The sequence below is a fragment of the Sphaeramia orbicularis genome, chromosome 13 (assembly GCF_902148855.1).
Source record: "Sphaeramia orbicularis chromosome 13, fSphaOr1.1, whole genome shotgun sequence".
Lineage (NCBI taxonomy): Eukaryota > Metazoa > Chordata > Actinopteri > Kurtiformes > Apogonidae > Sphaeramia > Sphaeramia orbicularis.
Genome location: NC_043969.1, coordinates 3200597 through 3264123, shown reverse-complemented (window position 1 = coordinate 3264123; position 63527 = coordinate 3200597). Strand labels below are relative to the sequence as shown.

Genomic DNA, 63527 nt, shown 5'->3' with positions numbered 1-63527 from the left:
CATACCCTGCCATTTTTGTAACTTTTTGTTTTTGTGTGATGAAATGAATGAGTTTTGTCAAGTTTGTTTGTGACTTATATGTGATACACAAGTGAGGAAATAAGAACAAATGATACTTGGAGAAATACTTTATTTCAGGAGTATTTATTATAGGATTTCTAAAAAACGCCATGTTCAAAATTATTCATACCTTGGTTTATTAAGTCCAAAGTCTTTTCTTAATAGTCAATAGAGTAGCCTTTTTTCTTGATAATGGTTCCTGTAAGTGTCCACAGGTTCTCTTCTGTCTCCTGTGGGGTTTTGGTCCACTCTTCCAGGACCAAAGCCTCTAGCTGGGTCCGGTTGGATGGTTTCCTACCCATCACACTAGTCTTTGGCTCCCTCCACAGATTCTCCATAGATTTAGGTCGAGCTTTGACTGGGTCATGTCCTTGAACCACTACTGCACTACCTTGATGGTATGCTTGGGGTCAGTGTCCTGCTGGAGTCCAGTCAGGACCAATCTAGAGTTTCTCAGCAGACACTTCCACATTGTCATCCAGATGATATAATCCTCCTTTTTCATGATGCCCTGTATCTTGATGAGGTTCTCGGTGCCACTAGCAGAAAAGCAACCCCATAGCATTATGTTGCCACCACCATGCTTGATGGTTGGGGCTGTGTTCAGCTTGCGTTCTTCTCCTTGCTTCCTTCAGATGCAGTCAACATCCATGTGGCCAAACAACTCCATCTTTGTTTCATCAAATCACTGGATTGATGACCAAAAGCTTGGATCTTGGTTAAGAAGAGCTCTAGGAAATGCCAGATGAGCCTCCTGATGTTTCATCCTGAGTCATGCCATCTTCCTGTGTCTGCATCCATGGAGAACTCCTTTGTGCAATACTGGCTGGATGGTTGTCTGTGATACCTTCATACCTCGGTTATTTTGGTGGCAACATAATGCTATGGTTATAACCTATAATGCTAGGATGCTTCTCTGCTAGTGGCACTGGAAACCTCATGAAGTTACAAGGCATCATGAATTTAACATAATTATATCAACGTCCTGGATGACAGCGTGAAAGGGCTGAGAAACTCTAGACTGGTCCTGATTGGATGTCCCAGCAGGACACTGACCCCAAGCATACCACCAGGGTAGTGCAGTAGTGGTTCAAGGACATGACCCAGTCAAAGCTCTGACCTAAATCTATAGAGAATCTGTGGAGGGAGCCAAAGACTAGTGTGATGGGTAGGAAACCATCCAACCGGACCAGCTAGAGAGCTTTGGTCCTGGAAGAGGGACCAAAACCCCACAGGAGACAGAAGAGAACTTATGGACACTTACAGGAACCATTATCAAGAAAAAAGGCTACTCTATTGACTATTAGACTTTGGACTTAATAAACCAAGGGTATGAATAATTTTGAACATGGCGTTTTTTAGAAATCCTATAATAAATACTCCTGAAATAAGTATTTCTCCAAGTATCATTTGTTCTTATTTCCTCACTGTGTATCACATAAGTCACAAACAAACTTGACAAAACTCATTCATTTCATCACAAAACAAAAAGTTACAAAAAAGGGGTATGAATAATTGTAGGATGACTGTATCATTAATATACATTAGAAACGTTTAGGTCCCAACACTGACCCCTGGGGACACACACACAATACCCAAACCCTCAGAACCTCAGTCTCCCATCATCACAAACTGTTTCCTGTTCTCCAAATAGCTTCCAACCAATTCAGCACCACTCCCCTGATTCCAGACTGTTCCAGTTTATTGATTCAAATTCATGATTTACGGAATCAAATGCTTTTTTTAAATCAGTGAAAACTCCAACTGTGAATTTTTGATTGTCTGTGGAATTGTGATTTCTTCAGTGAGTTCAGTTAATGCTAGTGATGTTGATCGGTTGGTTGTGAATCCATATTGACTGTCTGAAAGTCATTTGTATTTTTCTATGAATGGTCTAATCTATCATTGAAGAGTTTTCCAGGATTTTGGAGAATTGTGGGAGAAGAGAAATAGGCCTGAAGTTTGTGAAGTGGTGTTGTGGCCGTTCTGCTCCAATGGTATGACTGGAACCATTTTCATTCCACTTGGAAATGTCCCAGTTTGGAATGAGAAATGACAGATGGAAGTGAAGGGTTTGGAAATGCCTAGAATGAGCCTTTTCACAACTATCATGTCCATATGTGCACAGGCAGGAGATGTTGGATTTGGACATTTATTCACAGGTTCTGTCAGTTTGGTCTTTTTCATCAGTGGCTTTGACAAACAGGAATTTGGATTTGGATCTGTTCATACTCCATTACTCTGATCTGTTGATACTCCATTACTCTGATCTGTTCATACTCCATTACTCTGATCTGTTCATACTCCATTACTTGATCTGGTTGATAGTCCATTACTCTGATCTGTTGACTCCATTACTCTTATCTTTTGATACTCCATTACTCTGATCTGTTGATACTCCATTACCCTGATCTATTGATACTCCATTACCCTGATTTATTGATAATCCATTACCCTGATCTATTGATACTCCATTACTCTGATCTATTGATACTCCATTACTCTGATCTGTTGATACTCCATTACCCTGATCTATTGATAGTCCATTACTCTGATCTATTGATACTCCATTACTCTGATCTGTTGATACTCCATTAACCTGATCTATTGATACCCATTACTCTTATTTGTTGATACTCCATTACTCTGATCTATTGATACTCCTTACTCTGATCTGTGATACTCCATTACCCTGATCTATTGATACTCCATTACTCTGATCTACTGATACTCCATTACTCTGATCTGTTGATACTCCATTAACCTGATCTATTGATACTCCATTACTCTGATCTATTGACCCCATTACCTGATCTATTGATACTCCATTACCCTGATCTATTGATACTCCATTACTCTTATTTGTTGATACTCCATTACTCTGATCTATTGATACTCCATTACTTTGATCTGTTGATACTCCATTACCCTGATCTATTGATACTCCATTACTCTGATCTACTGATACTCCATTACTCTGATCTGTTGATACTCCATTAACCTGATCTATTGATACTCCATTACTCTGATCTATTGATACTCCATTACTCTGATCTGTTGATACTCCATTACCCTAATCTATTGATACTCCATTACTCTTTTTGATACTCCATTACTCTGATCTATTGGTCCTCCATTACTCTGATCTATTGATACTCCATTAGTTGATCTATTGATACTCCATTGCTCTGATCTGTTGATACCCCATTACCCTGATCTATTGATACTCCATTACTCTTTTTTTTGATACTCCATTACTCTTTTTTTGATACTCCATTACTCTGATTTATTGGTCCTCCATTACTCTGATCTGTTGATACTCCATTACTCAGATCTGTTGCTGGAGTATCAACAGATCAGAGTGATACTCCATTACTCTGATCTATTGATACTCCATTACTCTGATCTATTGATAGTCCATTACCCTGATCTATTGATACTCCATTACTCTTTTTTTGATACTCCATTACTCTGATCTATTGGTCCTCCATTACTCTGATCTATTGATACTCCATTATGCTGATCTATTGATACTCCATTACTCTGATCTGTTGATACTCCATTACCCTGATCTATTGATACTCCATTACTCTTTTTTTGGATACTCCATTACTCTGATTTATTGGTCCTCCATTACTCTGATCTGTTGATACTCCATTACTCTGATCTATTGATACTCCATTACTCTGATCTATTGATAGTCCATTACTCTGATCTATTGATACTCCATTACTCTGATCTGTTGATAGTCCATTACTCTGATCTGTTGATACTCCATTACTCAGATCTGTTGCTGGAGCAGGAATTGTATGTGCCCAGTTTGGTCCAACATTAACAAAGAACTCATTCCACATGTTCTCCACCAGGTCCCTATTACTGATATTGAAATTCTTTTCAGTGACAGAATTGGGGTAATTCTCTTTACTAGGAGCATTTCTAATAATACTGTTGAATCCATTCCATATGCCTTTAATATTATTTGTATTATTTTCTAGTATTTCTTTCTAGTATTCCTTCTTCCATATTCTCATTATATTAGTTCACTTATTTTGTATTTCTTGTATTTATTTTCCGTCTCCTTAGTTCCATATTTTATAAACTCTCTATATAGTGTATTTTCTTTTTCCATGCATTTTTGAACCCCTTTGTGATCCATTGATTCTCCTTCTGTTTTCCTCTTCTACTATATTGTTTGATTGGACAATGTTTCTCATATAAAGCCTTAAATATTCTTAGAAAACTATCCTAAGCCTTATCTACATGATTCTCTTTATAAATTGGTTCCCAGTCAAATGCTTGTAGATGGTTTTTTCATTTGTCCACAGATTCCTCTGTCCTGACGCGTCTATAGTCATATTTATTGTCTATTTGAGTGTTGTGTGGTTGTTCTTATAGACAATACAGACTGGTAAGTGGTCACTGATGTCATTTATTAATAATCCACTCACTGTGATATTGTCGATGACATTTGTCCATATTTGTCCATTAATGTTGCACAGTGAGATGTGATCCTGCTGGGTCTGGGGATTTTTGGAAACAAATTACAACTGTACAGTGTATTTATAAATTCTTCTGTCATTTGATTTGGGTTGAGCAAATTGATGTTAAAGTCACCGCAAATAAACCTAACTTTTGGATTTGCTTTTGACAGATATTCCTCCATCCAATCTTTAAATAAGTCAGTGTTAGAACTTGGTGCTCTGATATGCAACTCAGAAGAACATTTTTCTTTTCTTCATAAATATTTCTATAGTGACACATTCTAATCCGTTATCCACCACTGTTGACATGTTTCCACTACCTTCAAATCCAGATTCCTGTCTACGAACAAAGCAACACCACCCACCTAGTTTTGTCTGTTAATGGAAACCATCTCATAACCTTCAATTCCAAAATCCATAGCCATACTGCTATTGAAGCAGGTTTGGATGAAGGCCCAACGCTGAATGGTCACATGGTTCTGAAATGAGGAAAGAAGTTCAACAGAACTGGAATCTGCACTCAAAGAAATGGAAAACCCATGTAGTAATCCTTATGCAATGTATTCATGTTGAAAATATTTAATAAATTCATTTTTAGTGAAAAAAACAAGAGAGTTACATTACATTTAAATAATAATACAAGTCTTGGGAATATTCAATACTTTTTAATACAATTTAGTCAACGCAGTGTAATAGGCTGAGTACAAAGGCAGAACCCAAAAGCAAGACCACAAATGCCAAATAAGATTTAGTGCTTTATTAAACACTTTCACAGAGGAAATAATTCTACACAGAGAATCTTTGACTTCAGAGAGGCCTCCGGTTCTGGGGGTAAACGTCTGGACTGCGGGTGGGATTGACAGTCGGCCGACTCGGCCGAGTCGAGAAAACCCCCACGGAATCCCCACTAGGGACAGACAGAGGGTGGTCAATAGACAAGCCAGGTCATACACGGAAAGGCAATCAATAAAGCAACGGTACATGGGGGACAGGCAAACTCACGGTGAATATCCAGGCGGAGGTCGACACACAGGTGAACGTTGGAGGCTGAGGTATAAAAGGGAGCAGGCAGAGACGAAGTCGGGTAACGAACCAGGTTGGGAACAGGCAGGCAGGAAAAGGTCAGGCTGAATCGATGGTCGAGGGACGAAACCGGGTCAAACACGGCAGACAAACGAACAGGATCCAAGTAATGCTGGTAAGTGACACAACGAGTTGTAGAGCACAAACTGGCAAAGGAACAGGGGAAAACACAGGGTTTAAATACACAAGAGGGCGGGAAGACAATGAGACACAGGTGGAGATAATCAGGGAGGAGCAAGGTAATCAGGTGAAAGGTGAACACAAAAGGAAGTAAAGACACCAGACAAGACACATGAGGGAAAAACTACAAAATAAAACAGGAAGTGACACACAAGACAGACAAAACATACAAGAGTCCAGTACTGATATGACACGCAGTCACTTAAAAAATGAAGTTTGGCATGTTTGCCGCAGTGCATTATGGGTAGTGTGTACTATGTTTTAAATGTGTTATTTTTATGCTCAAGAATTCAGCGTGGTTGTTGTGTTAGTACTAGTTTTGACTTAATATGTGTATGGCAATGCTTATTGGACTTTTGTTTATTTTTCTGAATTTTTGTAATTTGTAAAGTTGCACCCTGAGTGAGAGCCATTGGCAGAGCAATGGTTATCCTGCTGTGATCAACCCAAATTGGATCTTCTTTCCTGTCAAATTTAAAATAACTTGTACTCACACCCAACATTGCGTTAACTTCGTTGCACACATCCACCTGTGCTACAATACAAAGGTATCGCACTTAAACATAACCGTATGTAGTAAATTCAGCGTGCTTAATTAATTCAACATAGTGATATTCAGTAAATTAACACATAATATTTAGTAATTCAGTGTGTTTAACAAATCAAACATAACATTTAGTAAATTCAACATGTTTATTAAATTCAATGAAATGATATATAGTAAATTCAATGTGTTTAATTGATTCAATGTAATGATGTATACTAAATTAAATGTAACAATATTGAGTAAATTCAACATGTTTATAAATTCAACTTAACTGTGTGATGTAGCACTTAATTAAGACGGTTTGCTGAAATTTAGTCATCTAGTATTTTTAAAATTTAAATAAAAAAGTTTTGTGGGACCGGTTGACGTTATCTTATTATTTAAATCCAATGTTCTGTTTTTTGAGTGTACCAGACGGAATCCCTCAGCAGATTGGATTCTGGAAGTGAGATCCTACCTTGAGGAGCCCCTTTTCCAGAGAAGTGCAGACCCACTGAGCTGGTGGGAGACCAAGGCTTCAGTTTAGCCACGTCTTACACATGTGATGGAACTGAGACTGTGCATTGGAGAACATCAGTGCCCTCAGAGAGAATCTGCTCCAAAACAGGGCAGATAATTACAGAGAAGAAACAGGACCAACCCCTCAAAGCTCAGGCACTTGGTTTTTCTCAGTGCCAGTCTTCACTGAAGGAGAAAACTGTTATCTGGATGCTGATGTTTGTTTCTTTTTGTTGAACACATTTTATTTTATATTTTGTTGTGTGATTCTGTAAGCATCTGTATGTTGTTTCTCTTTAAATGTGTTTCGTAGTAAAAAGATAAAAGTTTAAAATAGTTAAAGTTAGTCAAGGTCATTTGTAAATAGTTCAGCATTTCTTTTGCACTTTCTAATTTATTTTTTTTATCACTGTAGAGTGTATAAATAAAGGTGTATTTATATAATAAACATTTGATATAGTGGATGTTTTTTTTTTACATTAGTAATTTATATTGCACATAACTTTGCATTATTGTTGGTAATAAATTAATTTAAGCATCAAAAAATCTGAAGAGCCACTTGGGAGCCGAAAGAGCCGGCTCTTTTTAGTGAGCCGAGCCAAAAGAGCCGGTTCTGTAAAAAGAGCCGGAAATCCCATCACTATTCTGAGATGTGGTGGAGTTGAAGAATAAAGGTGCAGAAAATCCAGGAAATGCTCAGATTTGTCCTTAAGCGGACATACTGGACTGCAGTCAAGTACTGCGTTCTATTCTCCTGCTGCAGACCATCGTCTCTATGACTTCAGACTCTTCACACTGGAATGTTTTAGCTTTGGATTAACCTGTGGACTCTGAAATTCATCTGTTCTTTGACAGTTCTGCTCTACTTTTCAGTTCATTTATGATTTTTCTCTATAAGTTTTATTATCTGTAAAGGCTGTGAAACTCTTTGAACGTCACTAATGTGGATGAGAGGTGATATTTAATGTCTGATTAATAATTTGAAGTTACACTCAAACATGTTTTAATGTGAGGAACAAATCAGAGAAGTGAGTTACAGAACTTCCTAAACCAAAAAAGCCAAATCTGTCAGCCAACGAGAAAACTCGCTGCACCACGGACCCCGACCATTGTTGTGGTATATGACTTGTAGTTTTAGTCTGGATGTGAAACAACAACTGCTGAAACTGGATGATATACAGCTTCAGATGGAATAGAAGTGACTGCGTTCACCACTGGTTTCATAACATGTTCAGATCTGCCGTTTGGCACAGAGCCTGCTGGTGAATTCTGCAGGGACATTTCATGGGGTTACCTCCTTCATCGTGGACTTTATTGCAGATCAGTGTGGACAATCCACTCTTCACCATCCATCTGTAATGACCCCAAAAACTTCACTCATGGTCATTTCATATCATCAACAGCTTCACAAACACACATTTATAAATCTGTTTGGGTGCTTCATCACAGACTAATGAGAAATAATCCAAATCCACTCCACTGTCCCCCTGGTGTCTGGGAATATCAGATCCGATTTTTCTCAAGTCTCCATGTTATGAACCAGTTACACTTTTCCAACGGGTCACTTCCTGTTAGCCTTAGCCTCCCCGTTAGCCTGTCCTACATGTTAGCATGTTTAGTCAAATAGTGTCTATTTACGTTCAATCCTTTCAAAGGAAACTGTCTCTTTATAAATGACACAAACACAATTCCCTGGTTTCAGTGTAGAAGTTCTGGAATGACCATCTCTTCAAATAGCGGTGGGGTTTTTAGTCAACGTTCTCTTCTTCTTTGCAGCCATGACAGAAATGAGGAGAGAAAGGTCAAAGGTCAAGGATGCAGAGCCAGACAGTATTTACATGGTGCTGCCATCATGTGGTGAAAGGAGGGAATATATTTGACACTTTTAGCATTGACTTATTCAGTTTGCCAGTGCTACCAGGACAGAATAATACATTATTACAGCAAAGCTGCGGGCCACCATGAAATTTGACACGAGCCGTGATTGTCCCCTGGACGGACTGTGGACATGCATGGACTATGTTAACCGGCGGAAGGATTCGCTCTGAGTAACATTTCCTTCTAATGGTCAAATAAAGGCGGAGTGATACTGCCTTAAGCAGACCAGAGTGCGGCTGAAAGGACTACTTTCCCATGGACTGCCATGGTTAAATGGTGAGTTTGATGTAATAATGCACTAATGCAGACTATTAGCATTAGCCTAAACTGTACTGATGTAGGAACGGTTACCCCGCAGGCTGATATTTTTATTAGCCCCATACATTAGCCTTTTTTTCTGCCTTGATACTAGCTAGCTGTGCTAATTCCAGCCTTAGCCTCCATTCTCCTGTCCTAGAACTAACATTCTGTTCAGAGTTAGAGGAATTTAATCTGGTGTGGTTCTGACAAAGCACATTAAATACTCATACCAGTATTTGTATTTTTATTTAGTACTTTCCAGAATACTTGTATTTATATTCTTATTAACCCTTCATGCATAGTGGTCACTACAGTGGACAGTTTTCTCCATCTGTTCGCGTGTATAGTCATAGGCTTTGTTGTTTTAGTTTCATATCAGCCAACACAGTGGACACTTATGCAACATCCCATAATACACTGCAATTCATACCATTACTATAACTTGCTGTTCTTGATAAACCTGATCTGCACTAACATTTAAGTGTAAATCAGTTGTTATTTGTGAGACAAAAAGAGTTGTTTCTTGCATATTATATTAGGTAATAACTAGTATTAGAATATGTTAAAATGTGAGAAAACATCAAATTAGCAGCTTTAAAAATGTTTTTATTTAATTGTTTTCATTTTACTTTCTGATATTGGGTTTTAAATACATATTCTTTACTTAAAAATGAAATGCATGGACATTTTTGTAACTCCATGAAAAAAAAACAAAACTCGATAGCAACTTTTGTTTTTTATGCCTAAGGAGGTATAAAACACTCCAGAAAAAAAATAATCTTGACTAAGGTTCTCATAATTCATGCATGAAAGGGCTAAGTACTTTCCATAACACCAGTTTTCTGTTTAGTTGTGATGGATGTAGTTGTTAGTTTTGGTCTTTTTTCAGGTTTGGTTTTGATGGGAACTCTTTCCTTGTGTATATATTCAGGTCCATCAGTCTAATACTGGACTTATTCAGTCCTTGTGTTTTACAGTGTGTCTACTGGTGTGTGTGAAGAACCGCACACATTCAGTCTGTTCACTGAATTGTGGTTAGTTTTGACTAATGTGTTGTTACTGAGCAGATGTGTTGTGTTTAAGCTGCTGCTGTTTGTGAATCAGGTTTTTTAGTTTGGATGCTTTGAGTCGAACAGTCTGCTGACCTGAGAACAGCTGAACACTTCAAGTCTTTAAAACTAACAGGAGTTTACAGACATGACTCACCTCACGGCACTGACAAGTTTTACTTAAGGACAGTCTTACAGTATTTTACACTACAGTATTTACGTTAAATAGAAAATTACAATTTAAAATGTACTCTAGTGTTTTGTGTCTGTATAATTCAGTTCTTTAGGTTTTTCTCTCATGTTCATGTATTATTTTTCTGTATTAAGATAAGATGTGCCTTTATTAGTCCCACAAGGGGAAATTCCAGGTTTACAGCAGCAAAGCACAAAAGCACATAAGAGCAAAAGAAGTGCAAAATGAAAATAAAGACAAATCAAGAAAGATATACATACTATTTACAGCTGTGTACAGGCTGATCAGGCCACAGGTTTATTGCACAGTTTATTGCACAGCCTTTTTGGAGCAGTTTCTGTTGTGCAGCCTGACAGGCTGCAGAAGGACAGACCTGCGATACCTGTCCTTCACACACTTTGGGTGTTTCATCCTGTCACTAATGGAGCTCCTCAGTGCAGTGAGTGTGTGCTGGAGGGGCTGGGGAGTCTTTGTCCATCATGGAGGACAGTTTGGCTGTCAGCGTCCTCCTCCAAAGGTTCCAGAGGGCCTAGAAGTTTTATTGTCTGTAACCTCTGATCTGTTTTATCAGCTGTAAAACTCTTTGAACGTCACTAATCTGGATGAGAGGTCATATTTAGTAAATCATGTGAAGGAGTGTTTCAAGGACTGAAAAAAGTTTGTTTGAGGTGCTCTTTGGAAAAGGGATTAAGAAAGTAGAAAACAAACAAGAAAAGTGCAAGGCACTGTCTGTAAGCATTCACATGCCTTTATTTCACAGCATGGTCATGTGTAGACCTTAAAAAACACTTCAACGTGTTTGGGCTTCAAGCCTTCATCAGGAAGTCAAACAAACAAACAGAAGCCTGGAAAACTGTCAAGGACAAACTGGTCCAGTGCCATCTCCAACCCAGCACTCCACCATCATGACTGGGTCACAGCCCTAAAGGCAGTTACCAAATGCAGCCACTGGAACCACTGCACTAATGTCATACAGACAACAACTTTCTTGGACTCTAGCTTCACAAAAAGAATACACAATCAGTCATTTTATCAACTGTAAAACAACGTTTGTCATCTACAAACTGGAATGTACTTTATCATATAAATACGTGTTCAGACAATCACAGAACTGTTCACATCTCACAAACTATGAAGTCAAATAAAGGGAGTGTTTATTACCTTAAGATAACACATGGTCAAAGTATGAATGCATGACGTCCAATAAATGCAGAGGGGGAGGGGCATCCGTCAGCCCAGGTGAAGCACCTGAACGTATTCAGAGTTCAGACTCCATTTTGACAGAAGAACAGAAGACGTCTGGTTCAGGGTGAGTCTGACATTCAGATCATTTTCCTGTTCTAGTCTCTCAGTGGGTTTTCTGGGTGTGGACTGGAACTGTAAACATGGATGGAGTCCCTTCCAGGCTGAGTGTCCCTAGGTTTACTGGACTCTGTGTCCACTGGCTTATTTCCTGTTGTGTCAGTGTTTGTGACAGATGAACACAGTGTTTTAGTGAGGTGAGCTCACAGTAGTTTGACTGTTTGTCCTTTCAGACTGACTGAAGTTCACAGGATGAGTCTGAGTGTGGATGAAGAGGAGGACGGAGCAGAGTTATCCCATGATACAAACAGGGGTTTGTCCATAAAGGAACCTCCAGGGGGCAGTAATGAACCAGGACCCTCTGATCCACAGTGAGTCCACTGTCACACACCTTTAATATTTGACTACAGACACAACAGGACATGATGTGTCCACTTTAAAGTCCAAATGTGTCCTTCAGACAGAATAAAAACACACATGAATAATAACCAAAGGTGATAGAAATGAAGTGTTCACATGTGAATAACACTAACATACTGTCCAATCCAACTGTTGGACTTGTGTTGTTTCCAGAGGTCAGTATAACAGACCCAGAGCAGAGTCTCCAGTGTCCACATGTCTGTCCATGAAGAGTGACCGGTCCAATGGAGATCCTCCATACTTTAGTCGTGAACCTGGACCTTCAGACACAGAGTAAGAGACTGTTTATTCTTTCAAATGATCTGCAGGACACTGTTTAGCAGTGATTTCATTTCACATCCAGAGTCTATTGTGACATTTAACTCATATTAAAGCTGTTTGACAGAGGCCTCGATGCAGACGGGTCAATATAGAACTGAGGGACTGTGGAAGTCCTTGGGATAGATCTTACATACATCTGTATGAAAAGTAAAAAATAAAATAGTATTTATTTTATGTTCATTATGATCATGTCTTTAAAAATTCCATAATTATTAAATATTTATGGAAACAATCACTTATTAATAAATGATTAATAAATAATTAATAAATGACTTGATAGACTAAAATGTCATCTAAAGAACCGTCCAAATTTAATAACAACCACCTTCTAATTAGATAAACAATAATAAAATGAACTTATTCAAATACTGTTTGGATTGCTGTTCTTTTATTTAGTTGAGATAATCATGACAGATATTTCTTTTTTTGGCAATATATCAAGTTTTATATGAAAAATAACAATTGGTATCTGTGTCAAGAAATTACTTTCATCTCAGTACCCATGACAAAACCACCTGTGAAGGAAGTGTGTTTATTCCAAATCACATGACCTGCTCCACATGATGTCATTTCCTCCTGAAGAAAACACTGAAAAGACTCCAAGTTCTGTCTCCTCTTTCTGAGTTATTTCATATACAGTGGTGTGGGAGTCAAGTGTGTATTTATGGCACTTTTATGTCAACTGTGTTACGACAATATCTTTAGAAATAACTTTCAATGTGACTTTGACTTTATATATGTGTAGGAGCTATTTGTCTGTTTAGTTTGGGTTCAAAGTTAATTGACCTTTTTTGTTCAGTAATTTAGTATTTTTACTAATTGTTTATTTTTGGTTTGTTTGCTTTTGTTTGTTTCATATTGAACATATATTTTGGATTTTCATGGTTCTTTCTTTCATTCTTTAGTATTTGGCTCCTTTTTGTTTTGTGTTTTCTTATTGGTTTAGACCGTGGGCACCTGGGTATAAATAGCAGGCACCAACTTAGACCATATGCACCTGGGTGGGCTCTGGTTTTATACCAGTCGGTCAGTCCAGTCCAGTCCAGCAGTCTGAACAGGAGAGACAGCAGAAAGGCCTTGGTGTTGTTTTCCTGCAGAAAGCCTGAAAATAAACCCCTTGGAATCCCAGTAAACCCATGGGCATCTAGTGGTTATTGAGTTCTGTTCAGTCTTCAGTTCAGTGACTTTTCAGTCGTTTAAATTTGGTGACAAAACAGCCGCTCCAATATGATATTTAGAAGAATCTATGTGTAAAATGCCATGTGGTGGTCTGGTTCTGTTGGTTTTAGGGCTGAAAACAGCACAAATGTCAACTCTACTGTCAACTCTGTTACCCTGTAAAGACAACTCCAAAAGTCCTTCAGTTTTATATTGACTCAGACGCAGGAAACAGGATGAGTGCAACAGGAAGTTGCAGAGGGAGGGGCTGTGGACCACAGTGTCTGACAGAAGAACTGACATGTATTTGGCTGTTCCAACCAGTGTTGTACAAGTTATTTCCAAACTGGGATCCATTACAGATTACTGGTATTTCAGAGTAATTCCCTTACATTACAATATTACTGTCTCAGACTAGGAGATATTATCACATTTATTAATGATTGTATTTATAGTAAATATTTAAAGTTGCATATAAATATTCAAATTTATATTAAAACCATTTGATTATTCAATCTGATTGTGTGTGAGGTGACTAAAAGAAGTGTATGTGAATGGTTTGTATGGATGTTATGTGTTATTGTACAAATATATAGAAAAAAAAGTGTGTTAAAGCAGTGGAAGCAGAATGAATGTAATCATTAGGGGGTGGAGTCCATAAGTTAGACTTCTTCCCACTCCTTTTGGAGCGCTGAAAACTTTAGTTTGACCATGTTGTTTGGTTCTTTGTTTTCTGATGATTCTATGAGCTGGAAATCCAAACTAAACTAAGTCAGAATTGTAATGCATTACTGGAGCCTTAAAGCAGAGTTAGGTTTAGTACTGAGCAGACGTCCATGTGGACAGTGGACTGTCCTCTGCCGTCTGCACCCATTGGCTGAAACACCAACAGGAAATAGAACTGTAGGACACATTTGGATTCCTTCAGGTCTCACAGTCTTCCAGTTTTGTTTTGTTTTTTTTTATTGAGTAATTAAAGTATGGACAAAAGTGTGTTGTAACACAAGTACTATTGAACATGTACTGAGTAAAATATTACTGAAAATTGATTAGTAACGCCTGACACTACTGCATTACAGCAAAGGTAATCTGTTACTGTAATGCATTACTTCTGTAATGCATTACAAAAGTAATGCCTTACACTACTGCATTGCCAGCAAAAAGTAATCTGTACTGCATTACTCCCAACACTAGTTCAACACACTTTAAATTCACAGTCAATGCCATTAAATTAGTAACAGACAGAGGTAAGGACTAAGGAACATGGACAAGAAGTTGGTCTAAAGTGTAAGATGTCTTTAACGTGTGGAAAAGAAAATCCACAGCAGCATCTTTACCAAGTTACAACTAGATGAAAACTCACACTAATGTGTCGTTTGAGCATCAAAGCTTTGATTTATTTATGTATTTATTTGGCTCCACGAGCAGTTTGGTCCTGGTGTATTTCCACATCTGAGCAAATCATATCTGTCCAATTTGTATATTTATTTCACATGTTGTGGTTCTACTGTGGCTGATTATTTTTCAATAAATAATGAAAATATCAGGCTCAGTTTTTCTTATGTTTATTAGGATTAATAACAGTTTTCATCAAATCTGAATCAAATCAGAGCTGGTCAGTCTGGAGGCATCTGTTTATTTCACATGTTCTGACATGGACGTAAACTACCAGTTGACAGGTTGTCACAGTTCAACAAACATGAGACACTGATTCTAGTTGGACTTTATTGGTTCAGCAACAGTAGAGACAGAACAGGACATGATGTGTCCACTTTAAAGTCCAAATGTGTCCTTCAGACAGAATAAAAACACACATGAATAATAACCAAAGGTGATAGAAAATGAAGTGTTCAGATGTGAATAACACTAACATACTGTCCAATCCAACTGTTGTACTTGTGTTGTTTCCAGAGGTCAGTATAACAGACCCAGAGCAGAGTCTCCAGTGTCCACATGTCTGTCCATGAACAGTGACCAGTCCAAGAATCGTCCTCCAGAGTTTAGTCGTGAACCTGGACCTTCAGACACAGAGTAAGAGACTGTTTCTACAGATGAGACATTATTTCTGATCTTTATTTGACATGTATAAATTCATCTGACAGAAGAATTTTTAATGTAATTGAAGTCTTGATTGACAGCTGCAACCATTAGTCCGAACCCTCTACGTTCATAGTTGTGTGTGTTTTTGATCATATACAGTCCTCTATTATTACTGTTAATACTCTTATTGCTTGTATACTGATGAAGTTTGCAGGTCAAATGTGATCAGTTCCTGTTAGTAACTGGTTCAAATCAAACTCAGGTGTGTGAGTAGAACTGACAGTTTCCAGTCCAGCTTTAGTGAAATGGTCTAAACTCCTCATTTGGACTCCAGCTGCTGTGAATAAAAGATGTTTGAGACTCTGAGATGAACAACAGCCTTAAAGTCTGTGAAACACATGAGACTCACTCACATGTGACAAAAAGAAAGACGTTCAATCCTGAACCAAATGTGTGTAAAGGTTCAGACACTAAGAGCCTGTTTTTCTGCTTGAAGTGTTTTCTTCATTTGAATGAACATAAACACATGTTTGTGTGAGAATCAGCTCTGAAACAGACCAGTAAGACCAGAGCAGTTTTAGATGGAAGTCCTCTGTGTGTGGTGGACACACTTAGAAATGCTGGGTTGTTTTCAGAACCCGAGCGCTGGGTTAAGGCTGTTGGGTCACAGGTCTGGTGGGTTTGACTGAACATGGGCTTCAAAAGAATCAAGCAGTGCATTGGGTTGGACATGTGAGCTGAAATGGAGGCTCATCATTCCTTCCAGCTGCCATTTTCAGACAGACTGTGAGTTGAGGCGGCTCAGTGGTTTACACTGGCACCGCTCAGCAACAAGGTCCTGGGTCTGATCCCCAACCAGACCAGGTCCTTGAGCCAGCACAGAGTTGTGAGTGTAGATGTGATCCTTTGAACGCTGATCTGAAAGAACTTTGAACAAGCTTCTTCTAAACAATGTGTTGATGTCCACAGAGAGACGGAGAGGACTCATGTTCCTGAGGTGGACCCAGCGTCCTGTTCTTTGTGTCAGAAGGTCCAGAGTGATCCGGTCCGGACCAGCTGCGGACACTGGTTGTGCAGACAGTGCATCACTTCATACTGGGACCAGTCTGGTTCATCAGGAGACTCCTCCTGTCCCAGTGTGAAGAAACATCCAGAACAAGAGCTGAGCTGCAGATCCACAGCTCTGTCCAAAGTAAGACTGGACATGTGTCTGAACATGTCTGCACTTCACTAAACACAACATGTGTTCAACTGTCACTGACTGAGCATCACAACAAAGAACATCTGAACTGCATTAGACTGAACTACATTTTCTATCAAATGTTGGAAATGATCAACTGAAATATTGATTTTATTTCCGATTGATCAAATTCAATGTTTTACAGAGGATGATGGTCAAAGTAACTCACTGATTCTCTGTAAATTCAATCCCATTATTCAGTATTTGGTCAGTGACAATCATCTTGTCCATGTTGTTGGAACTGCTTTGGAATGATTCCTGTTTGTATAAATCAGATCCATGTCTGATCAGTGGTTTCCATAGTAACAGGTCTAGGGTTTGTCATTTGGAAACTGTTGTCAATATGAAATAGTATTAACATTGACTGACAGATGAGAACAGATGTTTTGACCCAGCTGTGTTTATTTAAAGTGTTTCTTGTCTGGTTGCAGTTGAACATAAACTCAGTCTGAGGAGCAGATGTGAATGTGTGACTGAAGGAACTGAGGAAACAGGAAGTAGAACCCGTCTAAACCGGATCTACACTGAGCTCTACATCACAGAGGGACAGAGTGAAGACGTTCATACCCAACATGAGGTGAGGACGCTGGAGACAGTTTCCAAGAAGGTCATCCAAGAAAGTCCAATCAGGTGTCAGGACATCTTCAAAGCCTTACCCGAGCAGCAGAAACCCATCAGAGTGGTTCAGACCAACGGCGTGGCTGGAGTTGGAAAAACCTTCACGGTGCTGAAGTTCACTCTAGACTGGGCCGAGGGTTTAGAAAACCAGGACGTCAGTCTGGTGGTTCCGCTGTCCTTCAGAGAGCTGAACCTGGTCTCAGATGAGCAGTACAGTCTGCTGACGCTGCTCCATGTTTTCCATCCAACGTTACAGAAGGTCACAGCAGAGCAGATCAGCGTCTGCAAACTTGTGTTCATCTGTGACGGCCTGGATGAAAGCAGACTGTCACTGGATTTCCACCACTGTCAGGTTGTTTCAGACGTCACTCAGAAGTCATCAGTCAACGTCCTGTTGACCAACCTCATCAAGGGGAACCTGCTTCCATCAGCTCTCATCTGGATAACATCTAGACCAGCAGCAGCCAATCAGATCCCTCCTTCATGTGTGGACAGGGTAACGGAGGTCCGAGGCTTCACCACTGACGACCAGAAGGAGGAGTACTTCAAGAAGAGATCCACTGATGAAGATCTGTCCAACAAAATGATCTCACACATCAAGACATCCAGGAGCCTCCACATCATGTGTCAAATCCCAGTCTTCTGCTGGATCAGTTCTACAGTTCTGGAGCACATGTTGACTTCAGAGCAGAGAGAAGAGCTGCCCAAGACCCTGACAGACCTGTACTCACACTTCATCATGGTCCAGACAAAGAGGAAGAAGAACAAGTACAAAAAAGGACATGAAACAAGATCAGGAGAGATGACAAAGGCAGACATGGAAGTCCTTCTGAAGTTGGGGAGGCTGGCGTTTGAACAACTGGAGAAAAGAAACATGATGTTCTACCAAGAAGACCTGGATCAGTGTGGTCTGGACGTCACAGAGGCCTTGGTGTACTCAGGAGTTTGTACAGAGATCTTCAAACAGAGACTGGGATCTTCCAGAAAACAATCTACAGCTTTGTTCACCTGAGTGTTCAGGAGTTTCTGGCTGCAGTCTACATCTACCACTGTTACACCAGCAACAACACAGAGGTTCTGAAGAGGTTTATGGGAGACTCAGCTTTCACAAACATGTTCTGGCGTTTTCACAGTCAGTGACAAGCCTGGTGTTTTCCTCAGTAAAGTCATGATAAATCCCTTCAGAGTGAGAACGGACACCTGGATCTGTTTGTTCGTTTCCTTCATGGCCTCTGTCTGGAGTCCAACCACAGACTTTTAGGAGGTCTGCTGGGTCCAAAAGAAAACAGACCAGAGAGCATCCATGAAGTCATCAAGAACCTGAAGCAGATGAACACTGAGGACATCTGTCCTGACAGAAACATCAACATCTTCCACTGTCTGACAGAGATGAAGGACCAAACAGTCCATCAGGAGATCCAAGAGTTCCTGAAGTCAAAGAATAGATCACAGACGAAACTGTCTAAGATCCAGTGTTCAGCTCTGGCCTACATGTTGCAGATTTCAGAGGAGGTTCTGGATGAACTGAACCTGAAGAAGTACAACACATCAGATGAAGGAAGACACAGACTGATCCCAGCTGTGAGGAACTGCAGAGAGGCCATGTAAGTACTGATGAGAATATGAACAGTATGAATCATAGACTGAATCTAAAGATGGATCACATGACCCTCTGTCTTGTGTTTATGTCAAAGTGAAATATGGGAACTGCCATGATGGTTGTATGATCAGAGTCAATGGAGTAGAGACACTGGGATGTGAGGTCCACCCACCAGATGATTGATTGGTTTGTGTTTGAGTTTCTGAGGGATTCTTGACAGTGATTGGTCATTGAAGCGGTCGATCACTCATTTTAAGATCATCATGTAACTTATTCAAATCAAAGTAATTAGTCAAATGATTTCTTTAATAAATATCAGCCTAATGAACATTTATTGGATGTATACTTTGACTGTGTAGTTTGTCTGAAGTCCCATAGAACAGGAGAACAGTCTGAACTATACTACATCCAGCCACTAGGGGCAGATCTAGGGTGTTTGGTTTTATTGTTTGGAAGCTGTCATTCCATCTGTCTTTATACTCGTCTATTTTATTCATCTGGTTTTCTTGTCTTTTTTAAACCTTAGAACTGTTCATTAAACTGGTGTCACACAACACCATATCCTGACCTCGTTCAGACTCAGATGTTCAATAAATTTGTTCATAATTAATTTCCTGTAAATTCTGTATTTATAGACTTTCTGCCTGTAGACTCTCACAGACTCACTGTGAAGTTGTGGCCTCAGCTCTGAAGTCTAATCCTTCACATCTGAGACTTTTGGATCTGAGTCACAACAACCTAAAGGATTCAGGAGTGAAACTGGCGTCTGGACTGGAGAGTCCAAACTGCAGACTGGAAACTCTGAGGTTAGTTCACTGACTGTCTACTGTTCAGTCCAAACACATCCATGTGTTTTTCCTCTTGAGGGTCATGGGGGTGCCAGAGGTGATCCTGCTTACCTATAGATGAAGGTGGGGTCCACCCTGTTCACTGCAGTACTGTCACACACAAACAACCATTCATTCTCACATTCACACCTATGAGGGATTTGGATTTCCATTGAAACTATGAAGAAGGAGGATGTTAGGAACCTGGAGAACCCAGAGAGAACCCATGCAGACAGGGTAGAACATGCAGCGCTCACACACAAAGGTACACACAGTTGGTGCTGGAATCCTCCTTCTGCTCAGAGGCCGTAGTGCTAATTACTGAAGCACCATGTGGTCCAGTGGAACAACAGCTGTTCCTGATCTGATCTCAGACAACCAAAACTGACACTGAAAACCTACGATGAAAGAGATGTTTGTAAAAATACTTTAAATGTTAAAAATGTAAGATTCATACGTTTACATGATCAGATGTGTGAGCATTAAACAACCAAACCTTTGTCACACAAACCCATCATCATCCTTTATTTTACGTCATATGATGAGTTGAAGATGTTCTTTTAATACAGTCAAGTAAAAGCACCACGATGAAATTCTAAATACTAATAAAAATAAGATAACGCAAAGTAAAATAATAATATAAGACCAAGAAAAGCTGTCATCAGATGTCTGTTCTTGAGTTTATCATTTTCCATTTGAAACCTTTTCAGCTCAGATCAGAGGATTGAACATTAAACAAGAACATCATCTTCTAATATTGAATAAATGTACATATTACATACAGTGAAACCCACAGATCAGCAGATGGGTTGATTTTAAATATTTGTAATAAACTGAAACATGAATTGTTTCATTTATGGACTGAATTGTTAATCAAAGAACACTGACAGCAACAATTTTCCTGCACATTAAGTATTATGAGTTCAAACCATTTAATTACATTTTACTTTTAATGAGAACGACTTTAGGAATCTAGTATTTGTACTTTACATATTGTATTGATCATAGAATAAATAGCGCTGTCAAACAATTAAAAGTTTTAGTCAGATTAATCACAGGGTTGCTGTGGATTAGTTTGGATTAATCATGATTAAATGTCATTAATTTTTTATCTATATTAATGGTGTTTCATTTTGCTTGAGCAAACAGACTCAAGAAAGAAGGGAATATATTTGCACTAGAGGTGATCGACACTCATATCCAGAAAATGAAGGGTGTGCAGGATCCCAAAAAAACTGGATGAACAAAAAAAAAAAAAAAAAAAGTAAGAAAGTAACGTTTTGGGTCGAGACCCGACTGGCCTCATGTCTGTTAATAAATTCTTTGGGAGCTCACAGGTTGTGCGGACCTTACTTTATTTTTATTTTTTTCAATATATTTGCACTAAACATGTTTGTCACAAGTTTGGATTCTGTCAGCCCAAGTGTTGGCAGAATCCAGACTAACGTCTGCTTGGTGTTAATGTGGTATTTGAATCTGGAAGTGCTTCAGTGAATAGAAAACTCCTTCCTGCAGAGTGGGTCCAAGATTTTCTGTGGGTCGACTGTTCGTCTGGGTTTTTTTGTCCTCATATTTCTGCTCTTCCATCTTTATGGGTCGGTTCTACTGGTTCTGTTCTTTATGGGTCGGATCTGCTGGTTTGGTTCTTTATGGGTCGGTTCTGCTGGTTCTGTTCTTTATGGGTCGGTTCTGCTGGTTCTGCTCTCCCATCTTTATGGGTCGGTTCCGCTGGTTCTGTTCTTTATGGGTCGGTTCTGCTGTTTCTGCTCTTCCATCTTTATCGGTCAGGTCTGCTGGTTCTGTTCTTTATGGGTCGGTTCTATTGGTTCTGTTCTTCCATCTTTATGGGTCAGTTCTGTTGGTTCTGCTCTTCCATCTTTATGGGTCGGTTCTGCTGGTTCTGTTCTTTATGGGTTGGTTCAACTGGTTCTGCTCTTCCATCTTTATCGGTCAGTTCTGCTGGTTCTGTTCTTTATGGGCGGTTCTATTGGTTCTGTTCTTCCATCTTTATGGGTCGGTTCTGCTGGTTCTGTTCTTTATGGGCCGGTTCTGCTGGTTCTGTTCTAACTCTACTGGACAAACTGACCCAAATGTGTTGGAGCAGACGTTCACAGTCATTCTGCTGCAGATGGGTTAATGACGTTAACATTTCTGATCAGATTAATCATGATGATGGATTAATCTGAGTTAATGCGTTAATTTTCACTGCCCTAAAAATAAATAAATAAAATGTGTGTCATTAATGGATTTAATTTACATCATTTATTCTTTCTTCAGATTGAGTAACTGCAGTTTATCACAGATCAGCTGTTCTTCTGTGGCCTCAGCTCTGAAGTCCAATCCTTCACATCTGATAAAACTGAGTCTGAGTCAAAACAACCTCCTACCCTCATCAGTGAAGGAGCTGTGTGATTTCCTGCAGAGTCCACATTGTAAACTACAGGATCTGAGGTCAGTTCACTGTTACTGTTTTAGAGTTTATATGTTTTACTAATGACAGAGCCTCATCAGAGATGAGAACAAATATATGAAGGAACTTGTTAAAATAAAAAGAAAAAAAAAATCATAAGACATATCAAAATGTCGTGGTGAAGAAGGAGCTGAGCCGAGAGGCGAAGCTCTCGATTTACCGGTCAATCTACGTTCCTACCCTCACCTATGTTCATGAGCTTTGGGTCATGACCGAAAGGACAAGATCCTGGATACAAGCGGTCCAAATGAGTTTCCTCCGCAGGGTGGCTGGGCGCACCCTTAGGGATAGGGTGAGAAGCTCAGTCACCAGGGAGGAGCTCGGAGTAGAGCCGCTGCTCCTCCATGTTGAGAGGGGCCAGCTGAGGTGGCTCGGGCATCTGTTTCGGATGCCTCCTGGGCGCCTCCCTGGGGAGGTGTTCCAGGCATGTCCCACCGGGAGGAGACCTCGGGGAAGACCCAGGACACGTTGGAGAGACTATGTCTCTCGGCTGGCCTGGGAACGCCTCGGGGTCCCCCCGGAAGAGGTGGAGGAGGAGTCTGGGGAGAGGGAAGTCTGGGCATCCCTGCTTAGACTGTTACTGCCACGACCCAGCCCCGGATAAAGCGGAAGATAATGGAAGGATGGATGGATATCAAAATGAAATCCAAAATACCTGTGTTTTGTTTTCTTAAAAAAAAAAAAAACAAGTTAATGAAAAATAGAATATAAATTTATATGTTGAAATGACCAGAAACATAAACAGTGTGTGTGTGTTTGTGGATGCACTGACAGACACTGAAAATGGAATTCTCTGAAATATAATGATGTCCATTTGATCAGAATCCACTCCATCAGTACAATAGTCATGACAGATTCATCAGTATCTAAACACAAAGAATTGACAGAAACTGAAGAACACCAAGAACAGGAAGACACTGTTGTTCAAACGTTCACCAACTGTATTCAGACAACAGTTCAACATGGAGGAAGAGTTTACTTTGTGTTGACAACAAAGAAAGAATCAACACATGATCAAATACCGCATCTGTTCAAATAGACAAGATGATCATCAAGTTGAAATTGTAGAATCTGAAGTGAATCTAAAGCTGTAAAAGTGCTTTTTTTAAACATGTGATTGACCAAAGATCAAATCCGACAGAAACTCTAAAGAGTGTAAAACAGCATGAGCCAAAATGACGGAGGTGAAAGTTCCAAACTATGTCCAAACTACAAGTAAGTCTGGAGTGTTCACCTTTATGTGTGTAGAACGTCTGAAGGTTGTAGGATGAAAATCCCACAAGTCCAGTCATTGTTCAGGTCCAGAAAGTGAGGAGTCCAGTCATATGAGTGTGATGATCTGTCCCACATGAAAAGATGAGCCATTAATGACAAAGCTCCCAAATGAACAACAACACAGATGAGTTCTGAACTGAAACTACAGATGTATAGGGGGAAAGACTCCAAAGAAAAGCAGTCCTAGTTTCAGTGTTTGTTCACTCCAACTAATATGACATCAGAGAGAAAGTGAATATTCAGCTCAAACATTTCCATCAGTGACAGTGGTGGAATAATGATGTGCATTTACTGCAGGACAGTACTTCAGCTCCAATGGCAAAGCTTTAGACTTTTGGTGATGTCATAGAGAACATCATCCACTGGGGTTTGCATTTCTATGACATCAAACCATGAAAACATATTCCAACAGTTTGACACTCACTAAATACTGACATTAATGTTAATAATAAGGAAAAATTCCCTCTATTTGATGCATATTTATACACATGTAGAAATAATGTGTAAATATTAGTCTGTTTACTGTTGACATTTGTCTGACACTTTAGACATTTGAGTTTACACATAGAAATCTGACAAAAACAGTCTGAAACATGTGATTAAACCCTAAACATATAGAACTGGATCCTGAATGGATTTAATTTACAACATTGACTCTTTCTTCAGGATGGATAAATGCAGTTTATCAGAGATCAGCTGTTCTTCTGTGGCCTCAGCTCTGAAGTCCAGTCCTTCATGTCTGATAAAACTGGATCTGAGTGGAAACGAGCTGAAGGATTCATCAGTGAAGGAGCTGTGTGATTTCCTGCAGAGTCCACATTGTAAACTACAGGATCTGTGGTCAGTTCACTGTTACTGTTCTAGAGTTTATATGTTTTATTATCTGTACACACACTCAAAGGTTTTGTCTTTTATTCTACAATGTAACATTGAAGCAGGAAAAACTAGAGGAAACACACAGTATATGTGTTCTACAGTGATTGAAGTCATGAGTATTTTTTCATTGTACTTTGAGGGACAGTCGTCTAATGACAAACAGCATCTGTTCTAGTTAAAGCAGGAGGAGTCACTGGGTGAAGTTTAAAGGCTTTAGTTGGTTGAAGGTTATTTTACATCAAATGTGAACTGATGTGTTCAGGTGTGTGTTTGTAGAAGACATTGACTCTGTAGACATGGAACTGAAACAAATGAGAAAGTGATTGAACAAAAGTGTAAAGTTCAGTCGAGTTAAGTCACCAATTAAAACCTGAACACATCTGACTGGATCATTAATACATTTTAATCTGTAGGATTTATTCTTTCTTCAGGTTGTATAACTGCAGTTTATCACAGATCAGCTGTTCTTCTGTGGCCTCAGCTCTGAAGTCCAATCCTTCACATCTGATAAAACTGAATCTGAGTGGAAACAACCTCCAGGATTCATCAGTGAAGGAGCTGTGTGATTTCCTGCAGAGTCCACATTGTAAACTACAGCGTCTGAGGTCAGTTCAGTGTTACTGTTCTAGAGTTTATATGTTTTATTATCTGTACACACACTCAAAGGTTTTGTCTTTTATTCTACAATGTAACATTGAAGCAGGAAAAACTAGAGGAAACACACAGTATATGTGTTCTACAGTGATTGAAGTCATGAGTATTTTTTCATTGTACTTTGAGGGACAGTTGTCTAATGACAAACAGCATCTGTTCTAGTTAAAGCAGGAGGAGTCACTGGGTGAAGTTTAGAGGCTTTAGTTGGTTGAAGGTTATTTTACATCAAATGTGAACTGATGTGTTCAGGTGTGTGTTTGTAGAAGACATTGACTCTGTAGACATGGAACTGAAACAAATGAGAAAGTGATTGAACAAAAGTGCAAAGTTCAGTCGAGTTAAGTCACCAAACCTGAACACATCTGACTGGATCATTAATACATTTTAATCTGTAGGATTTATTCTTTCTTCAGGTTGTATAACTGCAGTTTACCACAGATCAGCTGTTCTTCTGTGGCCTCAGCTCTGAAGTCCAATCCATTCCATCTGATAAAACTGGATCTGAGTGGAAACAACCTCCAGGATTCATCAGTGAAGGAGCTGTGTGATTTCCTGCAGAGTCCACATTGTAAACTACAGGATCTGGGGTCAGTTCAGTGTTTCTGTTCTAGAGTTTATATGTTTTACTAACGACAGAGCCTCATCAGAGATGAGAACAAATATGTGAAGGATCTCTTTACAATAAAAAGAAAAAAAAAACTTTTCATAAGACATATCAAAATGAAATCCAAAATACCTGTATTGTATTTTTAAAAAAATAAATATACCGTATTTTTCGGGCCATAAGGCGCACCATATTATAAGGCACGATATCAACGAACGGGTCTATCTTCATAAATAAGGCGCATTAAGCGAAACAAAACATTCAGATAAGTCAAACTTTATTCAACTCACAACAACCACGATCACAATAACTCTCAACATTGTTCAGTTGTAACACATCAGAAATAGAGAGGGGAAGCCAGCACTAGCCAAATAAAAATACACAACAATACACTCACTTTTTCAGTTCATTCCTCTTCCACAAATCCATCAAATTCTTCATCTTCAGTTTCTGAGTTTAACAGTTGGCGATTTCTGCATCAAGCGTGCCCGGATCCCTCTCGTCATTATCCGAGTCAGTCTCGTTGCTGTTACTTCGCTGTTCAGTGATGATTCCGGCCTTCGTGAAAGCTCGGTCGACACTTGAGACTGATCCCTTAGCCCAGGCGTCCACCATCCATTGGCAGATAGTGGCGTAACTGGCCCTGCGTTGCCTCCCTGTCTTGGTGAATGTGTGTTCGCCCTCTGTCCTCCGATGCTCCCACGCAGCTCACAGTTTACCTTTGAACGACCTGTTGACACCAATATCTAGCGGTTGGAGTTCTTTGGTTAATCCACCCGGAATGATGGCAAACTCCGAATTAGTTTGCTTCACTTGGGTTTTGACAGGATCAGTGAGATGGGCGCGCATGGAGTCGCAGATCAGTAGGGACGGAGATTTGTGGAAAAAGCCATCCGGCCTCTTGATGTAAACGTATCCCTAACTGTAATATTATGTTAAAGCACAGTACTACGTATTATTCTGCGAGGCTCCTGACGAAGTTAATGCTCCGACAATCCATCAAGCGGTGCAGCTTCATAGCTTACCAAAGTCGCACTAAAACATTTGGACAGATTTTTGAGCGCCGTGTACCACATAAAATCAGTTAGTAAGCACAACCAGAATTAATGCATAAGGGGCACCAGATTAAAAGGCACACTGTCGATTTTTGAGAAAATTTAAGAATTTTAAGAGAGTCCGAAAAATACAGTGAATTTGTACGTTGAAATGACCAGAAACATAAACAACAGTGTGTGTGTTTATGGATGCACTGACAGACACTGAAAATAGAATTATCTGAACTATAATGATGTCCATTTGATCAGAATCCACTCCATCAGTACAATAGAGTCATGGCAGATTTATTGTGTGTGTGTGTGTGTGTGTGTGTGTGTGTGTGTGTGTGTGTGTGTGTGTGTGTTTGTAGAAGACATTGACTCTGTAGACATGGAACTGAAACAAATGAGAAAGTGATTGAACAAAAGTGTAAAGTTCAGTCGAGTTAAGTCACCAATTAAAACCTGAACACATCTGACTGGATCATTAATACATTTTAATCTGTAGGATTTATTCTTTTTTCAGGTTGAATAACTGCAGTTTAACACAGATCAGCATTTCTTCTGTGGCCTCAGCTCTGAAGTCCAATCCTTCACATCTGATAAAACTGGATATGAGTGGAAACAACCTCCAGGATTCATCAGTGAAGGAGCTGTGTGATTTCCTGCAGAGTCCACATTGTAAGCTACAGCGTCTGAGGTCAGTTCAGTGTTAGTTTGATAGAGTTCTGTTTTAGGAGCAGCTGAACCTCATTTATGAACAAACATAACTGACATCCATTCTGTTGTTTTACAGTTCCAAGAACAGTTGTGTGAACCCTTTGAAATGTTCTAGTTTTCTGCATGAATTGGTCGTAAAATATGATCTAATCTACATGTCAGTCACAAGTACAGACAAATACAATGTGTTTAAGCTAATAGCACACAAACACTAATAATATTTCATGTGTTTATTGAGCACAACTCTTCAACAGTCCCAGTGAATGTAATGATTGAAGCTCCTTTTGCACCAATAACCAATAATTTTTGGAGCTGCTGATCTGACCTGCACAATGTCCAGGGACATTTGGGATCATTCTTTGTGACACAACTGCATCAGCTCAGCTCTATTCTGAGCATGTCTGCTGTGAATGGCTCTGGTGAGTTCAGTCCACAGCGTCTCTATTGGATTCAGCTCTGGGCTCTGACTGGCTCTTTCCAAAAGGTGTTTTTTCTGTTTCTGAAGCCACTCTAGTCACTTTACTTCTATGTTTACATGTTGACAAACTCAGGATTCCATTTGTCCTCCATGATTGGAGCTGCCATGGCCTGGATTGGCTGGAGAGTCAACTGGTGACCGAAGGGTCGCAGGTTCGATTCCCTGGACTGGTGGAGAGTTGTTGGCTGATGTGCCCTTGAGCAAAGCTTTTAACCCCCCATTTGCTGTGTGGTTTTGGGTTCAACACATTCTGTTTGTCTATACTGGTGACTGAGATGCAGATCACATTTTATGAGCAATTCATGCAGAAAACTTTGAGGGTTCACAGAGTTTTTCTAACCACTGTATAGTTGACACCATTTAATGTTGGATTTTTCTGTCAGCTACAAAAATTACAGTCAGTAAAAACTGTTTGGTTGAAATGAATGTTGAATATTTCACATTCATGTTGAAAACCTAAATATATTTGGCTGAAATGTTCATTAATTTGAATCTCCATCATTTCTTCTTAATTCAGGTTGAGGGGCTCCAGTTTGTCCAAAATCAGCTGTTCTTATCTGGCGGCAGCTCTGAAGTCCAATCCCTCACATCTGATAAAACTCGACATACGTTGGAACGACCTGAAGGATTCAGATGTTAAAGAACTGGAGGACCTTGTTCAGAGTCCACACTGTAAACTGGAGAAACTGGAGTAAGTAATGTCAGTTTGTGCTGGTTTGGTGAACACCTCCATGATTAGAAGTCTGTTTGATTATTTTTAGTGATTCCTCTGTGGTTTGAATAAATTCAGAAATGTCTCCGTAAACATTTCTTTCTGATCTGTTTGTATTTTCTTCTTTCTTCAGATGGGAGTGGTGATCTGTGGAACAGTCACTGTGATCAGGACTGTGTGAGGATCAGCTGAGTCTAGATGATCGACAGATGTGAAAGCAGCAGCACATCCTCACTTCTTCTCCTCCACTCCTCACCCCTCCCTCTGATGATGTCACAGAAGGTGAAGCAGACTTCCTGTAGCTCCGCCTCCTCGGTCCATCATGTGACTTTAAAGGCAATGAAACATCATTCCAGATGATCCTCTGAGATGGATTCATGAGGAACCACGAAGCACCGAGGAGTGGAGGAGCTGAAAAAGAAGGAACTGACCAGAGGTTTTTCATTGGATGTACAGTCAGTGAACCAGTGTGTTCTGTGGATGGCACTGAGTTATTTTGTGCTGCCACCCTGTGGACTAATGGAGAACTACACTTTATACCTGAAAACTGGACCTGTGATCAGGCAAGTGACTATTTTTGGTCATTTCCAAATACATTATAAGACAGTGACATCAGCAGTTCCAGTGAGGACAGTGAGTCCACAATCTGAGGTCCAATGTGGTCTCCAGGGTCTGTCAGGTCCAATGTGGTCTCCAGGGTCTGTCAGGTCCACCTGTGCTTCGTTCAGTTCCATGCAGTAATGGAACTAATGTAAGGAATGATGTTCAAAGGGGTCATGTGGATGTGGACAGGGGTCTGGACCAGCACACATGGGGGTCTAAGGGGACAGGGGTCTGGACCAGCATGCATGGGGTCTAAGGGGACAGGGGTCTGGACCAGCACGCATGTGGGTCTAAGGAGACAGGGGTCTGGACCAGCACACATGGGGATCTAAGGGGACAGGGGTCTGGACCAGCACACATGGGGATCTAAGGGGACAGGGGTCTAGACTTAGCACACACGGGGGTCTGGGAGGACAGGGGTCTGGACCAGCACACATGGGGGTCTGATGGGACAGGGGTCTGGACCAGTACACATGGGGGTCTAATGGGACAGGGGTCTGGACCAGCACACATGTTGTTCTGATGTTCTAACAGTGATGTTCTAGTTTCTTAAATACATGTTCCTTTGACTTTAAATGTGTTTTTCTTGTTTTTTTTATATATATTCGGGGTTTTTTTCTATTTTTTGCAATTACAGGTAAGGAACCAAATATGGTCAATTCATTAACCTTGATTATCTACCTAATAACTGTTGAAAAATGTCCCCAAAGTCATGCGGTGTTGTTGGGTTCTCCAATAACACACTCAGGTGTAAATGTTGAATGTCAGAGTATTTCTGGGAGTGTTCTATAAAGGGTTCAGAGGTGAGTTCAACAGTTGGGACTTTAGTTTCCGTCTGTTTCTTTTCATTCTTTTCCATTTCAATCTGTGTTTTTCTGTTGTGATGTGTGCGTTTATCTTTGTCATTCCATTCAGTTCAGACTAATCCTAATGAAACCAACTCATTGTGAAAACATTCTCATGGGTTTCATGTCTTACTTGAGCAGAAGGATGGGTTCTTGGTCAGTGTAAAAATATGACAGATGACATACTGGGCTGGTTGACAGTGACAAAGTCAGAGCCATAGACGCAGAGAGTTGGGACCTGTTTGGATGTGAGCCCTACGTTGATCACATGGTTGATGTAAGCCTCAGTAGTTCCAAACAAACTGCACTGTCATGTTCTTCTATGGGACAGACAGCAGTGAGTGTGTGATTGCAGGTAAATCTCCAAATAAAGCACACACTAGTCTGTTTCCAACCGCTGTGTCACTACTGTATGTATGTTTGTGTCCGTTGTGCTTTTGAGCAGTGGGGTTGAAACCACTGAAAGGACGGACTTTATTTCTGTGAAGAGTTTTAGATTTAGTGGTAGGTTTATGGAATGAGCGCAGGACAAATCAAACTACTAACAGTCATCACATGGAATTATGAAATGTTAATAAATGACAAACAGAATCAAATCAGTGTCAGAGTGGACCCATATTTGGACCACAGTAAATGACAGTAATGATCACATGACCTCAGCTGACAAACTGAACCCGACACCAGCAGGTTGAACTGAACAAATCAAATCAAACCAACTGAGAACCACATGTGGACTAACGGTACCTTAGCTTGGAAACTCCATCATCTGTGGTTCTAGTGGTTCAGTGTGAACAGCTGGACTAGTCAAACTAGTGAACTCTAGGACTACAGCTGGAAGTCCAACACAACAGTAGTTGTAAAGTCAAACTGGTTTGAATTCACTGTGGGAAAGAACATGGAGGAAGGAGAAAAAGGGGAAAAGAAGAAGTGTGTGAGATTCAGAGTCCACAGCACAGATCAGTTCAATCAGGAGCACATTGGGCTCAGCTGTGCGCTGTGTCATCATGCACACTGCTGAACGGCTGCAGGTGTCTCCAATGAGGCAGCGCTGCAACTGATAAAAGGGCGGAGCTGACGCCGCTGCAGCTCCTATGCAAACCACAGACTGATGACAACAGACGTTTGGAAAGTGTGGAGGGGCAGCCGCTCAGACTATTTATTAGTGATGGGTAGATGAGGCGTCATGAAGCGTTTCCACACATATCCACACTGTACTGATACTGTGTCACTGAATACTGACACCTGCTGGACTTTCAAAATCCCTACAGGAAACCCAGTTGACACTCAACTGACACTGATTTGATGGCCTAGTATATACAATAATATCATTTAAGTCATTGTATTTTATATTGTATTATTTCATATCTTCATTTAAATTTTAAATATCTTTGATATTTTTTTATTTTATTTTATTTATTTAACCTTTATTTAACCAGGAAATGTCCCATTGAGATTAAGAACCTCTTTTACAAGGGTGTCCTGGCCAAGATAGGCAGCAGCAATGCAACACATAGTTACAAAAATACATACAACATACACACACACTCGACAAAAACAGATGATAAAAATTGCATGTACAGGCAGATTAAGAAAAGCAGGTGCAAGATATGGAATTGGCCTCAAGAACTCTCAATTTGGACTTTTGGACTTTTAAATACAGTCAATAAATAATGTGATCATGGATCATGACGTGAAAATCTAAGTGAACGTGTTGTGAATGAGGATGCTTGTGGACTGGGATATATATAAATATATATACAAAGTTTTATTCAAAAAAATACATTTTTCCAACGTTTTGAGCTTGATGGTTAAAAATGAAGTAAAGAATAAATTAATAGGAATTAATTATCAGTAAAGTAACTGTGAGTCAGTAGTAGAATGGCTGTGTATCTGAGTTGGTCCTGGTGGATCTGGACTTCATTCTCATGCCTGGTCCTAGAATGCCTCAGCACTGAGGAGGTGCTTCAGTTTAAACAGGAAAGTTCTGTCCAACAAATGCCACATTTAACCTGCAGAAAAGAATATGAAGAGTAAACTAAGAATTACTTTGAAATGAATTTGAATTCAGACAGATCCAGTGGAAACTCTGAGAGGAACAGGATGAAACAAGGAAATTCAAACAAATACTTTATTTTCTGATATCAGATCCAAATGGTCCCACACGGCTCAAACCTTTCTTTTGGTTTGAGGCTGCTCCAGAATTCTTGATGAATTTGACGATGAACCACAAAGATCAGAGGTTCTTTTGGCAGATGCATCCCGTTGACAGATGCACTTCCTTATAAACACAGTTTGGCCTCAGTGTCAGTTCCAAACAGGTCCTGTATTGGTCACATGACTTTCTCAAAGCGGTACGTGCACCGACAGGGGGTTTTGTTCTATGAGCTCGACGCATGTGCCGACACATCGGTGTTGCCGGACCCATCACTACTATTGATGAAATGTTTCATTTATGTGCTGTGCTAGAACTGCCATCATTTGATCCTAATGATAGTCTGACATCAGTGTGCTGTTGTGTGTGAGCTAGGGATGGAGAAACTGCAGCTTTCTGAACCTCTGAAAGAATGTGAAGCAATTGTGTTGAAATGGTTCAGTGTTTGGAAGCATTTGATCCAATTAAGTGTAGAAACATCTGCTGGATAACATGATACACTGCATTCACATTAAACAAAGGACAGAGGGTGGTGACACAGTAAGGCACTGTTGTGTTTGACAAGAAAGGATCTACAGAATGTGCATCTGGAAATGAGGGATTTTTTCATTTATAGAAAATAATAATGATATACTTGTGTGGTTGTGCCATCATATAATACTGTATGTTTTAGATCTATGTTTTTGAAAGAGTGACAAATACAGAACTATGTTTACAGAATAAAAAGAGTGAAATGCTTGTGCACCAAGGGACTGGGATGACAGTAGTTGGATGAAATGCTTGTGACATTGGGGAGGGGATTTGGGTGTTTCAAAGGTTTTTCTTTCAAAACAGAATAATTTCAGCTGTGTTTGGTTTCAGTCTGTTCCTCTGCTTTGAGATGACTTCTGCAGCTTTGGAGAAGACCCTTCGGCATGGCACTGAACTCACAGGCATATGGAAATACTGTTGAACAAGCTTGAACAGATTTGGATAAACTGCCGCCCTCGAATGCCAGTATTTTAAGGGGTCTTCTGCTCTGGAGAGGTAGGGCTCAGATAAATATGGCTGAACCTCCACTGCTGCGTCGGCTGTTGCATTTTGGACTCTGAGTGGCACCTGTAAGAAATCTAAACAGAAGAAGGTGAAATCCTTTGTATGTGTTTTTTTTTTTCCTCAAAGAACATTTTCATACAGACTGATGCAACCAACCAACTCGGCCATCCAGAAGTTCCCACAGGTTATCAGGGTCAGCCTGTTGTGTTGAGGGACCAGGGCCTTCCTCCATTGTAGACTGTAAAACAAATGGAAATACATATGCAGTTCTTTGATAGAGCCTATATACAAGCAATGGTCAAATAAAGACAAAGCTATTACCTGTGATGTTGAGGGTGTGACATTTTCTGATCTCCTCAGTCCTGCACATTCAGATGTCCGTCTGGCAGCTGCCTCTTGTGCTTTGGCTTGGTTGCCAAATGCAAGTGTTGTAAACCATAGGTCCAGAACAGTTGCCACGGCCAGGACCTGAATCTTTTCACACTGCCCCTTGCCAGTAAAAACTGCTGCAGGTTTTGGCTCAATAGCTTTGTGCAAGGATGCAGTAAGGATGTGGATTTCTCAGCAATGTTATGTTGGATCATACGAATAATGGGTATGACTTTAGACGCTGACACTTTCTTCTCAACTGAAAGTTCGGTTGTAGCCAGAGACAGCGGTCCCAGAATGGAAGGCCTTCAGCCACTGCCTCATAGTCCACACAGCTTAGTGGCACAACAGCTGTTGTCAGTGATGCAAGTGCTGCTCCACTGGCAAGCCTACAAAGCTCAGGTAGGCTTTGGAACATTAGGAAAGTACAACTCCATCTTGTGTCCACCTCTTCAGTTAGCTTATGTGGTGGTTTTTCCAGTTGTTCCTGGATCTCCGTCAGTTTCTCCTTGGCCCTTGTGCCGGTTTTAAAGAAACAAACCACTTTTCTGGCTCTCATACGGATGTCTGACAGTTCTGGAGTTCCCTCCAGTGCCTTTTTTTCCACCAAATTTAAACTATTGGCAAAACAAGGAATGTTTCAGAAGCCTGGCACAAGCCTCCATATTTGCAGCGTTGTCAGTTATAAGACGGTGAATTTAGTCTTTTAGGCCCCAGTCATCAGTGAAGAGTTCCTTGGCCGTCTTTAGGTTCTCAGCTGTGTGGGACTGAGGGAGTTTAGTGACAGCGAACAGGACAGATGACTGTGGCAGTTATTATTTCTAGAATTCTATAGTTCTTTATATAATGACAGGTGACCCCGACGAAGGCATCCATACTGACAGATGTGTGCACTTCAGCTGACTGCCACAGTCTTTTCCAGCTCTGCTCCAGCTGTTTCCTTGGCTTTTGTATATTTTTTCTCCACTGTGCCTCTCAGTGCTTGTCGTGCAGGTCAGACGTATGTTGGGTCCAGCTTGTTAACAAAGGCCCTGAAGCCTTTATCTTCAACCACAGAAAATGGCTGGCACTCCTGCACACCCATGTCTACCAAGGCCTCATCCAGCTCAGCCTGGCCTCCTTTAAACCACACAATGGAAATAGTTCTTCACACATGACTTTCAAATGTGTTATTGTTGTTTAGTATATTGGACATTTGACTCTTGCTCTGTCTTTTTCTTCCATCCATGCATTCCATGCGTGGTGCCACAGGCTGACCTTGTCCAGTTCCTCCAGGAGCAGCTGGAGTTTGTGGGTGCTTTGAGCGCAGGTGCCTCAGCACAGAAGAGGTGTTCTTACTAAAGGCACACTCTGAGCACAGATCACACACCTGAGCTTTGGAGGGGTCAAAGGTCAAAGGGCCCCCACTCATATGAGCTAGCTCTTCTAGGTGGTCTTTCCTCCATTCTCCCTGTCTCTCCTTTCCTCACTCTCAAACAAGTAGACAAACAGTTCATGCTCACACACTCACTTTACACACACTTTACACACATTCACAAACAAACACACAAACAAAAACACAAACACACACACTAACTAATGTTTGTCTGTATATGTGCCTAATATGTATGTGTGTGTGTGTATGTGTGTGTGTGTGTGTATGTGTGTGTACGTATGTATGTATGTGTATGTATGTATATATGTGTGTGTGTGTATGTGTGTGTATATATGTCTGTGTTTATGTATGCGTGTGTATGTGTGTGTATGTATGTAAGTGTGTGTGTATGTGTGTTTGAGTATGTATGTATGTATGTGTGTGTGTGTCTGTGTGTGTGTAGGTGTGTATGTATGTGTGTGTATGTGTGTATGTATGTATGTGTGTGTAGGTGTGTGTGTGTATGTGTGTATGTGTGCATGTGTGTGTGTATGTATGTGTGCATGTGCGTGTGTGTGTGTGTGTAGGTGTGTATGTATGTGTGTGTATGTATGTATGTGTGTGTAGGTGTGTGTGTGTATGTGTGCATGTGTGTGTGTATGTATGTGTGCATGTGTGTGTGTGTGTGTGTGTGTGTGTGTGTGTGCAGGTATATAAATCAGTGTATAGTGTGTGTTCATAACTGTGCCAGTGGAACTTCATCTGATGTTCTACTAATCTGACCTAAACTCCACTCTCCTTCTCCTAAATCTCTGAAACTTTCTAACACTAGTCAAACTCCTCTTCTCAAAAACCCACAACCTTCTGAAGGATTGTGTCCATTTTGAAGCATTTGGACTTTGACACCCCGCCCTTCATTCAAAGCTGCAGTGACACGTCACCGATACGCATGTGACCTAATGAAGCTTCATTTGGGGAGTCACGTGATTGTTCTCCCGGTGAAGCGAGGCTTCCAAACATCTTGTCGCGATACTTCTGCTGTGAAGCCCCGACACAGAGTGGAGCGTCTGCTTCGAGCGTAACATCACTAGTGTGAGCGCAAACAGGCTTTAAAGGGTTACACTTAAAGCTGCCTGTTTGGAACTGCAGCGGTGGGTGGTTTTTGGTAAACAGGTGGGTTATCTGTGCTTTAGATTCAAAATAATCAGGTATTTGAAATGGAAATAGCCTGGGCACAGGGTTTCAGTTGTCTAATTATGTCCATTAATTATAGTTCTAGTAGTGAGTGTGTTGGGTTTAAATAGTGTTAATTGAATGTAATTATTTGGATTTTTTGTTTCTGCTTATTCTATTTATTCAGATGTGTTAAATATTTTATATATTATTATATATTTCTCATTAATCAATTTAAATCAAACCACTTCTGTGCTGTATTTTATCAACATGTAAATATCTATTTTTCTATCTAATGGTGATTTTGTATTTATAGCATTTTGCTCTTATTGGTCAATTAACTGTTGTTTGTTTGTGTGTTTGTTTAAAGGTTTTCCACCTAAAGGTTAAACACCATTACTGCATTCAGTGTATGTGCACCAAACCACCTGTGCCTCTGAACTGTAATAAAAGAAAAAAAAAAAGAGGAAAAAGTCGTCCTGGGAATCTTTGGAGTGAAGTCCAGTTGCACAAACCTCCTCCAGATAAATTGGTTTGAACTTCTCATCAAATTCTGTGAGTAGTTGAGGTTGTGATTAATGCAGATGTATATAAATATGAAATGTGTGTATATACATGTCAATTGGAATGTAGAAGTGCAGATCTCATAAATGCTCTCTGATCTCAGTTCAAAAGTTCCTATTAAAAACAGAATGTGAATCCAGTGAAATGAGCCCATTCATCTGTATGAGCTGTAGTTCCATGAGGCGGCCAGTAGAGGGCGGAGGGGGGTCACACCTGGAGACCAGGACCAGGTTTTGCTGATCTAGTCTGGTTCTGTTCAGTCTGGTTCCTCGTTTTCCTTATTTATTTATTTTTTCCCCCAGATTTTATTCTTTTTTTTTTTTTTTTTTTTTCGAACATGCAAAGAAAATCAGACCAAACAAAGCAAATGAAGACATAAACAAAATCCCATTTAAATGGACAGAATCTCTCTTCAGCACATACAAGTCTGAATATTGCATGGTGGAAAAGGAGTAGGAAGAAGTCTAAACTTATTTCATCCTACCCCTCTGTGCTTTTACACCTTTATCATTAACTTTATACAACAATCAGCCCATACTATTTCCCTAATTTTAGCATCGAACCACAACAATCCATAATGCAGTAAGTGAATGATCCCCAACAGTCTGTTCATGTCAGTGCAGTCGTACAAACAGACTCAACAAATCCAACATTCTCTTCAATAATTCCAGCAGATTTATCAGTACAACATCATTCCTAAACAAACAGGCCTCATTGTCATTATTAAATACTGGACCTCTCAACAATCAATTCTTTAGATCTTTTTTTAAACTGAATTCTGTTTGATATTTGTTTGATCTCCACACACAGTTTGTTCCACAGTTTTCCTCCACAGATGCTCATACACAAACTTTTTAACCTCGTCCGTACTTTAGGAATCTTTAAATTTAACTTTCCCCTTAAATCAGAGCCTCCCTCTCTTTCACTAAACATTTGTTGAATATTGCCCGCTAGTAAATTGTTCTTTGCTTTCTATATTATTGGAATAGTTTTGAATTCCACAAGGTCAATGAGTTGGACAGTTTTGGATAAAGGTCAAAATAATGGATTTGTGTGTTCACCAAAACCAACATTGTGAACGATTCTTCTTGCTCTTTTTTGCAGCAGAAAAAGTCTGTGTACTGAACTTGTATCTGTATTTCCCCATCCCTCCAAACAGTCACTTAAATAAGGTCAGATCAATGAATTCTACAGAATGTTCAGTGATTTCGGATCTAATCTCCCCTTTGCTCTGGCCAGGACTCAGATGCTTCTGGATCGTTTGTTTTCTACATGTTTTATGTGAGGTTTCCAGCAAATTTGATCCTCAATTATCACTCCCACAAACTTGTTTTGATTCACCCTTTCTAGATCTACACCCTCTATTTGGACCTTTACCTCATTACTGCTTTTACATTTACCAAAAATCATGAATTTTGTTTTCCACAGATTTATTGACAACTTATTTTTGTCAAACCATCATTTAGTTTTCTTTAGCTCAGAAGTGATTATGTCCAAAAGTTGCTGCAAATCCTCACCGGTTCCCAGAATATTTGTGTCATCAGCATATAATATAAATTTAATTTGTTCAGACACTTTACATATATCATTAATATACATTAGAAACAGTTTAGGTCCCAACACTGACCCCTGGGGGACACCACACACAATACCCAAACCCTCAGTCTCTCATCATCACAAACTGTTTCCTGTTCTCCAAATAGCTTCAAACCAAATTTAGCACCACTCCCCTGATTCCAGACTGTTCCAGTTTATTGATTAAAATGTCATGATTTACGGAATCAAATGCTTTTTTTTAAATCAATGAAAACTCCAACTGTGAATTTTTTATTGTCTTTTTTTATTGCCTTTTCACAACTATCATGTCGATATCTTCACAGTCAGTAGATGTTTTATTTGGACATTTATTAACAGTTTCTTTCAGTTTATTTCTTTTTCATCAGTGGCTTTGAGAAACATTGAATTTGGATTTTGATCTATTGATACTCCATTACTCTGATCTGTTGATACTCCATTACTCTGATCTGTTGATACTCCATTACTCTGATCTATTGATACTCCATTACTATGATCTATTGATACTCCATTACTCTGATCTGTTGATACTCCATTACCCTGATCTGTTGATACTCCATTACTCTGATCTGTTGGTACTCCATTACCCTGATCTATTGATACTCCATTACTCTGATCTGTTGATACTCCATTACCCTGATCTATTGATACTCCATTACTCTGATCTATTGATACTCCATTACTCTAATCTGTTGATACTCCATTACCCTGATCTATTGATACTCCATTACTCTGATCTATGGATACTCCATTACTCAGATCTGTTGCTGGAGCAGGAATTGTATGTGCCCAGTTTGGTCCAACATTACCACAGAACTCATTCCACATGTTCTCCACCAGGTCCCTATTACTGATATTGAAATTCTTTTCAGTGACAGAATTGGGGTAATTCTCTTTACTAGGAGCATTTCTAATAATACTGTTGAATCCATTCCATATGCCTTTAATATTATTTGTATTATTTTCTAGTATTTCTTTCTAGTATTCCTTCTTCCATATTCTCATTATATTAGTTCACTTATTTTTGTATTTCTTGTATTTATTTTCCGTCTCCTTAGTTCCATATTTTATAAACTCTCTATATAGTGTATTTTTCTTTTTCCATGCATTTTTGAACCCCTTTGTGATCCATTGATTCTCCTTCTGTTTTCCTCTTCTACTATATTGTTTGATTGCACAATGTTTCTCATATAAAGCCTTAAATATTCTTAGAAAACTATCCAAAGCCTTATCTACATGATTCTCTTTATAAATTGGTCAAATGCTTGTAGATGGTTTTTTTCATTTGTCCACAGATTCCTCTGTCCTGACGCGTCTATAGTCATATTTATTGTCTATTTGAGTGTTTCTGTGGTTGTTCTTATAGACAATACAGACTGGTAAGTGGTCACTGATGTCATTTATTAAGAATCCACTCACTGTGATATTGTCTGTGACATTTGTCCATATATTGTCCATTAATGTTGCACAGTGAGATGTGATCCTGCTGGGTCTGGGGATTTTTGGAAACAAATTACAACTGTACAGTGTATTTATAAATTCTTCTGTCATTTGATTTGGGTTGAGCAAATTGATGTTAAAGTCACCGCAAATAAACCTAACTTTTGGATTTGCTTTTGACAGATATTCCTCCATCCAATCTTTAAATAAGTCAATATTAGAACTTGGTGCTCTGTATATGCAACTCAGAAGAACATTTTTCTTTTTCTTCATAAATATTTCTATAGTGACACATTCTAATACGTTATCCACCACTGTTGACTTGTTTTCCATTACCTTCAAATCCAGATTCCTGTCTACGAACAAAGCAACACCACCCCCACTCTAGTTTTGTCTGTTAATGGAAACCATCTCATAACCTTCAATTCCAAAATCCATAGCCCTATTGCTATTGAAGCAGGTTTCTGATCTAGCTCTAATATTGGAAGGACATTTGAATGGACTTCAAAAGTATTTGATGTTCTGAAAGTTGGCATAAAGGCTTCTGCTGTTCAAATGGATCATTGATAAACCATTGTCCATGTTGATGCTGCTGTTCAATTCTTCTTGGGTAGAATAGTTACAGCTTTCGTTAATGTCAGAGAAAAAGTTGTTCTCTGGATCAATGTCATTTTCAGTTTGATGTGAATGATGTTCAGTGGACTGGAAGTTTTGGAACTGCAGTTCATCCCACTCTGTGATGTTTTGTAGTGAATGATTGAGTCCAGTCTGTGTAGAAGTTGTTCCTGTTGCCATGAAGAACAGTGAGTGTCTGCAGACCTGCTTTATGATTGCATTTGTCTGGTACTTTGGCGTGCTACTGCGTGGATGAAGAACTAGTTTGTCATGTCGAAGGTCGCCAATGTCTCCTTTTTGTCTCGCAGCTCGCAATTCCGGCATCAGTTCTTTCCTTTTCCTTTTCAGCGCATCAGTAAAGTCCTCACTGATGTCCATTTTTGTTCCCTTTAGTCTTTTTGTGCATTGAAGAATGGCAGCTCTGTCCTTCTATCTAAAAAATGTCCCTCCAATGGGCCTGGGTCTGTCCCCTCCAGGTTTGCCTGTGCGTGGGCCCGTTCCATCTCTATTCCCTGGTGCATCTGAAGGTTTTCAGCTCAAACCTTTTTCACCTTCTCTTCTGTCTCTGCCCAAGTTTCCCCAGGTGACTCCACCATTCCCTCAAAAACCAGCTTATTTGGCCTTGACTGCCCCTCAAGCTCTTCCATCTGGTCTGTGACAGCTATCAGACTGTCACACACTCTGAAAACGTCTGACTGCACTGAATGACCACCTTCTGAGAGCTTAGAGCACAGGTGTCAAACATGCGGCCCAGGGGCCAAATCTGGCCCACCAAAGGGTCCGGTCTGGCCCTTGGGATGAATTTATGAAATACAAAAATAGATATTAAGAAATGAACAATCATTTTAGTTCAGGTTTCACATGCAGACCAATTCAATCTCCAATAGGTCAGACCAGTCAAATTCTATCATAATAATCTAGAAATACTCACAACTCCAGATTTTTCTCTTTGTAAATGTAAATATTTTCATGTATTTATACTAAAACAAAGTATAATTTCACAAAAAATTTGAATAATCTGAACAAATGTGAAAAAACCTGAAATGTCTTAAGAAAAATAAGTGTAATTGTAATAATATTCTGCCTGATACTAAATGTTTTGTGTATTTGTAGATCCATTGTGATTTGTATGTAATAATGAACATGTGGAAATGATAAACTGAGGAAGAATATTGTTAAAATGACACTTATTCTTTCAGTTTGTTGAAGTTATTCACATTGTTTGAAAGGACAGTTTGTAGATGTCAACATTTTCATTGTTTAATTTGACTTTTTTCACTGTAAAATATAGAGAAAAGTTTGGAGTTGACATTATTTCTCTATTATTCTGTTATTATTTGACTGGTTGGGCCCACTGGAGATCAAATTTAGCTGAATGTGGAACTGAACTAACATGAGTTTGACAGCCCTGGCTTAGAGTTTTCAGATTTGAACTGGTCCACTTCCTTTTGTGTGTATTGGAGGCTCTTTTTGAACTCCTGAAGGTCCCTTGTCAGCCCCTCCAGCCTGGTGTTTGTGGAGTCCATGATGATCTTCACAAACCCCTTCAAGTTCTCCTGTTGTTGATTGAACAGTGCTGTGAATAGTTCCTTTTGCTGTTGTAGTAGCTCAGATACCTGGGACAGTCAAACATACTCTTCATCCGCTCTAGCCTCTGCTTTTGACTTGGGTGGCATTTTATGTGTTTTTTTTTTTTGAACAGCAGCAGTTGAACACAGTACCTTTAAGCCTGGTGGCTGGCTGCTGCTGGTGTTGGATCCTGGCCTGGCGGCTAGCTACTGGTGGGATTTAGTTGGTTTAGTTCTTTTTTCTAGTACATTATTCATTTTGGATCAGATTTACAGTTTGTTCTGATGATTTTTTTCTCATTTCTTGGTAATTTTCATGACATTAATTAAAATTCTAGTCAATAAATACACATCTGAATGAGGCAGGTCTATAAGTACGTCAAAGACTATGACTTCTGTGTTTAGTGTGTGTGTGTGTGTGTGTGTGTGTGTGTGTGTGCGTGTGTGTGTGTGTGTGTGTGTAATATTTCTTCTTTTATCTGTTCTTACTTCAACTAGAAGAGCTCTGTCCACTTTTAGACTTTGAATTTATATGTGTGAGTTTTGGAAACACAGACTTTCAGTAGTTGCTTCTGTTGACTGTTTGACACTTTTGTCAGATCTCCAAGAGTTGATTCCAATTCAGTTTTTAGTCCAACGGCCCAAAGGCTCTGATGGACTATTATTGGGATCAGTTGGCGTCCATCTGTCTGTCATGAGTCCATAAACAATTTTTACACAATCTTGATATTTGTCGACCAAGTTTGTTCAAAGAATTAGGAAATACTGATTTTTGAATTTTTTTATTTTTTTTTTTAAATTTCCTTTGGCTTATAATGAGACACATTTCAAAGTGCTATAACTTGAAAGTCGTTCAAAAATATTGATTTAATTAGTATTGGCAATAGATAGGAAGTCACATATGGGCTTTCAGTGGGTGCCATGACCTTTGACCTGGAGTGAGTTTGAAAGTTCAAACCCAAAGTCATCTATGTCCAGATCTCTAGAACCTTCTTCTCCAAAACCGTCTTCCAGAATCAATTGAAATTCACAGCAAAGGTTCCTTTGGGCAAGATCTACCACATTTCTTCAAAGAATTAGAAAATACTGATTTTTGAATTCTTTATGAATTTTTCAAATTTTTTAAAAATCCCCTTTGGTTTCTAATGAGACACATTTCGAAGTGCTATAAGTTCAAACAGTTGAATACATTGATATAATTACTGTTGGTAATAGATAAGAAGACACATATGGGCTTTCATTTGGTGCCATGACCTTTGACCTTGAGTGGCCTTGAAAGGTCAAACAAATGCCAGTTAATGTCTTTAAATATGCCGTTGGACTCCAGGAGCCTTGGTCCTATTTTGAAGTTATGAATGAAAAAAACTGAAGGAAGAGAAAAAAGGCTGCTGTCCCTGGACAATATATGCTGTAATATTTGAATGGGAAACAAACTGTTCTAAAGCATACCAGTGTTGAGGGGGATTTAATTGGCTGCAGGGGTGGGGCTCTCGGGGGGCCCAGTACAGAGGGGCGGACTCCAACCCCATCCCTTAAAAGGACTGAATTTAGTCCCACTCAGTTGTTGTTGGGACAGCTCAATGGGTGTGTGACAGGTTAAAATGCCTTGGCGCATTATTTTTTTTGAAATGTTTTTCATAGGTCATTAATACATTTATTTGTTTTCAGGTATTATTATAGATTTACATGTGTCTTTACTGAAGTGCACAGGTAATGTATAATTGCATTTATATTTAATTAATAAGGGAATATATAGGTTTATATAAATTAAATTTTATGTTTAAAATAGTAATTAAAATCATACATATTTTGTTTAAAAATTAAATGCATTTAGAAAAGGTTTTATTTAAAACAAGTAAAATACAGTTTGTTCGATGTTTCATGTCTGATTGATTTATACTGTCTGGAAGGAAGTTGTTGTGCGCATGTGCACCGTGGAGGTGAGCGTTGTAATGGCGGCTGTTGAATAAACATCATACGAGTGAGGAAAGCACAGCGAGTTCGTTGTTATTTCAACACCACATACAGCGCAGCCATCTCCCTCGAACGTCCGGGCGGAGAGCGCAACATTTTGGAGGCACCGCTGGGATGTTTGGCCTGAGTATTATCCGCCAGCAGTAAGTGGAAGCTAGCACCAAACATCCCCCAACAAACCCAGCGTCAGACAGAGTAGCGTCGTCGGTCCTCGTGGCTTTTTCTTCATGTGCTCCGGTTGTATCTCGGTGCGCACAACCACCACTAGAGAGCGCCGTAAGTCCATGAAATTAATGAGCCCACGTTGAACTGTTAATGCCCACATCGTAATGGAGTCGGAGCTGGAGACTTTACAGTTGGAAGTCAAAGGTGCGCTGTTTGAACTGAATGTTGGGCAGTTATTGAAGTTATGTACTGAAATACAAATACCTGGACTGGGAACAGAACAGCTTAAAGGCAAGACTCGAAGCCAGCTAATAAGCATGGTCACAAGCTACATTGAAAGAGATGAATTAGCTGAGCTAGAAGATGAAGGAATGTCTGATTTGTTGAATATTAAGGACCTGATTGAAAATATAAAAGTGGCTGAGCTAGAATTAGCTGAACTAAGTGACAAAGGTGAAGAAAAACACAGAGAAGAGCTTCAAAAAGAGGTAAATGCATTACGAACAACACTCCGAGAAAAGAAGATGCTACGCAACAGCTACTGAGTAGAAAGCTAAGTCTACCTAACACACCGATACAGAAAAAAATCACAGCGCCCCCAGACAGTGCTGTATGGCGCAAAGACTTTAAGATATCTGGACAAATAGGTGAGCCTGGACAAAAAGATAAGCTGACATTTTCTAGTTTGTCCAGACAAATTGAATGTGGACTCAGTAAAGGCTACCATGAGGATGAGATCATCGATGCAGTGATTCGCGCCATCACACCAGGTCTGCAGTTGAGGAGCTACCTCGAAGGGAAAGGAGACCTCACTCTACCTGCTCTGCAGAGAATCCTCAGGTCCCACTACCAGGAGAGAGGAGCTACTGAATTGTACAAGCAGCTCTCATCTGAAGTACAAAATAGTAAAGAGACTCCACATAACTTTCTTCTGAGAGCCATGGACCTTCGCCAAAAGATTCTCTTTGCATCTCAGGAAGCCGAGTCAGGTTTGAAATATGATCCTGCTTTGGTCCAAAGTTTATTCCTGCATACAGTTCTAACAGGGTTACAGAGTGACAATGTAAAGAGTGACATGCAGCCTTTCCTCCTTCAGACCACCACAACAGACGAAGTACTGTTAGAAAAATTAAATACAGCATGTGCAAATGAAAAAGAACGACAGGACAAAAAGAAAAATGCTGCTCCACGAGTGACCACAGTTAACACTGTCCAATCAGGTGATCCACCAACTACTACAGAGAAGAAGACCGTCCTGAAACAAAGCACTGTTACTCTGCCCCCTGAGCTCCTGTCAGAGATTAAAGAGATGCGGTCAGAAATGGTGCTTTTAAAGGACCTGCGGGCTGAAATGTCCCAAATCAGAGAGACTATGCAAAAACCCATGGCCATTTCACAGCCCACCAGCGGAGAACCTGAACATCTACCTGACCACTATTCTGGACAGGTTTTCACTCCACGTCCATCGTACCAGATGGATCCACCAGCTAGACACTACTATACTCAGCGCTCCCCAGCAGCTCTTCAGCAGTACCATCCAGCACCGGGCCCCGGACCAAGGAGGGGGACAGCTCAGTTCCAACAGCGGTTTGCTCCTCAGTGGTACTACATGCCCCGCCCACAGCCCAGGTGTTATTCTTGTATTCAGGCAGGTGAAGAGTATTGTCAGCACTGTTTTAAATGTGGGAGTAGTGAGCATTTTAGAGCAGGCTGTAGAGCACAAAACCCAGTAAGACCAGCGAGGGGTAGTTCTTTAAACTAGAAGGGGTCACTTCAGCGGGACGTGGTGTGACCACTGACACAGATAGGTCCCAGTGTTACGGTTGTGCTATGAAAAGTGAGACTCTGAATTTAAAGTGTTGTTCAGTGTGTAAAAGTGCCCTTTACTGCTCCAAAGAATGCCAAGCACAGCACTGGCCCATTCACAAAACTGAATGTAAGCCCCACAAATATGGTAGTTCTCATAAGAGATATAAACAGTCATCTGTTAAACACACAAATAAGAGACAGTGTGATAAAGGCAATCTACCTTCAGTCAGGGAGTTATTTGGGAAGAAATGTCTTATTCGATGCTTTCTGGGTAACAAAAGGGTTGAAGCACTTTGGGACTCAGGGTCACAGGTGTGTGCTGTAGATGAGTTATGGAAAAGAACTCATTTACCTGAGGTACCACTGAAGAGTGTGAATGAGCTTATTGACCCCAATGATACTCTTAATATTGTGGCAGCTAATGGGACAGATATGCCTAATGTAGGATGGCTGGAGGTACCATTTAAACTTACTGCCAATGACTCTGAGCTACTTATACCAGTTTTAGTACTAAAAGGTAATCAGCAGCAGTGTCCTATCATAGGATTCAATGTGATTGAGCATCTTGTGTTAGACAGCCTCTCAGATAAGACTGACCTAGGGGAAACAGAGAAGCTTTTAAAATCGGTTAAAGTAGCATTCCCCCACCTTCAGAACAGCTAAGCAGCCGCCTTCATAAAAGCAGTTAGTGCGGGACAAGTGCATGAATACAGTGTAAAAACAACAAACGAGAGAGTCACTATACCTAGCCATAGCTCACTTTTTATTGATTGTAAGGTGCAGGCTAAGCCCTTTAGAGAAGATGTCTCATTGATTTTGAACCGAGTGAAAATCCACAGTGGCCAGACGGCTTAGAGTTTTGTGACACATTGGTCTCAGTTGAGGCAGGTTCTAGCCCAAAGATAGTTGTTAGTGTCCAGAACCCTACCAACCATGACATCACACTATCAGCAAAGACTCTTATTGGTACAGTGCAGTCTGTAGGGTCTATCTATCCAGCTAACATCTTCAAAAGAGACCTTTCTTCTGCCATTATCAATGAGGTTCTTGTCCAGGATGCGACAGGCTGCACCCCCACCAGCGAGCAATGGGACCCTCCCGTTGACCTGTCTCATCTGGATGAAGACAAAAGAAAGACTGTTCAGCAGATGTTAAAAGAGGAATCAGCATCATTTTCAAAGACAGATGATGACATAGGGTGTGTGACAAATCTGCAGATGGACATTTTGTTAAAAGACACAGAGCCAGTTTCAAAGACATACCTCTCTGTACCAAAGCCACTGTACAGAGAGATGAAAGACTATTTACAGAACCTAATAGTGCAGGGGTGGGTGGAAAAATCGACTTCCTCCTATTTCTCCCCTGTAGTCTGTGTCAGAAAAAAAGACGGTACACTACGCTTATGTACTGACTACAGAGAGCTAAATCGGAAGATACACCCTGACCGACACCCCATTCCTCGGGTACAGGACGTGATGGACAGCCTGGGGGGTAACACCATCTTCTCGGTTCTGGACCAAGGTAAAGCGTACCACCAGGGGTTCATGTCCAAGGAGAGCCGACACCTGACCGCCTTTGTGACCCCCTGGGGCCTTTATGAGTGGATCAGAATCCCTTTTGGGCTCATGAATGCACCAGCAGCGTTCCAGTGGTGTATGGAACAATGTCTGGAGGGACTACGGGATGAGGTATGTGTCCCCTATCTTGATGACATTCTTGTTTTCAGCAGAACATTTGACAGCCATGTTGAGGACGTCAGGAGAGTGCTGCGACGCCTCAGAGAAAATGGAGTAAAACTCAAACCCCGAAAATGTGACCTCTTCAAACCGGAAGTGAGATACCTCGGCAGGATTGTTTCTGCTGAGGGGAGTAGGATGGATCCGGCAGAAACAGTTGCAGTGCGTGCCCTGAAGAACAAGCAGCCAGGTACGGTTGGTGAGCTTAGAGCCATCCTGGGACTACTGAGCTATTATAGACAATACATCAAAGATTTCTCTCGTATTGCTAGCCCCTTGTATGACTTACTTAAAGCCCCTTTAAATGTTGACACCCAGCAGCACTGAGGAAAAAAATGGACAGTGAAACAAAATAACAGTGTGCCTCCCAATACACCTGTTCAGTGGAGTGATGAGCATCAGTCAGTATTAGAACAGTTAATAGACTGTTTAGTTCAACCTCCTGTTCTAGGTTTCCCTGACTTTGCACAGCCTTTAATTTTACACACAGATGCTTCTAACCAGGGTTTAGGTGCTGTGTTATATCAAAGACAAAATGGCAAACTCCGTGTGACAGCCTATGGTTCTCGGACTTTAACTGCAGCTGAGAAAAATTATAACTTACACTCAGGCAAGTTAGAATTCTTAGCTCTTAAGTGGGCAATCACAGAGAAGTTTCGCGATTATTTGTACTATGCACCATTCTTCACTGTGTTTAGTGACAATAATCCACTCACTTATGAACTGTCTACTGCTAAGTTAAATGCAACAGGGTGCAGATGGGTTGCGGAACTTGCAGATTTTCATTTTACTGTAAAGTATCGCCCTGGTAAAGAAAATGTGGATGCAGGCAGTTTGTCTAGGATGCCCCTAGATATGGAAACCTAGATGGAAGAATGTTCAAAGGAGATGTCGTATGATGCGGTGAGTGCAGCCGCACAAGCAGTTGGCCAACAGAATGAGCCCAGTGTAGCTTGGTCTATGGGTATCTCAGCTAAGTGTGCCACAGTGTCACTGAGCACCCCAGTAGCTCCTTTAACTGTAGGACAGATCAAGTTAGACCAAGAGACTGATCCCATTATTGGACAGATCATCAGATACAAACTGGCAGAGGCAAAACCATCAGGTGTTGAACTAACAAAACTTTGTCCACAGGTTGTTTGTCTTGTGAGGGAATGGGACAAGTTACACTTTAATGACAGAGGTGTTTTATATCGGAAAACAATGAACAGGATTCAACTACTGCTTCCTGAAAAGCACAGGGTTACAGTGTTAAAGGAACTGCATGATGAAATGGGCCACCATGGTGTAGAAAGGACTCTTTCTCTTATAAGGGATCGTTTTTACTGGCCCTTTATGCAAAAACAAATAGAGGACTATGTACTGAGAGAGTGTGTGTGTCTGAAACACAAGAGGCCAAACCATGAGACCAGAGCGCCCCTCACTAATATTGTGACCACTCAGCCTTTTGAACTTGTCTCTGTTGACTTTTTACATCTAGACAAATGCAAGGGTGGTTATGAATATGTGCTTGTGTTAGTTGACCATTTTACACGTTTCGGCCAGGCTTACGCCACAACATCCAAATCTGGTAAAACAGCTGCAGACAAAATCTTTAATGACTATGCTTTAAAGTTTGGGTTCCCACAAAGGCTTCACCACGACCAGGGTGGTGAATTCGAAAATCAGTTGTTTGCTCAACTAAAGGGATACTGTGGGGTCGCAGGCTCAAGAACAACTCCTTACCACCCACAGGGAAATGGGCAAGTTGAGTGATTCAATCGAACACTGATCCAGATGTTAAAGACATTGACAGAGAAACAAAAGAGTAACTGGAAGGACTCACTAATCAAACTGATTTATGCATACAACTGTACTAAAAGTGAGGTGACAGGGTTTTCTCCTTTTTACTTACTTTATGGACGCTCACCATGTTTACCAGTTGACATGTTGTTTAGTTTGGCTCCAGACTCTCACCAGAGTGACACTAACCAGAAAGACTACATGAAGAAGTGGAAACAAGGTATGGAGGAAGCGTATGTGATTACGCGGGAAAATGCAAGTAAAGCTGCTGTCAGGAGTAAGAGACTGTATGACAGTAGACTAAAGTATTCAGCTCTGCTGCCTGGTGATCGTGTTTTAGTTAGGAACTTGACTCCACGTGGAGGTCCAGGCAAACTGAGAAACTACTGGGAGGATGTTGTTCATACAGTGGTCCGTCAAGTGAGCAAAGACATTCCTGTTTATGAACTGAAGCCTGAGAGGGGTAAGGGCAGATCTAGAATATTACACCGTAATCTCTTACTACCATGTGACCACTTGCCATTAGAGACTTCTCTACAGCCCCGCCCAAAGAAAAAGATCACGACACAACATTCGGACAAGACACCAGAAATGGATTCAGAAGAGGACGATGATGAGGATGAGGATGGGTATTATCCAGTGCTGCATCACCAGAGCGCCCGACCGGATTCACCGGAACCGCAGGATGTGAGCTTCACGGAAACACCCCATCATGACCAACCTGAGGATGAACTGCCCGACAGAGCCTGACACCACAGAGACTGACCATCCTCCAGAGAGCGACATTAGTCAGGAACTGGACTTAACTGTGGAGGTACGTCTCCATTCACCTCCTCCACCTCTTTCTCCTGCCTATAGTCATCTTGGTGATGGACAGAATCAGCGACCACAACGAGAACACAGGAGACCTAAGGTATTCACTTATGATAGACTTGGTTCACCATCTTGTTACAGTGTAAGGATGTTGCCATATTATGTTGGACAGAGCATGCGTTGGATGTAAAATGCACATCTTTATTATGTTCCAGAGTCTTACAGACAGGGTTAATAGACACTTTACATAACAGAGCTTGAGTTAAGAGATTCATGCTTTGAAAGATTGTGATATTGAGTTTTATGTCAGTGTTATTGACAATGCAACAGCGCTTATATACATAAGACAATAGAATGTGTTGTGTGTTTAATACAAGATACACAGGTTTGATAAGATGGTAGAGTGAAATGTGCACAGAATGACTCCTGATGAGTGTTACTCAAACAGAATGTATGAAAAGAGTTCCAGTCTGTAAACTGTTGATTATTATAATTAATACTTTATTCCAGTTTATAGTACTCTATAATTGTTTTGGTCATGTTGCCCAGCATTTTTTATGTGTAAACAGTACAGATGTTGGGGACAACATCTATTTTGAGGGGGAGTATGTGACAGGTTAAAATGCCTTGGCGCATTATTTTTTTTGAAATGTTTTTCATAGGTCATTAATACATTTATTTGTTTTCAGGTATTATTATAGATTTATATGTGTTGTTACTGAAGTGCACAGGTAATGTATAATTACATTTATATTTAATTAATAAGGGAATATATAGGTTTATATAAATTAAATTTTATGTTTAAAATAATAATTAAAATCATACATATTTTGTTTAAAAATTAAATGCATTTAGAAAAGGTTTTATTTAAAACAAGTAAAATACAGTTTGTTCGATGTTTCATGTCTGATTGATTTATACTGTCTGGAAGGAAGTTGTTGTGCGCATGTGCACCGTGAAGGTGAGCGTTGTAATGGCGGCTGTTGAATAAACAGCGTACGAGTGAGGAAAGCGCAGCGAGTGAGGAAAGCGCAGCGAGTTCGTTGTTATTTCAACACCACATACAGCGCAGCCATCTCCCTCGAATGTCCGGGTGGAGAGCGCAACAGGTGCAGGTCTGCAACAGTCTCAGAGTCCAGTGTTTGTGCTTCTCTCAGTCGGCCCAGCAGAGTTGAGTCATGGTTAGTAAACACTTGAAAGATTGCCAATGCTGTTTAAGGTTTATTCTAAACATTGCATACAAGTGTGTGGTGCATGGCTGGCTTATATTCACTCTCACAATTCCCTTTCGAATGTGCAAATTTAAACATAGGTCGCTGATATGGTCTCCAAATGCAATTTGGGTAAAGTCGTCATCAACAGCCGTCTACCACTGTTATCATCAACCACTTTTCACCTGAGATGAAGCATAGGGCTGTATTTACAAGGCAAAAGGAGCTTTTGTGCACTCTAGAAGGAGGTGACTTGAAAAAGGAGAACAAACTCCAGCTATTTCTTCAAGTTAGAGAAACGTCCCAATACATTTGGCAGCATGACTAAACTCTGTTCAGATGGGGTCATCATACAAGACCCTAAAGTGATTTCCAAGACTTGTGAATTATTTTATAAAAACTTCTATAAGTCTAAATAGTCTATAAAGGACATGGAACATTTGTGTAATTCCTTCGGTAATATTAAAACCATTACCAATACTAATAAAGCTGTGTGTGATGCCCCCATCTCTGTACTGGATATTGAAGATGCTATTAAAAAAAGGAAACTCAATAAGAGTCCAGGGAACGACGGACTGACTTCAGAAATATACAAATGATTTTCCAAGGACTTATCAGGCTTTTTACATTAGGTCTATATAGAAAGCATTGCTAATGAAAAGCTCCTCCTTCTTTGACTCAGGGACGAATCACTTTAATTCCTAAACCACAAACAGACGTTCTATTGTTAGATAATTGGAGACCTGTTTCACTCCTAAATAATGATTACAAAATAATTGCTATGTGTTTGGCTAAAAATATTCAAATATACACTTAATGATATCATTGATGAAACACAGTCTGGTTTAATCACTGGCAGACATATAACAAATAACAGAAGACTGGTAACTGATATTTTGGATCATTCAGAATTAATTACAGATAACAGTTTCATTCTTTTTTTGGATTTTTATAAAGCTTTCGATTCCATTGAACATGAATTCATGTTTAAAGCACTTGATATTTTTGGTTTTGGAAATATGTTTAAAAAATCCATTAAAACATTATATGCAGAAGCAAATAGTTCAATCAAACTCCCATATGGCACGACTAAAAGATTGAATATTAACCCTGGGATCCGTCAAGGATGTCCAATTTCAGCATATCTTTTCCTTCTTCCTGTGCAGTTACTTTGTATTCGTTTTAAAAACAGTGATGTATTAGGTCTGTCTGTTGTTGGCAGAACATTGTCTTCTACTCAACTAGCGGATGACACAACACTTTTTGAAAGGATAAATCTCAGGTTGGTGAAGCACTCACAGTCATCAGTACTTTCTCAGTGTCCTCTGGACTCCAACTGAACATTCCAAAATGTGAACTTCTCCCTGTTAAAAACTGCACAGATACTATTATTTCAGGAGTTCCTGTTCAGCATAAGGTTAAATATCTTGGTTTTATCATTCAAACAGACCAAGGCGCTAGATTATCTGAAAACTTCAACTCATAGCTTCAGTACAACAGAGATTGAACCTTTGGCTTCAAACAGATTTGTCCATTACTGAAGATCCCTGGAAGCCAAAGTTGAAGGCCTTTCCAGACTTATATATGCAGCCATGGCACCTGATGTTTCAAAAGAAATATGCACAAAAATGGATCAAATATTATTTAATTTCATTTGGAAAAAGAGAATACATTATATAAAAAATGTCATGATAAATAAGCTGTGTTCTAGTGGTTTAAATTCTTTAGACTTCACCTCCCTAAACTCTTCTTTTCAAATTAAATGGATCAAACTTTTCTTTAAAAATCCCAATTCAGTCTGGAACTTTATTACTGCTCATGTTTTTAACTCACTTGGAGGAATGCATTTTCTACTAAGATGCAATTACAATCTTTCTAAATGACCAGTAAAACTGTCCAACTTTCAGAGGCAGCTCTTATCATCTTGGTTAATGCTATACTCACACAACTTTACTCCCATAAATATTTCATTTGGAACAATCAGGATATTAAGTTTAAGAACAAGTCTTTCTATATTCACAAATGGGTTGATAGAAACATTTGACTTGTTAGTCGGTTGCTTAATGATAATGGTCAGTTTTTTTCTTACTAAGAGTTTTTGTCTATTTATGATTTCCCTGTCACTCCAAAAGAATATGCCACAGTTTTTGAAGGTTACTGATGTTTGCTCCTAAAGGTCAAAGTTGTATTGTCCCAGAACTAAATCCTGTTTACATATATACTGGGAACATCTGTCCTTTATTGAGTGATAAAGCCACTAACCATTGTATTAGAGACATTATTCAAAGACATATTGTTTCCAAACCTGCAGCTGTTTTTTACTGGAATAATATTTACTATGACATAGACTGGAAAAACACTGGGATCCTGTCACAGAAATCTATTATTACTAATAAGGTACCAGAAGTTACTTTTAAATGGATCCATAGATGTTATCCGGGGAAGACCTATATGATTAAATATAAAAGAAATAATGATACTCTTTGTTCTTTTTGCAGCAATGCAGAGGAAACAATGTGTCATTTATTTTGGGATTGCACCTACACACATATATTTTGGATTGATTTAAATAATTTTATAAACGCAAAAACTGACTCTTCGTGTAAACTGAACTTTCAACACATTTTATTTGGCCTATCACACATTGATAAAATAACTCCAGAAAAAAGATATATTATCAACCTTTTGATTATTTTTGCCAAATTTCACATTCATTGCTCCAAATTTGCACATCAACGTCCAAACATGACTGTTTTCAAAGCCCTTTTTTCCAATTACATAGACAATTTGAAAACAGTATAAATTCTAAAGCAAATAAAACAAAAAAATATGTCAAATGTATAATCTTATTCAATTTGTATAATTTCTATTTATTCCTCGAGCAATTTTTTATTTTTATTACATATGTTTATTTTATTTATTTATTTTTTTAAATTATTTTTATTTTTTATTTATTTATTTTTTCTTTCCTAATGTCTTACATGTATTTCTATATATAATGTAAAAGATTTTGTGAATTATGGAACTTTCTACCCTTGTTGTTGTATACTATTATGTATATTTTACTGTTCAATGTTAATTGTTTAAAAAAAAAAAAAGCATAGGGCTCTGTCATCATGAGTGGCAGTGCATAAAGACGCAAAAGCAGAAAGAAAAGGAGAAGAGGGAGCAAAGTTACAGAAGCTGGACACTTTTTTTGTCTGTCCGAATCCTCCTGGAAATGAACTAACAACTGCTAGCACTAATTCAAGGCCACCAATACTGGCCACACCATCAGGAGCCAGATGTTGCGGTCCAGTTCTCCCAGTCCCTGACAGTGTACAGTCAGTGATGTGTGAGCTACTGGGAAACTGTTTCTATGGTTGGGAACGCAGTTGTCCCAGCGCCCAGCTTCTGTTCCCTTATTTGTCTCTTGGCTGTACAGCGCTGATGTTAGGACAGGTGCCAGCTGCTCCAGGGAAGACCCGGTCCCAGTCCTGGTGCTTGACCAGCAGACCCCCTCCTCACCCGTGCTGCAAAGGGCCGTGTTGGTCCTGTCAGACCCTGAAGATGGAAGCAGCAGGTCTCCGCCTCATGCTTGGGGTGAGATGCAGTCTGTAGATGATGCAAACCCTTCTCTGGAATGTTTTCCCACAGATCGGGCCAGTTTGGCTGAAAACATCCAGGACGCCAACATTAAAAGCTAGATCCTTAAGGTGGGCCCGTGCAGACCTAAAGGTCCATTTCCCACCCATAAAGACAATCGGGCTTTTTCTGACACTTATTCCACATCTACTACTGAAGTTGGGATGAAAATGGCCCACAGTTGGATGTGCTATTCCCCAGAATTAGACTGCTGTTACTGTCAGCCTGTTGGCTTTTGGACAACTGAAATGTGCCCTAGCACAACAATGAATAGAATAGAACTGGACTGTCATTGTACATTTGGACAACGGAATGAAAAAGTGTGATCCTAAAAGGTACAATCCCTGACATAAAAACACACACACAATCACACTCACATAATAAATAAAGAAAGGAAAAACACACCGACACAATCACTACCATAAAACAGATTAAAATAAATAAATAAATAAATAAAAATAAAAACACACAGACACAATCACACTACCATAAAACAGATTCAAATAAATAAATAAATAAATAAATAAATAAATAGAAACACACATACACAATCACACTACCATAAAATAGATTTAAATAAATAAATAAAAATAAAAACACACCGATATAATCACACTACTATAAAATAGATTAAAATAAATAAATAAATAAATTAAAAAAAAAACACACAGACACAATCACACGACCATAAAATAGATTAAAATAAATAAATAAATAAAAATAAAAACACAGACACAATCACACCACCATAAAATAGATTAAAATAAATAAATAAATAAATAAAAACACACGTACACATCCTGTTGCACTCTCTTTTAGCTGCATTCAGTGCATTAACTGCAGTGGGGTAGAAGCTATTTGACCAATGCATGGGTTAACAGAATAAAAGACTGGAAAGATCTTTCCTCCAAAAGTGAGAAGCATGAGTCTCCTCAAATCCATGCTGGTGCATAGTCTAGGAGCAGTGGAAGCTCAATGGCACAATAGAGGCTGAAATGCAGAGGAATGTAGGTGATGCGTCTGTGTTTTGGAGACAGGTCTTGGAGCGCATTGGAAATGGAACTCTCACTCTGGCTTGGTGTAACTTGGCATTCAGGGGCAGAGGGAGATTCTAGGTCAGGGAAATGCTGGACACTTTCTGTCAATAATGGAATTATTAGCTCGCTACCAGCCTGTTTTGAAAGAGCTAATCAACAGACCCGGAGGGTGAGTGACAGATCGAAGTCAGCAGATTCAGGAGCAGATTATTTCCATATTATCTCAACGTGTGAAATCTGACAGAACTGATGAAATAAACCACGCCCCATTTTATTCCATCATCACGGACACAACAGCAGATGTGTCACAGATAGACCAGCTGAGCCGGGTTTACCGTTATGGAACTGTGCTTAAGAAGGACATGAATATTGCAACAGATCTACAGATCAATGAAGTGTTTTTGGGTTTGGAGGCGACTGCGGGTTCATCAGCGGCCCAACTTGAAAACCAAATCCTGGGCTCTATAGAGAAAAACCAAATAGATGAGTCCAAATGCGGCGGACAGGGTCCTGATGGGGCCTTGAATATGAGCGGTGTGTATTCAGGCGTACAGGCCAGAAGAACAGAAAAGGAGCCCCTGGCCCCTTCTGTTCATTGCACTGCCCATCAGCTCAGTTTGGCTCTCAGTGACTGGAAAAAACGTTCCTGGACTGAAGCACTTCTATGACACTGGACAGATGCTTTTCCACTTTTTGGGCCACAGTATGAAAGGATGGGCGCTCCTCAGTGAGTTTATGACGCCACAGAGCAGACATGTCCCATTCAAACGCCTATGTCCCACTCGCTGGTCTTTTCCACATGCACTGTAAGACCGCATCAGTTGAGTTGACTTCAAAAACTGAAGTAATGAGTCATGAAAACTTGAGTGAATTAAACTGAAATGCTTGATTTGAATGGAATTGCTATTTGAAGTTCAACACACTAAATGCCAAGTTAATTTAACTCCAAATTTGTTGCAGTGTTAATTGCTTCGTATAATCACTCACTTAATATCATCAGTGCATTGGACTCATCCTGAGTTGATTTAAAATAAAATCTTTTGGAATATAAATTGCTTTATGAAATTACTCATCTTAATATATTGCAGCGTGGATGGGAGTTAAGCAGAAGATAGCCCAGTGAAACTGACCACTACAGGAGGTGTTATTGTTTTGGCATGGCATACAGATTTTGGATAACCAAACTGTGTCCTGGCTGAACAGTAAAGCCATAGTTCTTCCTCTGGCTCTGACTCCTGGTGCAGCTGTACAAAAATACACAAACAAACACAAAAAGGCCAAGAAACACTGACACACACACATTCAGTCCAAATGAACACTAACAGCACAACCCCACTGAACCCCTGCACAGAAAAACAACACATTTACAACAACATGCCCAGTACCCACAATGCAATGCACAGATAAAAAGGTGTGGTCAGGACTAAAACTGAGTGATTTAAATCCATTCAACTGAAACTTTTTGGTACTTTCGACTATGTCTACAAATTAGTGGAATATACTGAACATTTTATAGGAATGGAATCAAACTGAAATCATTTCAGTAGATTGTAATTAAAGTATTTTAGTAAATACAAAGTCCGGCTTTACAGTGGGATGCGCTTTTTGCGTTAAGGCACAGATATGGAGACATTCTGAAAGCCCTTGTCCAAATATCCCTCACCAGTGACAAAAAAGAGGAGCCTGCTGAAGCCAGCGCGCTCAAGAATGCCAGAAGCAAATGTTCCTTTATTCTTGTGCTCAACATGCAAACCCAGACTGTGGAATGGAGAAATGCTGCCTCACAGTTATTGCAAGCAAAGGACGCGGATATTGTCAAAGCATCAACTCTACTGCAAAACGCCATCAGTGTTTGGATGGAGTATAGGGGCAGTTGGATGAGGCCCAGTCTGCCAGCCTTGCTCTAGCTGTGAAATGGGGAAGCCAAACGCAGTCTGAGGAAACCAGGGCCACAAAAGTCCAGCAGCACTTTGAGGAACTTTCTGAAGACAGACGCCTCACTGACGCACAGAGACACTTTGGGCTGAAGGTTTTCAACACCTGTCTGATAGAATCATCCAGCAACTGTCCCAAAGACTGGTCAGCTTCAATGGAACTGCGGCTTGTCTGCGCTCATTCAGCCCCACACACACTGCAGCAAGCACAGGATGATGAGCTAGAACTACAGCAGAACCAACACATGTTCTACCACCACACACACTACAGCAGAACCAACACATGTTCTACCACCACACACACTACAGCAGAACCAACACATGTTCTACCACCACACACTACAGCAGAACCAACACATGTTCTACCACCGCAGACACTACAGCAGAACCAACACATGTTCTACCACCACAGACACTACAGCAGAACCAACACATGTTCTACCACCACACACACTACAGCAGAACCAACACATGTTCTACCGCCGCACACACTACAGCAGAACCAACACATGTTCTACCACCGCAGACACTACAGCAGAACCAACACATGTTCTACCACCGCAGACACTACAGCAGAACCAACACATGTTCTACCACCGCAGACACTACAGCAGAACCAACACATGTTCTACCACCGCAGACACTACAGCAGAACCAACACATGTTCTACCACCACACACACTACAGCAGAACCAACACATGTTCTACCACCACAGAAGACTGGACTGGACCACCCTCAGAGAAGCTGGCACCAACACTTATCTGATGTGATGTCTTTAGGTCAAAGACAAAACTTATTTCATCAGTTGTATAAATTACTTTCATAAGTTACAATAAGTTAATAATAAATAAATAAATCTGTAAAATCTATGTTAAAATCTGTTAAAATGCAGTTGACCTAAGAATTGATAGGAGTGAGATGTCCTCTCCTTAAGGATCTTTGTGTTCGCTATGCACTAAGGTTGTGTACAGAGTGAGCGCTCTTTTACTAGACATGATCTTTGCCGTATATTTCCATTCCTTCTTTTCTCTGCAGTTAAAGTTCAGAAAAACTCATGTTCGCTAAGTGTGCTCTACTACTGTGTGCCTTGGAAAATGTTCGTCTTTGTAAGTGTATATATCTGAAAACAATATCAAGTTGTAGATGTTGGTTGATTGAAACTGTTCTGTGAACGTGTACTGAAGCTAACGTTGATGCTATTCAAGCTAGCGATGTGAGTTCATTCCATGTGTAGTGGAATTAATAAGAACTGTCTGTGAGTCAGTAGAGTTGGATGGATTTTATATGTGGCAGTTCCAAAAACGTTACAGAAAAAGTCAAGTACAGGAGAAGCTCCAGCTGAGAACAGAAAGCCTTGTTTGGACTGTGGTTTAGTTTGGTTTGTGGCTGGAGCTGCACACTCACATATTGTGAGGACAGCACATCTGACTGAACTGACTGTGGACATTCTGTTAGTTTGGACTGGAAAATGGTGTAATATTTATTAAGTCTAAAAGTTTGTTTTCATTTGAAAGGGCTGGCACTGTTTTCTTAAATATGTCAGTGTGCTTTTTGCATTCTGCATTTTAGTAAAGCTTGTCTTTATTTTTTAACATGATCTTGGCAGTCGTGTTCTTTCTGAATTGATATTGGTGGTGATGTTTTCAGTAGGAGAATTATTACCCTGCAACAAACAATCAGTCAATCGATCAATCAATAAATGCCTGAATAATAAAAATAACAATAATAATAATATTTTTAATGGGTGGGACATATTATAATGCTGCACAGATGACAGATACTGTCCAATCACATGTGAGCTGTCCTTTTGGAATGTCTGTGGTAACATCCAATGGGTTGATATAAAAAAAAAAAAAAAAAAAACCAAACAAACATCCAATGGCTGTATCTGAGGTCAGACATGGCAGGCACCAGTGACATTCAAATGTGAATTAGGGCCATTCACACCTCTGCTGTGAAGCATTAACCCCCCCCCCCCCCCCCGCATGTAGAAAATACACTGTTTTTCATGAAATACTTTTTATTTCAAAAAGTTTTTACAAATTTCAAATCTATATAAAATAAATAATTGTATTTAGTCCTGTAAACTTAACTCATCACAATCTTTTAGTGGAAGTGAAGGAGCATCAAAACATGGCGCCTCATTCAGTAAAGAGAGTTTCAGTGTCAGTCACCGAAGGTCACTGTAGGTCTCTGTAGGTCACTGAAGATCACTGAAGGTCACTAAAGGTCACTGAAGGTGTGATGTGGGCGTTAGTCTGTGTCCTCCATCTTGTCCTGGGTGATGGGGAACTCCAGCGATGTCCTGAACCGAATGGGCACTTGACGCTCTTCACTGATTGGCTGTTTGGCCACGGGGGCATGGATTCGAAGCTGTCCGTCGTCCATCAGGGAACAGGACGGGCCGGACAGGTCCAGGTGGGCGGGCAGATCGATCTTCTGGATGAAGCCCACGTGTGAGGAGGCTGAGGAGCTGAAGGCAGCAGAGGAGGAGGTGTGGGACTGGTCTGCAGACGCCTGTTCCATGGCCACCACCGCCACACTGCGGCCCTCCAGTTTGACAGTGATGTCACCGGGGGGGGGGACCACAGGCATCAAGGGTCACCTTTGAGGTCACGGTTGTTCTCGGACACCTGCTGATCCTGGTTGTGCTGCTCCATGCTGGAAGCGTTTCTCTGCTGCTCTGCATTGGTCAGCCTGGAAAAGAACCAGAACCAGGATCAGGATCAACACTGTAAAAAAAAAAAAAAAAAAAATCTGCAATTTAATAGAATTTTCATTGTTTATTTGACAGATTTTTCCTGTATTTTTAAGATCCAGGAAAATATCAATGAAATGACAAAAACAGACTGTGATTTTACATGTCAAATGGAAAAGAACACAAAAAAACTCTGAATAACCAAAAAATGTACATTTTTTTAAATACTTTTTTTTTCTTTTTTCACAGAAAAGCACAGTTAAAATACATTTGCAAATGTATCATAATTTCACAAATATTTTCTTTTTATGAGATTAAACTGTTAATTTAAAGTTTAATACAGTAAAAAAAAGTAAAAGAAATAAAACGAGATAAAATTAACTATAAAAGAAGTATTAGTTCTGTCAGTTGAACCAGACCTGTTTGTTCATTGACAAATATCTTGTGTTACAGGAGGTTTCACAACAAAAATGTTGAATAAATGTATTTTTGTGAATGTATAACATGTATAAGCACTGATAAACTGTCCAAATACAGTTTTTATCAGTGGGTTGGACAACTGAGTCTTATTGAAAATGTATATATAGATAGACAGATAGATAATTTGATTGTTTTAATACATGTAAATATTCTTTATTAAACATTAAAAAGTAAAAAAAAAAAGTGCAAAATCTCTTGTTAGGGCAAAAAACTATATTTTAATTATGGAAAATTACTGTATTTCAGGTAAATATCTGTATTTCACTTTAGACTTAGTTTGAATCTCTACAGATGTGTCAGATTTTCCTGTTCTTAACATGAAATGAAACAGTAAAGTGTTATTTCCTTTTGGGTCTTTATGTGTTTTAAAATAGTAATGGAGTACGGCCGGCCTCTCCCTAAAAGTGTGCTGTCCTCTGATTGGTCCAGATTGAACAGAACTGCCTCTTCTTCTGTGTTCTGTGGATGTTTGAGTGTGGATGTTTGGATGAGAACTGGACAGTCTGGAACTTCTGCTGCTGCTGTCTTTGACAGGATCCTCCAGACAAACACTTTTTAACCCATACAGACTCAACGCTAATTCTGTGTCAGTTCCCAAATGAATTTTTGTCTTCATTGAACCTTCCTTAAGTGATTACTAAATGTATCGCCTGTATTTGACATGTTTCTCTGTAAATGGTGTATTTTCCTATGCTGACTTTTCTGGACTTCATTTAGATGTTCAGGAAAACTCAGTGAATTCAAAGGTTATAATATTAACCCTTTCATGCATGACGTCCACATGTGGACACATGGTTGAACTCACTTTCCAAAGGGTTCTAAAGGCAATGTTCTTCAAACCACACATGGGGGCACTCTGTATAGACCAGTGGTTTTCAACCTTGGGGTCTGGACCCCACATGGGGTCGCCTGAAATTTCTAGTAATTGATACAAAATAAATAAAAACCTTCCTAATCTAAATCAGTGTTAAATTGACAAAGCCAAACCCAGTCCATAAAAAAACAAACTGTGGTTGTGAAACTGCAGCACTGTGGTTCTGTTTCTGTGTCAAATGTTCACTGTGGTCAGTTTCAGATGCTGCAGCTCTTTCATCATTCATAGTTTCAGTTCTTGTTTGTTCAGTATTAATTGTCCTCCTTGTAAATCCCAGCTGGACTGACTGGACAGATCCTGAGCCTTTGTGCAGTAATCTACACCTGGATTTACTGCCTCTGTCCACAATAATAGACATTATATAGACTAAATGTGCTCTAACATTAACGTTTATTTGCAACATAGTATAGCAAACTATGACATGATCAAAAACAAATTAATTTTAGTAAAAAAAAAAATCATCTTTTATCTGGTTTGGGTCTTTAAGGGTTAAAGGAGGACGTTTGGGTCTGTAAGGGTTAAAGGAGGACGTTTGGGTCTGTAAGGGTTAAAGGTGGACGTTTGGGTCTGTAAGGGTTAAAGGTGGACGTTTGGGGCTGTAAGGGTTATAGGAGGACGTTTGGGTCTGTAAGGGTTAAAGGTGGACGTTTGGGTCTGTAAGGGTTAAAGGTGGACGTTTGGATCTTTAAGGGTTAAAGGAGGACATTTGGGGCTGTAAGGGTTAAAGGTGGACGTTTGGGGCTGTAAGGGTTAAAGGTGGACGTTTGGGTCTGTAAGGGTTAAAGGAGGACGTTTGGGTCTGTAAGGGTTAAAGGTGGACGTTTGGGGCTGTAAGGGTTAAAGGTGGACGTTTGGGTCTGTAAGGGTTAAAGGTGGACGTTTGGGTCTTTAAGGGTTAAAGGAGGACGTTTGGGGCTGTAAGGGTTAAAGGAGGACGTTTGGGTCTGTAAGGGTTAAAGGTGGACGTTTGGGTGTGTAAGGGTCACAGACCCTCCATAGTCGGTCCCTGGTCTTATCTTGCTAAGGTGGAGGACATGAGTGGCAGTAGGTGGGCTTCGTGCTGGATCTCCCTCAGGAGGCCTTCTGCCAGGTTCAGCCTCCTGTTGAAGAACTCCTGCTGCAGCGAGGACAGGGTGCCGCGCTGCGAAGGCCACAGGACACGTCCAGGGCTGAAGAAGGGAGGGACGTCGTCCAGCAGGCCGGTCAAGGAGGCCATGTCAAAACCAGGAGGACACAGATGGACCGCAATTCAACACCAGTGCACTTCCTCAGAGGCTGGACCGGTCAGAGTCCTCACTGGGTCCTCCTGCTGGAGTCCTGGTCTCGGTCCTGGTCTGGGTCCTGGTCTGTTTCAGACTCGGGGTCTCACTGGGTCCTCCTACTGAAGTTCTGGTCTTGGTCCTGGTCTGTTTCAGATAGGGGGTCTCCCTGGGTCCTCCTGCTGAAGTCGTGGTCTGGGTCCTGGTCTTTCTCAGTCC

At 40.0% G+C, this 63527-nt stretch overlaps 1 long non-coding RNA gene and 1 pseudogene across 1 annotated transcript; one reads left to right on the top strand and one right to left on the bottom strand.

Annotated features, from left to right (window-relative positions):
- Nucleotides 1–11462: 11462 nt before the first annotated feature.
- On the top strand, nucleotides 11463–29300 carry LOC115431717 (NACHT, LRR and PYD domains-containing protein 12-like; annotated as a pseudogene).
- A 3865-nt stretch (nucleotides 29301–33165) lies between these two features.
- On the bottom strand, nucleotides 33166–33682 carry LOC115431907 (uncharacterized). Its single transcript, XR_003937144.1, has 3 exons — nucleotides 33575–33682; nucleotides 33410–33491; nucleotides 33166–33316 (listed from the first exon to the last, which is right to left on the bottom strand). It is a non-coding gene; the product is annotated as an uncharacterized LOC115431907 (long non-coding RNA).
- Between the last annotated feature and the right edge of the window lie 29845 nt (nucleotides 33683–63527).